At 48.4% G+C, this 65,000-nt stretch overlaps 5 long non-coding RNA genes across 5 annotated transcripts; 1 reads left to right on the forward strand and 4 right to left on the reverse strand.

The window, feature by feature from the left end:
- Positions 1 to 347: 347 nt before the first annotated feature.
- LOC148217742 (uncharacterized) lies at positions 348 to 2,671 on the reverse strand. The gene is made up of 2 exons (XR_015800791.1): positions 1,631 to 2,671; positions 348 to 1,313 (listed from the first exon to the last, which is right to left on the reverse strand). It is a non-coding gene; the product is annotated as an uncharacterized LOC148217742 (long non-coding RNA).
- Positions 2,672 to 16,756: 14,085 nt separating this feature from the next.
- LOC148217743 (uncharacterized) lies at positions 16,757 to 18,818 on the forward strand. The gene is made up of 2 exons (XR_015800793.1): positions 16,757 to 17,202; positions 17,866 to 18,818. It is a non-coding gene; the product is annotated as an uncharacterized LOC148217743 (long non-coding RNA).
- On the reverse strand, positions 18,806 to 20,971 carry LOC148217744 (uncharacterized). Its single transcript, XR_015800792.1, has 3 exons — positions 20,708 to 20,971; positions 19,591 to 19,758; positions 18,806 to 19,273 (listed from the first exon to the last, which is right to left on the reverse strand). It is a non-coding gene; the product is annotated as an uncharacterized LOC148217744 (long non-coding RNA).
- A 16,236-nt stretch (positions 20,972 to 37,207) lies between these two features.
- On the reverse strand, positions 37,208 to 38,786 carry LOC148217745 (uncharacterized). Its single transcript, XR_015800794.1, has 2 exons — positions 38,526 to 38,786; positions 37,208 to 37,576 (listed from the first exon to the last, which is right to left on the reverse strand). It is a non-coding gene; the product is annotated as an uncharacterized LOC148217745 (long non-coding RNA).
- A 15,433-nt stretch (positions 38,787 to 54,219) lies between these two features.
- Positions 54,220 to 56,210, reverse strand: LOC148217746 (uncharacterized). The gene is made up of 2 exons (XR_015800795.1): positions 55,507 to 56,210; positions 54,220 to 55,189 (listed from the first exon to the last, which is right to left on the reverse strand). It is a non-coding gene; the product is annotated as an uncharacterized LOC148217746 (long non-coding RNA).
- Between the last annotated feature and the right edge of the window lie 8,790 nt (positions 56,211 to 65,000).

Below are 65,000 nucleotides of genomic sequence, written 5' to 3' on the forward strand. Positions count from 1 at the left end.
TTGCCCAGGTGGGTGAACTCATCACCTCAGCTTTTCACTCCAGAGTATCCCTCCTTATTTCCCTGTAGATGAACTCAGATCCACTCCTCACCTCCACTGGTCATCCAAGCGTCCATTCTGTTCCCACAGGCCCTGGTGGCCCCAGGAGCTCCCTTGGCCTTTCTCCTGCCCCTCTGCAGCCCGAGGTCGCTACACAAACAGTTCTTGTGTCCCCTCTAAATGACCCCGGGTTTTCTGCTCAATGAATGGCATGACCCGTGCCCACTGCTCATGATTCACCCAACCAAAATCAAGAGCAAATGTTGCTTGGGCTTTAAGAACTTGAAATAACTCTGAAGCAAAAGAAATCACCTTTTTCTCCTGGTTTTTATTTTTATTTTTTCATTTAAGATGCTGGACTTGCCTCTGTGGATGTGTGCTGAGCTCTCACTGCAGGGGACTGTCAGGCCTGAATGGCTGTGAGTTCGTGTTCTTCTCAGTAGGGAATCAGAAATTATTCTTAGACCATAGAATTGTTTTCTGAAACCTTTCCCCTTTCCTCTTTGTGCCTTTGAATTTTTCATCTGTTCCCTGTTGTCACTTCCCCTGCCTGACTTCTGTGCAGCTCCTAGCTGGAAAAACTGGGAAAACTTAGGGGGTACAGAGGTGAATTTTTGGCTGGATTTTTCTAACATTTCTAATTTTGCTGAACTTATTTCCCCAGTGAGAAGAGCACGAACTCACAGCCATGCAGGCCTGACAGTCACTGCGGGAAATCTGACACAGTATTAATAAGTAACCTTTCCTGAGAGCAGTCACCACCCCAGTCCTCCAGCCTTGTCAAATGTTTGCAATGAATGGAGCCAAGTTCTAATCCTTAATCTAAATTTATGTCAGCTTTTGTTAGAAAGATACCGGACAGTAAATCATACAAGAGAATTTAAAAATTGCACAAAGAATAACAGGCCCAGACCAAACCCAACCGCCCCCATCAGTGCTCCACCCCAATTTTGGGAGAAACAGTGATACAGTTTATAAATACTCTCCTTCACACTATTCAGTCCTTCACCGCACATCCCCAGAGAGGAGTCCCTCAGACCTTGCTCCCCTGAACACCAGGAGAGCTGGAGTTTCACCCAGATCCCACATTCCCATGGCAGTTAATCCCAGCAGGGAGGCAAGAGGAACCCTGCATCCTCTGACATAGCCCACAGCACGGGCAGCACCAGGAGCCCTCCAGGCTCAGACCTCTGGTGCTGAAGCCTCTGGGCTTTGGCTGATCAAACACCACAGCTCTTGGCAAAGATGCCAGGAGAGTCGTGATTCTTCCTGTCCTGAAAGAGAGGAGGAAAAGAAAATTAAGTCGACTGCAGAAGGATTCCAGCTCTCAACTTCTGCTCTGATTCCTCACTCTGGGGTTTTATCCATGACAAGTGACACCAATTCAGAGTGCCCTTTTCCAGCATTTTTATTCCTAACTATTAAAAGGATGCTCATTTCTCTTATTGTATTCTTTGCTTAATTTTATTAGCGGCATTTTCATCCCAGACCCCACTTGTCAGTTCTTCAATCCTTTAGCACTGGACTTGGCACAAAGGGATACCCGTGGTGCTGCATCACAAGAAATCCCAAAGAGAAACCCCTTCCAAACCTGACGGAGAAAGCTTTCAAGGCACTCCAGAACACAGACAGCTTTTCCTGCCTTGTCAGGCCACACCAATTCTGTCCCATCCACCTGAACTGTGCAAGGTGAGGAAAAGGCTTTCCTTGCTCCTCGGGAATCACTGTCTGAGACCACAGATGTCCATCCTGGGCAGCACCTGGAAACAACGTGGGAAAGGCAAAATGAGAGTGTTTTCTATCAGAAAATTACTACTACTAATAAAAATAACAATCAGAACTTCTGGACAAATTTAGTAACATCACTTTGATATGAGAAATACAGGCCATGCCCATCCTTGTAGCCCAGGTGAAAACAGGAAGGAGAACTAGAGGAAAAGCAGAGTCCCTTATTTGATCTCTGGACACAAACGGAGGCCTTTTCCCTGTGAAACCAAACTCACCCTTCCAGGGTTCCTGAGATCAGCTACGAGGAGGCTTTTGGCACTCCAAGAGCAGCTGGGTCACAGCTGGATGCGGCTTGGGTCTGGGAGACACCGTGCTCCTTCTGGAATTCTAGCACGCAAATGCCTGCTCCTGGCCCAGGCCCGGAGATAAAATCTGTGGGGTTTTTCCCTGTGCAACATTGTTCACCCCTCCCAGGTTCCTGAGATCTGCACAGAGGAGGCTTTGGGCACCCCAAAGGCAGCCAGGGTTACAGGTGGGGGCAGCTTGGGGCTGGGAGAAATCCTCATCCATTTGGAATTTTATCAGGCAGAAACCTGGCTGGGTGCACAGGTCTCTGGACACGACCAGTGGCCCTTTCCCCTGTGAAACAAAACTCACCCTGCCAGGCTCCTGAGACCACTTAGGAGGAGGGTTTGACTCTCCAAGAGCAGTCGCAACGAGAGATGCTCACACAGAAGGCCATGCAGAAGAGGAAACGAGCGCACCCGCAGCCCCCCAAGGCGCGCCCCAACGCCCAGACCCGGCACTGCCAGCTCGGGCAGTCCCATAAAGCATCCCCCGCCTCCGCAGCGGCGGGACAGGCGGGGCCCGGGGTCCCGAGGAAACCGAGCGTGCCCGGAGGCGCGGCAGGACGGCAGCGCAGCGCCGCCTGGCGGCGGAGCAGGAGAGCAGCGCCGGGCCCCATGGCAGTATCGGTACCCGTGCGCCCCTTGCTGTCCGCGGCGATGCAGCGCCCGATGCCGAGTTCCACGCCCGTGTCGCCGAGGGAGAGGGGCACCGCTGGCTGGGGCCCTCCCGCCGACACGGACAGAAGCCGAAGCAGAAGCCCCGGTGCCATTGGCGGCCCCTACCCAGCGGGCCGGGCTCCGCCGGGCCCGCGGCCCCGCGCGGTATCGGGTCGGCCCGCTCCCGTCTTCGTCGCACCCGGGCCCTGCTCCTGGCATGAAGCGCGTCACCGCCCCGCGCCGTCCCGCCCCCCGCGCGTCATCGCGTGCGTTCGGCGGCCCGCCCCGGGGGCGGTGCCGGGGGCGCTACCCGGGGCGGTGCCGGGGCAGTGCCGGGGCGCACGGGCACCGGGGGCGGTGCCGGGGCGTGCCGGGGGCGTTCCCGGTCGCCGTGCCGGGGTAGCCCGGGAGCGGTTCCGGGAGCGGTTCGGGGGGCGGTGCCGATTGCAGTCCCGGTCACTGTCCCCAGTCCCCGTCCCCAGTCCTGGTCCCGGTCCCAGTCCCCGGTTTCCGGTCCCCGATCCTGGTCCCAGTCCCAGTTCCCCGTCCCGGAACCCGATCACGGTCCTGGTCCCAGTCCCCAATCCCGGTCCGGTCCCTGCCTCCAGTCCCCGTCCCCGATCCCGGTTCCGGTCCCTGTCCCAGGTCCCCGTCCGCGATCCCGGTCCCTGTCCCATTTCCCCATCCCGGTCCCCGATCCAGTCCCGGTCCACGTCCCCGATCCCGATTTTTCCCCCCTTTCACACTGATTTTTCCCCCGATTTATCAATGATTTTTTTCCCCATTTTTTCCCATTTCTCACTGATATTTTCCCCCATTTTTCAGGGATTTTTTTCCCCATTTCTCACTGATTTTTTTCCCATTCTTCATGGAGTTTTGCCCCGTTTTTCACTGATTTTTCCCCATTTCTCACTGACTTTTTCCCCATTTTCCCCCATTTCTCACTGATATTTTCCCCCATTTTTCATGGATTTTTTCCAGATTTATCCCATTTCCACTGATTTTTCCCCATTTTTCATGGACTTTCCCCCCCGTTTCTTACTTATGTTTTTCCCCGATTTCTCATTGATTTCCCCCCCCCCCATTTCGCACTGATTTTTTACCCATTTTTCCCCATTTCTCACTGATTTCTTTCGCCATTTTTCATGGAATTTCCCACCCATTTCTCACGGATTTTTTCCCCACTTTTCCCCATTTCTCACTGATTTTTCCCCCCATTCTTCAGGGATTTTTTTCCCCATTTCTCACTGATTTTTCCCCCATTCTTCATGATTTACAGGATACTCTATCGTGAATGGAAAGCAATTAAAGGAAGGGGGAGGTTACCAGCCACCTGGTCAGCTCAGACAGCAGAGCTGCACACGCTTGTGAGAGCCTGTGAATTATAGCAGGACAAGACATTAAATATATTTACTGATTCTAAATATGCATATGCGGTAATACATGCATTTGGAAAACTATGGGGAAAAAAAGAGGTTTATTAAGCTGCAGAAGAAAGAAGAAAAAAATTGGTTTACAAGGGATGGCAAGCAGTGGATACCAAAAGCTCTAGCCTTACAATTGTTAAAACAACTTCATTAAAGGAGTCGTTCTGTGCTTCTTTGGGTGAGGAAAAAAGGCTGAGGGGGCTCCGACGTGGTTTGGGGCACCCCAAGGTCCCTGGGAGAGGGAGCCGGGCTGCGCTGGAGGAGCAGGTGAGTCGGGCATGGAGGGGGGTCATGGTGGGTGCCAGAACATTGAGAGGGAGGGGTGGGTGTAGAATGCATGAAAAACAGAACCTTAAAAAATAGCTAAATATAGTCTAAAAGGAATGTTTTATTGGCTTGTGTTTGGATAGAGGTAGGGTTTTTTTATAGATACTGTAAATAGAAAAGATAAAGAATAAAAATATAGAAGCAAATATAAGAAACCAATATATAAATATATTACATTACATTATATTATGTTATGAAAATAGAAATATATAAATATTCAGACTTTAAAAGGAATGTTTTATTGGTTTTTATTTGGTTAGAGGAGGGTTTTTTGAAAATAATATAGGCAAAAAATATACAAATATGCAAAAATAGATACTGACATAAAATTATTATAACTATATATGCATATATATATGTAAGTATAAATATATAGAAAAAAATATAAATATAAAATACATGTATGTAGTATGTAATAGAAATAATTTATCGATTTTAATATGTTATATTAAATAGTATGTTATAATAGAATGTAAATAGCATCTAGTATATTAATATACTAGTAAAAACTACATTAAATAGTATATAAATATAGAATACACAATATAGACATATAAATCTACAGATATAAATATGAAAACTAAATAGAAAGATATATTCAAATAGAATTTAAAATAATCGAGGTTTTTGTTTCTATTTGGTTAGAGGCAGAGCTTTTAAAGAAATAATATTAAAAACAATGAACCTCCAAATATAGATGGATATAGATAAAATAGAAATAACATTAGTAATATAAATCTATGTATATAATGAATAATAAAAGAATATTGTATATATGATAAATAGAATAGCAATTAAATTGAATATATGAAATATGTCTAGATTATGACTAGAAATTAAATATTAAAAATAGATGATTTATATATATAAAGGTTTTTTTTTCATTTGGTCAGAGGCAGGGCATTTTTAGTTTGGGTCGGGGTTTTTTGGGGCGTTCATTGAGAGGATTTTATGACGGGTGGGGACTCTGGTGCTTGGAACTCTCTCCCTTCTCTGTCTGTCCCTGACAGGGCGGCAGTGCCGGGCTGAGTTGGGCGGCAGTGCTGCCGCCGTGTGGACACAGGCGGGTACTGCACCGTGCCCCTCTCAGGATGGCGGAAGGGCCCGCGGGCCGGGACCCAGCCGTGCGGCAGCGCTCAAGATGGCGGCCTCTCTAGGACCCCGGCGGATAGGCGTCTACATAAAACGCCTGTCCGCGCTCGCCGGCGCCCTCACGCCCGCGGCACCGGGGACCGCGCGGCCGTTGTCGGCACGCTCTGACACGTCCGGGAAAATTGGCGGCGAGCGGATCGGCGTCGGCGATGTAATCAGGCATCTTATGCCTACACACCGGGGTCCTGATTTTTTCCCGCCCTTTCTGCCGCCATTTTTGGCAGGTCAGCCGGAGTGCCGCCCGAGCCGCCATTTTGAGAGTCCCGACACACTCAAGATGGCGGCCTCTCTAGGACCCCGGCGGATGGGCGTTTACATAAAACGCCTGTCCGCGCCCGCCGGCGCCCTCACGCCCGCGGCACCGCGGACCGCGCGGCCGTTGTCGGCACGCTCTGAAACATCCGGGAAAATTGTCGGCGAGCGGATCGGCGTCGGCGATGTAATCAGGCATCTTATGCCTACACACCGGGGTCCTGATTTTTTCCCGCCCTTTCTGCCGCCATTTTTGGCAGGTCAGCCGGGGTGCCGCCCGAGGCGCCATTTTGAGAGTCCCGACACGCTCAAGATGGCGGCCTCTCTAGGACCCCGGCGCATAGGCGTTTACATAAAACGCCTGCCCGCGTTCGCCGGCATAAAAATAAATATGCATAAATATAAACATAGACATAAACATGCACAAACGTTAACCTGCATAGATATAAACATAAACATAAACATAAACATAAACATAAACATAAACATGAAAAACAAAAAATAATAATAAATAGAAATAGAAATAGAAATAGAAATACAAACATTAATAAAATCAGTGAGAAAGGGGGTAAAATCAGTGAGAAATGGGGGGAAAAACCATGAAAAATGATGGAAAAATCAGAGAGAAATGGGGGAAAAATCGGTGAGGAATGGGGAAAAAGATCAACGAAAAATTGGGAAAAATCAGTCAGAAGTGGGGATAAAAATCAGTGAGAAATGGGGGGAAAAGTCGGTGAGAAATGGGGAAAAAATCAGTGATTAATGGCGGGAAAATGCATGAAAAATGGGGGGAATAATTCAGAGAGAAATGGGGGCAAATATCAGTGAGAAATGGGGGGGAAAATCAGGAAATATCCATGAAAATTGGGGGAAACATCCATGAAAAATGGCGGAAAAAATCAGTGAGAAATGGGGAAAAATGGGGAAAAAGGAGTGATAAATGGGGGAAAAAATCAGTGAGAAATGGGGAAAAATGGGAAAAAATCCACGAAAAATGGGTGGAAAAATCCATGAAAAATCAACGGAAAAATCAGTGAGAAATGGGGAAAACATCATGGTGAAATGGGGAAAAAATCAGAGAGAAATGGGGAAAAATCATTGAAAAATGGGGGATAAAAATCAGTGAGAAATGGGGGGAAAATGGGGAAAAACATCAGTGAGAAATGGGGAAAAAAAATCTTTGATAAATTGGGGCAAAAATCATTGAGAAATGGGGAAAATAATCAGTGAGAAATGGGGAAAATTTGGGAAAAATCCAGGAAAATTGCGGGAAAAAATGCTTGAAAAATTGGGGAAAAAATCCGAGAGAAAATCCCCGGAATCCCCGGGAAAAACCCCCCGGAATCCCCGAGAAATCCCCCGAATTCCCCGGAAAATCCCCCCGGAATCCCCTGGAAAATCCCCTGAATTCCCCGAGAAACTCATCCCGGAATCCCCGTGATAATCCGTCCGCTATCCCCGAGAAAATCCCCCAGGATTCCCCTAGAAAATCTCCCCGGAATCCCCGGGATAATCTCCCCGGAATCCCCGAGAAAATCCCTCGGAATTCCCCGGGAAAATCCTCCCGGAATCCAAGAGAAAATCCTCCCGGAATCCACGAGAAAATCCGCCCGGAATCCCCGGGAAAATCCTCCAGAAATCCCCGAGAAAATCCCCGGAGTCCCGGGAAAATCAACCCGGAATCGCCGGGAAAATCCCCCCGGACTCCCCAAGAAATTTCCCGCGGGATCCCCGGGAAAATAGCCCCCGGAATCCGCGAGAAAATCCCCCCGGAATCCACGCGAAAATCCCCCAGAAATCCCTGTGAAAGCCCCCCCGGAATCCCAAGAAAATCTCCCGGAATCCCCGAGAAAATTCGCCCGTAATACTCGGGAAAATATGCCCGGAATCCCCTGGAAAAACCCCCCGGAATCCCTGGATAATCCCCCGGAATCCCCGATAAAATCCCCCTGGAATCTCCAGGAAAATGCCCCGGGAATACGCGAGAAAATCCCCCCGGAATCCCCTGGAAAATCCCCCTGAATCCCCGAGAAAAACCCCCCTGAATCCCCGAGAAAATCCCCCGGATTCCCCTGAAAATCCCTCGGAATCCCCGGGCAAATCTCCCCGGACTCCCCGAGAAAATCCCCCCGGAATTCCCCGGGAAAATCCCCCGGAATCCCCGAGAAAATCCCCTAGAATTCCCGGGATAATCCCCCCGGAATCCCCGAGAAAATCCCCCCGCAATCGCCGAGAAAATCCCCCGGAATCGCCGGAATAATCCCCTGGAATTCCCCGGGAAAAATCATCCCGGAATCCCGAGAATATCCCCCCGGTATCGCCGAGAAAACCCCCCGGAATCCCCGGAAAATCCCTCCGGACTCCCGAAAAAATCCCCCGGAATCCCCGAGAAAATCCCCGGAATTTCCCGGGAAAATCACCCCCGGAATCCCCGAGAAAATTCTCCCGAAATACTCGGCAAAATCCCCAGGAATCCACACGGAAAATTCCCCGGATCCAGGAGAAAATACCCGGAATCCCCATGAAAATCCCCCGGAATCTCCGAGAAAATCCCCCGGAATCCCCGCGAATATCCCCCGGAATCCCGGGAAAATCCCCATGAATTCCCCGGGAAAATAATCTCGGAATCCCCGAGAAAATCTCCCCGGAATCACCGAGATAATGGCCCCGGAATACCCGAGAACATCCCCCGGAATTGCCCGAGAAAATCATCCCGTAATCCCCGAGGAAATCCCCCGGAACACTCGGGAAAATCCCCCCGGAATTCCTCGTCAAATCACCCCGGATACCCGGGAAAATCCCTCCGGACTCCCGAAAATTCCCCCCGGAATACTCGGAAAATCCCCCGGAATCCCCGAGAAAATCCACCCGGAATTCCTCGTCAAATCACCCCGGATACCCCGGGAAAATCCCTCCGGACTCCCCGAAAAATTCCCCCGGAATACTCGGAAAATCCCCCCGGAATCCCCGAGAAAATCCACCCGGAATCCCCTGGAAAATCCACCGGGAATTCCCCGGGAAATTCCTCGCTGAAACCCCTGGAAAATCCCCCGAATCCCGGAGAAAATCCCCCCGGAATTCCCGGGAATATCCCCTCGGAATCCCCGGGAAAATCCCCCCGGACTCCCGAAAAAATCCCCCCGGAATACTCGGGAAAATCCCCCCGGAATACTCGGGAAAATCCTCCCGGAATTCCCGAGAAAATCCCCGGAATTCCCTGAGAAAATCGCCCCGGAATCCAGTGAAAATCCCCCCGGAATCCCCGGGAAAATCCCCCAGGAATCCCCTGGAAAATCCCCCAGGTATCCCCGATAAAATCCCCCTGGAATCCCTGGAAAATCCCCTGGAATCGCGGGGAAAAAGCCCCCCGCATTTCCCGGGAAAAATCCCCCCGGAATCCCCGATAAAATCTCCCCGGAATCCCTGAGAAAATCCCCCGGAATCCGCGAGAAAATATGCCCAGAGTCCCCGATAAAATCCCCCCGGAATCCCCGGGAATATCCCCCAGGAATCCCGATAAAATCCCCCCGGAATCCCCAGAAATTCCCCCTGGAATCCCCGACAAAATCGCGGGAATTCCCGACCAAAATCCTCCCGGAATCCCCGGAAAATCCCCCCGGAATCCCCGGAAAATCCCCGCGGAATTCCGGTCCATTTCTGTAGGAGAATAGTTTGTAAGGATAGTGCAGAAGGCACTAGTTGCCAACGAGTTACAGCTGTACTGATTAGCAAGGAGTGGAAACAGCCTTGCCTGCCCAGTGAGGCTGGTTGTTATAAAAGCGTGGGTCAGCTGGCTGCCAGTTTCACTAAGCACAGCTCCAGCTGGAGGTGCAGAGCCTGCTGCAGTGTGGGCTGGAGCCTGCTGGCTGTGCTGCGAGGAGGAAGGGACACGTGGCCGTGCAAGGGATGGACAAGGTGAGAGGATGCTGTGTGTGGGACAGACAGGCTCAGGTGGCTGGGGAAGGGACAGGCTGGGGTTTAGCCAGTCGTACAGAGGAGAGGAGGAGTCGGTGCTGTGTGGAGCTGCCTGTGAGAAAAGGAGTCAGAGTTGCCTCAAAGAAATCTGTGGAGAGAAGGCATGAAAAGTGTGTAATGAAAGACTAATGTTGGTGCCTGTCATGTCTGTCTTGATATAATTGCTACACGTTTTCTCGGAATGCTTGAATTTAGACATAAAATGAAAACTTTATTGTAAGAAAGGAATGCATTTCTCACCAAAGTGGTGTAGGGTGGGGGATCACAACTCCCAGATGGCCTGGAAGCGGAACGGCCACAGGGGTTACTGTAACTGGGCCTCCAGTACCAAAGCCCCAGTGGGTTTAAAGGCTAGAGCTGGGCTGGGATTAGCACGGGCTATGCAGCTGGGCTCATGCACAGGTCTGTCAGCACTCCTACCCGAGGACAGTCCCTCACCTAGGGAGAGGTTCTAGGCCTGGAGATGAGGCTGAGTTTGGGAAGGGTGATGAGGACATGGTTAGGGAGGGATGTAAATGCATATCAAAAGACTTAATTTTGAGGGGTGGCAAGCATTAGCTATAAACCAGTAAGTATTTACAGCTAAAGGCTGGAGGTGGGGGCTGTCTGAGGAGGACAGGACTGTTTAAGGCTGAAGTTGGAAGAGAAACCTTGGTGAAGCTTTTGCGTTAGAAACGGCCTCACCTGCCAAATCAGATTTTTGTCTTCAGGATTGCATGAGTGAGGATGCCACAGCCAAGGAAAAGGTTCAGGTTTGGGAGGCAAAGGCGAGTTAGGCAGGGCTGCAGGGCTGGGGCTTGGCTGTTTCCATACTGCTCAGGGCAGCAAAGGGTAGCTGGCTCACTGGGCCTTGGATCTAGAACTCTTTCTGGAACAAGGTGGAGAGCTGAGGTTCATGCAAGGAAGGGGCCAGGAATTCTTTGTCTGACTGGAAAATGCCAGAGGGGCAGTGTGTGACTCGGATAGGATGATATGTTCGTCTGGCGAGAGTCACAAAAGAATATTTTGGTTTACTGATAACTGGGCAGCTCAGAAGTTACTACTTGACTTAGTTGCTGCTCCCATCTGTTGCACACATAAACAGAGCAAAGCAGACGAATTCTCTCGGAGCCTGAGGTCTTTGACTGGCCCTCCAAAAATGCTGCCCGCTAAAAAACAGACGTGGGGGAGGAAAGTTGTCAGATACAATAGAGCAAGAAAAGGACACGGGCTTCAAAGTGCCCTCCAGCAGACCACGGAAGTGACCTGTCTGGAAGTGAAACCAGCAGTCTGCTTCCCCAGCCTCCTGGAAGCCTCTAACAGCTACACAGGCAGTGAGGGGAGAGAACAATTCAACCTAAAAATAATTTTCAGTAGCGTTCTGCACTGCTGTTAAAAATACTGCAACCAGGGAATGTGGTTGTGGTGATAACTATTAGGCCTGTAAGTCTGGTAACTGGGGCTTTTAGCTCAAACATCTCGGTATGGCTACTTTGAGCCTTGTAAAAGCTGCGTTAAGTCCAATTTCTTGGGTAGTTCTACTAGCTCTAGCCTTGCTTTTCATCCCCTCAGTAAGAAAGCAACTCCCTCTCGAGAATGTTATTTACTTTCCATATGATGTGCCTACCGATTTCTGGAATTGCAAATGTCTTTGGATACATGCGTAAATTTAAGTTTCAAGAAAGCTGTCAAGCTAAAACAAAGGCTTGCCATAATGCAGAAGAAAATGTTTTATGGAAGAACTGAGAGGTCCCTACCTGGGCATAGAATTTGCTATACGAAGGTGTGTTCCAAACGGATCTGCCATCTAAACAAGCAGAAAAATAGTTGGAATGTAGTGAGTTCAATTTAACTATTGCTAGAAATAGGAATTATTAGCAGAGCTTGGAGCATGATATCACTAGCAGCAGTAAGACGCTTTTAGCTTGCTTCTCATAAATTACTTGTAAAAAGCATTTGTACCTAGTGTGTAGCAATTAATATTTCCCCATTTTCTTCCCCCCCGCCCCCCAGTCTCAGGTACTCCTTTTATTTTACCCTTTTCTGTCTTGTAACATCACCTTCCTTTATTTTATTCTATCTTCTGTTCTCAGAACATCGCAGCATCCTCTGTCAATGTGAAAGCATTTGTTCATCCTGTCTTGGAATGGCTGTCAATGTTGCCCTCTTCTGGATCACTTTTTTTTTTTTTTTTTTTTTAACAATATGTTGCTAAATGTCAGGAAAATTAATCCACAAACACCAGCGGTTTATGTCCAAAAAGGAAACAGAGGAGTCCTTTTTGCTTTATTCGAATAAAGGGAGAGGCCATGGGACATTCCCCTGGGATCTCTCAAATTTTTGGAGGACGCAGCCTCCTTTTTATCCTATTTTCCCGGCCGCATTTCCCTCTCTCTTTTCCCATTGGCTGAGGTACTTGAGAGGCACAGACTTCCCGGAACGCCTGATACCTGAAATTCCCCTCTAATGTATAACCCTCCCTTTTAATTTTTAATTCTTATAGAATTCATAGCTTCCCCCCGTTGCTTCTTTCATCTTTCGATATCCAATTTCATTTATCAGCAGCCCTGCAGTTTGTTTGTAAAGGCAACTATCTCTTTCCATTCATCAATCAGTGGAATCCATCCCATTGTTTCTTTTATCTCTCAGTGCTAGCCTTATCTACAGGCTGATCCACAGCTCATTTGTAAAGACAAATTCAACATTCCTCTCAGCTAATAAATGAGAAGTTAGCTGAAAAAAGTAAAAACTGGATTTTTTTTCCGGTGTGTGTCGGACAATACAGTGGAGAGAATTTGCGGGAGGATGATCGAGGATATCCTATTATAATATCGTTCTCGGACATTTTACTATTTTAGATCATCAGTTGTATTCTGAAAGAAATCTATTTTAATGATATGTGTACGTTTGCACGAAGTTATAGTTAAATATAGCTTGCGGCTGGGCTCTTTAATGAATAGGGGTATTTTTGGTTTTAATTCAATATTTTATGCTTGTGGTGTGTAGTGTGCTGATTTATTTTTTAATGTTATTTACTACGTGCGCTTTTGTTTTTGAGTGAAGGTAACTTTCTGGATGGCTTTGTATTTGAGGCAGAATGAATTGAAGTAGGTTTTTAAAACTGATTTTTCATATGTACGATGGGGAGTTTAGTAGGGGCAGCTCTGATGGTGGGGGCTTGGTTGTTAATTTTATCAGACGGCTTTTGTTAGATACAGCTTTTAATTCTGGAAAGTTTTTTTTTCTAATGTCGTGCTTTGAAGGTGGTTTTCGAGGATGTATGGTATAGCTTTATTTTGTTTGTAGATGGTGTATGATAAGGGCTATGGTCTATTTATCTAATGCCATGTTTTTTCATTCAGGTGTTGATAAGGGAGTTCTTGAATGGCGTTTTGTGTTGTTTTTGTTTTTGGTGGGGCGTTGTTTTTAAAGGATACCTTGATAAGGTTTGCCGATGGCGTTCTAGCCTGTAGCATAAGGCATAGGGTAGTTTTTGAACTATTTTGTGGTGGCTTTGATTCTTGCCAGTATGTAGTGTTTGTTTGAGGTAATGCTGTGTAGCTAATTTCTGTTTTCTTATTAATATTAGAATTGGAGTGTTGTAGTATATGGGCTGTTATTATATCATAGGGGTTCTATTTATTTGGTTTGATTGTTTTCTAGTTATGGATAATTTTTCTCAAAAACCATTTTCAGGATTTCAGGCGTGACACAAAAGAACGCTCAGATTGCTGGAAGGGAAACGTGTGCCCAGATTGTCTCGAAGCAGTGCTGCTGTCGGTTCTCGTTCAGTTGTGTCTTCTGAAAATGAGACTGTTGTATTCATTGCGCTGTGCTAAACACTTGTCATTCTCCCAATGCCAGGAAACAGATGAAGCTTGAAGAAAGAGGAAGGAATTTGGAAGCGTACAAAGAAGCTGAGAAGAGGTTCAGAGATCAGGGTGCTCACTGGCAGCAGGGGCTGGGGTTAGGGCTGAGCAGGAGCAAAGCCGGAGCACATCAACCTCACCTCGTGTTTTCTCGGGGGCTTTATGGCCCTGGCAAGAGAGAGATGTTCACTGACGAGTCCCAGGCCGAGCCGTGAGCACAGCATGTTGTGTTGGAGCTGGGGGTTTTTTTTGAGACGTTCAGCAGCCACACTCTCTAGTCAAGAGTCCTGAGGTTTGTTGCTGCTCCACTTTCATCCTCATGTCCAGCTTCCAGCCCTTTTCTTCTCTCTGTCCAGTGTGTCTTTTGTGTTCCTTTCTTGTCCTGTGTGCTCCCCATCCCATTCCCGTTCCCTACGGAGGGGGAGGGTGTGGAGACTGGGGGCTCCGACGTGGTTTGGGGCACCCCAAGGTCCCTGGGAAAGGGAGCCGGGCTGCGCTGGAGGAGCAGGTGAGTCGGGCATGGGGGGGGGGGGGGGGGGGTGTCATGGTGGGTGCCAGAACATTGAGGGGGAGGGGTGGGTGTAGAATGCATGAAAAACAGAACCATAAAAAATAGCTAAATATAGTCTAAAAGGAATGTTTAAATGCTTTTTATTTGGGTAGAGGCACGGTTTTTATAGCTAATATAAAAATAAAATATAAAGAATAGAAATAGATTGGTATACATGTAAAATATAATGAAATCTAAGTAGCAAATATCTATGAAAAATCTAGTGTATAACAGAAATAATGCAAATATAAGAATATGTATAAATATAAAATAGAGCTATGAGAATGGTAATAAGAATGGGGTAAAACATCAGTGAGAAATGGAAAAAAACCACATGAAAAATGGTGGGAAAATCAGTGAGAAATGGAGAAAAATCAGTGAAAAACGGGGGGGGAATCTTTGAAAAATGGGGAAAAAAATCAGTGAGAAATGGGGGAAAAAAAATCCATGAAAAATGGGGGAATAAATCAGTGAGAAACGGGGAAAAGTGGGGGAAAAAATAATTGAGAAATGGGGGAAAAAATCCGTGACGAATGGCGGGAAAAGTCATTAAGAAATGGGGGAAAAATCAGTGAGAAACAGGGAAAAAAATCAATGAGAAATGGGGGAAAATTTGGGACAAAATCAGCGAGAAATGGGGGAAAAATCAGTGGTAAATGGGGGAAAAGTCGATGAAAAATGGGGGAATATTCAGTGAGAAATGGGGGGGGGGGGAAATCAGTGAGAAATGGGGAAAAAAATCCATGGAAAACAGGCAAACAATCCATGGGCAATGGCGGGAACAGAGCGAGCTGTTGTTGCTCGTGCTGTGGTGGCCGATGCTGTGGGGAAAAAATAAGTGAAAAATGGGGGCAATAATCAGTGATAAATGGGGAGAAAATCAGTGATTAATGGGCGGAAAAATGCATGAAAAATGGAAGGAAAAATTCAGAGAGAAATGGGGGCAAATATCAGTGATAAATGGGGAAAAAAAATCAGTGATTAATGGGGGGAAAAATGCATGGAAAATGGGGGGAAAATTCAGAGAGAAATGGGGGCAAAAATCAGTGAGCAATGGGGGGGAAAATCGGGAAATATCCATGGAAAAATGGGGGGGAAAAATCAGTGAGAAATGGGGGAAAAAATCAGTGAGAAATGGGGGAAACATCATGGTGAAATGGGGAAAAAAAATCTTTGATAAATTGGGGAAACAAATCATTGAGAAATGGGGGGAAAAAATCAGTGAGAAATGGGGAAAATATGGGAAAAAATCCACGAAAATTGCGGGAAAAAATGCATGAAAAATTGGGGAAAAATCAGTAAGAAATGGGGGAAAAAATCCATGAAAAATGGCGGGAAAAATCAGATCGGCGATCGATAGCTAATGCGTGCCGATCGATTAGATCAGCGATCGATTGATCACGACTACCGATCGATTTTATCGGCGATCGATTGCTAATGCCCGCCGATCGATTATATCGGCGTTCGATTGCTAATGCCTGCCGATCGATTAGATCGGCGATCGATTGGTAATGCCTGCCGATCGATTAGATCGGCGATCGATTGGTAATGCCTGCCGATTGATTAGATCGGCGATCGATTGGTAATGCCTGCCGATCGATTAGATCGGCGATCGATTGGTAATGCCTACCGATCGATTAGATCGGCGATCGATTGATCGCGCCTGCCGATCGATTAGATCGGCGATCGATTGCTAATGCCTGCCGATCGATTAGATCGGCGATCGATTGATCGCGCCCGCCGATCGATTAGATCGGCGATCGATTGATCGCGCCTGCCGATCGATTAGATCGGCGATCGATTGCTAATGCCTGCCGATCGATTAGATCGGCGATCGATTGCTAATGCCTGCCGATCGATTAGCTCGGTGATCGATCGATCGCGCCTGCCGATCGATTAGATCGGCGATCGCTTTCCAATGCCTGCCGATCGATTGCTAATGCACGCTATTTGCACACTCCTTGCACACCCTTTGCACTCATACAGAGGCAGGAGGTTTCTCAGTTCTGGTCGGGGTTTTTTGGGGCGTTCATTCAGGGGGATTTCCTCAAGGATTGGGACACTCCTTGATTCCATCCCTTGCCTGTCTCCCAAGCGCCACCCTGTGGGCAGAGCGCGGTACTGCGCGCCTGCCTCTCCCAAGATGGCGGCTCGGGTGTCGCTCCCCGACCTTCTAACTCTGGCTGCAAAAGGAGGGTGGCACAGCAAGGAGCCCGCTCGCTCTAGTGGGATGCCTGCGCACGACGCCGACACCGATCCCACGGGTGCGATTTTCGGCGGCGTTTCCAATCGTGCGGACATCTCCTTCAGCCCGCTTCGGCCCGGGGGAGAGGGGCGGGGCCGCCAGCGATGGTGCCGGCGCAGCCCGGGCAGGCTCGGGGCGGAGCCGGGGCTTGGCGAGGCGGGGCACGGAGGTCCCGGGGACGGGACCGGGCGGGGCCGGGGCGGTGCTTTAGGGGCGGTCCCAGTGGTCCCGGGCGGCACCGGGGGCGGGGCCGGGTGATCCCGGAGCGGTACCGAGCTGTGCTGGGGACGGTGCTGCAGGGGCGGTGCCGGGCCCGCCTCAGGGTGATTGAATGCCCAGAAATCGCCTCCTCTGCCCCGTGCTCACACTGAGCTGCGGGCTGCAGCGTGCTGTCGGAGCTCCGCACACAGCACGGATTTGGGCTTCCCCTCCTCTCAAACCCTCTCCCCCTTCTTCCTCCTCCTCATCTTCCTCTTTGTCCTCTGTCACTGCTGAGGCTCTGGAAAGAACTGAAATTCTGCAGGGAGAGATGTCCTCTCGTGGCCCCAGGGACTGCCTCGGCACGGGCCACGAGCGCCTCCGGCCCCTGCCTTCTCCTGCTTGAAAAGATCACCTGGAGCCCGAGCTCGGGGGGGTGAAATCAGCTGAAATCCAGGTAACTCTGTCAAGTGCCCCCCAGGGACATCGGCGGGGCTGGGGGATGAGGGTTTGAAACAGCAAATTCTTTGGAATATACACCTGTCCCTGTGCCGATGCTGCTGAGCTTCCTGCCACAGTATATCCCCACTCCATGAGGCGCTGTGAGGTTATGGCAGTGGGAATTGAGCAGGGAATTCTGGGGGCTATGGGCATAATTCACGGGAGCTAGCAAAGCTGACAGCCAACCCCAAATCGGGGCACAGCACAGAGAACAATCTGTGGCTGCCCTGTCAGCTCAAGCTCCTGGGCTGGGAAGTATTGGGAGTTAAATGTATGGAATTACACAAATCACAGCAACTGGCATCACCCAGAGGGACAATCCAAGGCCCAAACAATTCCTCCACAGTCCACTCTGGGAAAAACACCCTGTGCCTGCCAGGAGCTCTGACCCTGCTTTTCCTACCAGCTCCTGAGCAGTGTCAGGGCCACCACGACGCCTTTAAAATCCAGATAAACCCCAAATCCTACACAGTGAATAATCCAAAGAAAGTACTGAATTGTTGTCATTAAAAGCTCAAAACTCATTAAGAATTCTATGACAACAGTGTAATGGACTCCCAGGAACCTCATGAATGCTCTCGGTTTCATTTTTGTGTATTTTTACTCCCTCATTTGGCAGCTTGTAAAACTTATCCTGGAATTCAGAGGTCAAGCAGGATCGACTTTGGATTGACCTTCACCTCTGGTCCCACTTTGTGCAAACACAACTCGTGCCCAGGTGGGTGAACTCATCACCTCAGCTTTTCACTCCAGAGTATCCCCTCCTTATTTCCCTGTAGATGAACTCAGATCCACTCCTCACCTCCACTGGTCATCCAAGCGTCCATTCTGTTCCCCACAGGCCCTGGTGGCCCCAGGGAGCTCCCTTGGCCTTTCTCCTGCCCCTCTGCAGCCCGAGGTCGCTACACAAACAGTTCTTGTGTCCCCTCTAAATGACCCCGGGTTTTCTGCTCAATGAATGGCATGACCCGTGCCCACTGCTCATGATTCACCAACCAAAATCAAGAGCAAATGTTGCTTGGGCTTTAAGAACTTGAAATAACTCTGAAGCAAAAGAAATCACCTTTTTCTCCTGGTTTTTATTTTTATTTTTTCATTTAAGATGCTGGACTTGCCTCTGTGGATGTGTGCTGAGCTCTCACTGCAGGGGACTGTCAGGCCTGAATGGCTGTGAGTTCGTGTTCTTCTCAGTAGGGAATCAGAAATTATTCTTAGACCATAGAATTGTTTTCTGAACCTTTCCCCTTTCCTCTTTGTGCCTTTGAATTTTTCATCTGTTCCCTGTTGTCACTTCCCCTGCCTGACTTCTGTGCAGCTCCTAGCTGGGAAAAACTGGGAAAACTTAGGGGTACAGAGGTGGAATTTTTGGCTGGATTTTTCTAACATTTCTAATTTTGCTGAACTTATTTCCCCAGTGAGAAGAGCACGAACTCACAGCCATGCAGGCCTGACAGTCACTGCGGGAAATCTGACACAGTATTAATAAGTAACCTTTCCTGAGAGCAGTCACCACCCCAGTCCTCCAGCCTTGTCAAATGTTTGCAATGAATGGAGCCAAGTTCTAATCCTTAATCTAAATTTATGTCAGCTTTTGTTAGAAAGATACCGGACAGTAAATCATACAAGAGAATTTAAAAATTGCACAAAGAATAACAGGCCCAGACCAAACCCAACCGCCCCCATCAGTGCTCCACCCCAATTTTGGGAGAAACAGTGATACAGTTTATAAATACTCTCCTTCCACACTATTCAGTCCTTCACCGCACATCCCCAGAGAGGAGTCCCTCAGACCTTGCTCCCCTGAACACCAGGAGAGCTGGAGTTTCACCCAGATCCCACATTCCCATGGCAGTTAATCCCAGCAGGGAGGCAAAGAGGAACCCTGCATCCTCTGACATAGCCCACAGCACGGGCAGCACCAGGAGCCCTCCAGGCTCAGACCTCTGGTGCTGAAGCCTCTGGGCTTTGGCTGATCAAACACCACAGCTCTTGGCAAAGATGCCAGGAGAGTCGTGATTCTTCCTGTCCTGAAAGAGAGGAGGAAAAGAAAATTAAGTCGACTGCAGAAGGATTCCAGCTCTCAACTTCTGCTCTGATTCCTCACTCTGGGGTTTTATCCATGACAAGTGACACCAATTCAGAGTGCCCTTTTCCAGCATTTTTATTCCTAACTATTAAAAGGATGCTCATTTCTCTTATTGTATTCTTTGCTTAATTTTATTAGCGGCATTTTCATCCCAGACCCCACTTGTCAGTTCTTCAATCCTTTAGCACTGGACTTGGCACAAAGGGATACCCGTGGTGCTGCATCACAAGAAATCCCAAAGAGAAACCCCTTCCAAACCTGACGGAGAAAGCTTTCAAGGCACTCCAGAACACAGACAGCTTTTCCTGCCTTGTCAGGCCACACCAATTCTGTCCCATCCACCTGAACTGTGCAGGTGAGGAAAAGGCTTTCCTTGCTCCTCGGGAATCACTGTCTGAGACCACAGATGTCCATCCTGGGCAGCACCTGGAAACAACGTGGGAAAGGCAAATGGAGAGTGTTTTCTATCAGAAAATTACTACTACTAATAAAAATAACAATCAGAACTTCTGGACAAATTTAGTAACATCACTTTGATATGAGAAATACAGGCCATGCCCATCCTTGTAGCCCAGGTGAAAACAGGAAGGAGAACTAGAGGAAAGCAGAGTCCCTTATTTGATCTCTGGACACAAACGGAGGCCTTTTCCCTGTGAAACCAAACTCACCCTTCCAGGGTTCCTGAGATCAGCTACGAGGAGGCTTTTGGCACTCCAAGAGCAGCTGGGTCACAGCTGGATGCGGCTTGGGTCTGGGAGACACCGGTGCTCCTTCTGGAATTCTAGCACGCAAATGCCTGCTCCTGGCCCCAGGCCCGGAGATAAAATCTGTGGGGTTTTTCCCTGTGCAACATTGTTCACCCCTCCCAGGTTCCTGAGATCTGCACAGAGGAGGCTTTGGGCACCCCAAAGGCAGCCAGGGTTACAGGTGGGGGCAGCTTGGGGCTGGGAGAAATCCCCATCCATTTGGAATTTTATCAGGCAGAAACCTGGCTGGTGCACAGGTCTCTGGACACGACCAGTGGCCCTTTCCCCTGTGAAACAAAACTCACCCTGCCAGGCTCCTGAGACCACTTAGGAGGAGGGGTTTGACTCTCCAAGAGCAGTCGCAACGAGAGATGCTCACACAGAAAGGCCATGCAGAAGAGGAAACGAGCGCACCCGCAGCCCCCCAAGGCGCGCCCCAACGCCCCAGACCCGGCACTGCCAGCTCGGGCAGTCCCATAAAGCATCCCCCGCCTCCGCAGCGGCGGGACAGGCGGGGCCCGGGGTCCCGAGGAAACCGAGCGTGCCCGGAGGCGCGGCAGGACGGCAGCGCAGCGCCGCCTGGCGGCGGAGCAGGAGAGCAGCGCCGGGCCCCATGGCAGTATCGGTACCCGTGCGCCCCTTGCTGTCCGCGGGCGATGCAGCGCCCGATGCCGAGTTCCACGCCCGTGTCGCCGAGGGAGAGGGGCAACCGCTGGCTGGGGCCTCCCCGCCGACACGGACAGAAGCCGAAGCAGAAGCCCCGGTGCCATTGGCGGCCCCTACCCAGCGGGCCGGGCTCCGCCGGGCCCGCGGCCCCGGCGCGGTATCGGGTCGGCCCCCGCCTCCCGTCTTCGTCGCACCCGGGCCCTGCTCCTGGCATGAAGCGCGTCACCGCCCCGCGCCGTCCCGCCCCCCGCGCGTCATCGCGTGCGTTCGGCGGCCCGCCCCGGGGGCGGTGCCGGGGGCGCTACCCGGGGCGGTGCCGGGGCAGTGCCGGGGGCGGCACCGGGGGCGGTGCCGGGGCGGTGCCGGGGGCGTTCCGGTCGCCGTGCCGGGGTAGCCCGGGGAGCGGTTCCGGGAGCGGTTCGGGGGGCGGTGCGATTGCAGTCCCGGTCACTGTCCCCAGTCCCCGTCCCCAGTCCTGGTCCCGGGTCCCAGTCCCCGGTTCCGGTCCCGATCCTGGTCCCAGTCCCAGTTCCCCCGTCCCGGAACCCGATCACGGTCCTGGTCCCAGTCCCCAATCCCGGTCCCGGTCCCTGCCTCCAGTCCCCGTCCCGATCCCGGTTCCGGTCCCTGTCCCAGGTCCCCGTCCCGCGATCCCGGTCCCTGTCCCATTTCCCCATCCCGGTCCCCGATCCCAGTCCCGGTCCACGTCCCCGATCCCGATTTTTCCCCCCCTTTCACACTGATTTTTCCCCCGATTTATCAATGATTTTTTTCCCCATTTTTTCCCATTTCTCACTGATATTTTCCCCCATTTTTCAGGGATTTTTTTTCCCCATTTCTCACTGATTTTTTTCCCCATTCTTCATGGAGTTTTGCCCCCGTTTTTCACTGATTTTTCCCCATTTCTCACTGACTTTTTCCCCATTTTCCCCCATTTCTCACTGATATTTTCCCCCATTTTTCATGGATTTTTTCCAGATTTATCCCCATTTCCCACTGATTTTTCCCCATTTTTCATGGACTTTTCCCCCCCGTTTCTTACTTATGTTTTTCCCCGATTTCTCATTGATTTCCCCCCCCCCCATTTCGCACTGATTTTTTACCCATTTTTCCCCATTTCTCACTGATTTCTTTCGCCATTTTTCATGGAATTTCCCCACCCATTTCTCACGGATTTTTTCCCCACTTTTCCCCATTTCTCACTGATTTTTCCCCCCATTCTTCAGGATTTTTTTCCCCATTTCTCACTGATTTTTCCCCCCATTCTTCATGATTTACAGGATACTCTATCGTGAATGGAAAGCAATTAAAGGAAGGGGGGAGGTTACCAGCCAACCTGGTCAGCTCAGACAGCAGAGCTGCACACGCTTGTGAGAGCCTGTGAATTATAGCAGGACAAGACATTAAATATATTTACTGATTCTAAATATGCATATGCGGTAATACATGCATTTGGAAAACTATGGGGAAAAAAGAGGTTTATTAAGCTGCAGAAGAAAGAAGAAAAAAATTGGTTTACAAGGGATGGCAAGCAGTGGATACTAAAAGCTCTAGCCTTACAATTGTTAAAACAACTTCATTAAAGGAGTCGTTCTGTGCCTTCTTTGGGGTGAGGAAAAAAGGCTGAGGGGGGCTCCGACGTGGTTTGGGGCACTCCAAGGTCCCTGGGAGAGGGAGCCGGGCTGCGCTGGAGGAGCAGGTGAGTCGGGCATGGAGGGGGGTCATGGTGGGTGCCAGAACATTGAGAGGGAGGGGTGGGTGTAGAATGCATGAAAAACAGAACCTTAAAAAATAGCTAAATATAGTCTAAAAGGAATGTTTTATTGGCTTGTGTTTGGATAGAGGTAGGGTTTTTTTATAGATACTGTAAATAGAAAAGATAAAGAATAAAAATATAGAAGCAAATATAAGAAACCAATATATAAATATATTACATTACATTATATTATGTTATGAAAATAGAAATATATAAATATTCAGACTTTAAAAGGAATGTTTTATTGGTTTTTATTTGGTTAGAGGAGGGTTTTTGAAAATAATATAGGCAAAAATATACAAATATGCAAAAATAGATACTGACATAAAATTATTATAACTATATATGCATATATATATGTAAGTATAAATATATAGAAAAAAATATAAATATAAAATACATGTATGTAGTATGTAATAGAAATAATTTATCGATTTTAATATGTTATATTAAATAGTATGTTATAATAGAATGTAAATAGCATCTAGTATATTAATATACTAGTAAAAACTACATTAAATAGTATATAAATATAGAATACACAATATAGACATATAAATCTACAGATATAAATATGAAAACTAAATAGAAAGATATATTCAAATAGAATTTAAAATAATCGAGGTTTTTGTTTCTATTTGGTTAGAGGCAGAGCTTTTAAAGAAATAATATTAAAAACTATGAACCTCCAAATATAGATGGATATAGATAAAATAGAAATAACATTAGTAATATAAATCTATGTATATAATGAATAATAAAAGAATATTGTATATATGATAAATAGAATAGCAATTAAATTGAATATATGAAATATGTCTAGATTATGACTAGAAATTAAATATTAAAAAATAGATGATTTATATATATAAAAGGTTTTTTTTTCATTTGGTCAGAGGCAGGGCATTTTTAGTTTGGGTCGGGGTTTTTTTGGGGCGTTCATTGAGAGGATTTTATGACGGGTGGGGACTCTGGTGCTTGGAACTCTCTCCCTTCTCTGTCTGTCCCTGACAGGGCGGCAGTGCCGGGCTGAGTTGGGCGGCAGTGCTGCCGCCGTGTGGACACAGGCGGGTACTGCACCGTGCCCCTCTCAGGATGGCGGAAGGGCCCGCGGGCCGGGACCCAGCCGTGCGGCAGCGCTCAAGATGGCGGCCTCTCTAGGACCCCGGCGGATAGGCGTCTACATAAAACGCCTGTCCGCGCTCGCCGGCGCCCTCACGCCCGCGGCACCGGGGACCGCGCGGCCGTTGTCGGCACGCTCTGACACGTCCGGGAAAATTGGCGGCGAGCGGATCGGCGTCGGCGATGTAATCAGGCATCTTATGCCTACACACCGGGGTCCTGATTTTTTCCCGCCCTTTCTGCCGCCATTTTTGGCAGGTCAGCCGGAGTGCCGCCCGAGCCGCCATTTGAGAGTCCCGACACACTCAAGATGGCGGCCTCTCTAGGACCCCGGCGGATGGGCGTTTACATAAAACGCCTGTCCGCGCCCGCCGGCGCCCTCACGCCCGCGGCACCGCGGACCGCGCGGCCGTTGTCGGCACGCTCTGAAACATCCGGGAAAATTGTCGGCGAGCGGATCGGCGTCGGCGATGTAATCAGGCATCTTATGCCTACACACCGGGGTCCTGATTTTTTCCCGCCCTTTCTGCCGCCATTTTTGGCAGGTCAGCCGGGGTGCCGCCCGAGGCGCCATTTTGAGAGTCCCGACACGCTCAAGATGGCGGCCTCTCTAGGACCCCGGCGGATAGGCGTTTACATAAAACGCCTGCCCGCGTTCGCCGGCATAAAAATAAATATGCATAAATATAAACATAGACATAAACATGCACAAACGTTAACCTGCATAGATATAAACATAAACATAAACATAAACATAAACATAAACATGCAAAACAATAATAATAAATAGAAATAGAAATAGAAATAGAAATACAAACATTAATAAAATCAGTGAGAAAGGGGGTAAAATCAGTGAGAAATGGGGGGGAAAAACCATGAAAAATGATGGAAAAATCAGAGAGAAATGGGGAAAAATCGGTGAGGAATGGGGAAAAAGATCAACGAAAAATTGGGAAAAATCAGTCAGAAGTGGGGGATAAAAATCAGTGAGAAATGGGGGGAAAAGTCGGTGAGAAATGGGGAAAAAATCAGTGATTAATGGGCGGGAAAATGCATGAAAAATGGGGGGAATAATTCAGAGAGAAATGGGGGCAAATATCAGTGAGAAATGGGGGGGAAAATCAGGAAATATCCATGAAAATTGGGGGAAACATCCATGAAAAATGGCGGAAAAAATCAGTGAGAAATGGGGAAAAATGGGGAAAAAGGAGTGATAAATGGGGGAAAAAATCAGTGAGAAATGGGGAAAAATGGGGAAAAAATCCACGAAAAATGGGTGGAAAAATCCATGAAAAATCAACGGAAAAATCAGTGAGAAATGGGGAAAACATCATGGTGAAATGGGGAAAAAATCAGAGAGAAATGGGGAAAAATCATTGAAAAATGGGGGATAAAAATCAGTGAGAAATGGGGGGAAAATGGGGAAAAACATCAGTGAGAAATGGGGAAAAAAAATCTTTGATAAATTGGGGCAAAAATCATTGAGAAATGGGGAAAATAATCAGTGAGAAATGGGGAAAATTTGGGAAAAATCCAGGAAAATTGCGGGAAAAAATGCTTGAAAAATTGGGGAAAAAATCCGAGAGAAAATCCCGGGAATCCCCGGGAAAAACCCCCCGGAATCCCCGAGAAAATCCCCCGGAATTCCCCGGGAAAATCCCCCCGGAATCCCCTGGAAAATCCCCCTGAATTCCCCGAGAAACTCATCCCGGAATCCCCGTGATAATCCGTCCGCTATCCCCGAGAAAATCCCCCAGGATTCCCCTAGAAAATCTCCCCGGAATCCCCGGGATAATCTCCCCGGAATCCCCGAGAAAATCCCTCGGAATTCCCCGGGAAAATCCTCCCGGAATCCAAGAGAAAATCCTCCCGGAATCCACGAGAAAATCCGCCCGGAATCCCCGGGAAAATCCTCCAGAAATCCCCGAGAAAATCCCCCGGAGTCCCCGGGAAAATCAACCCGGAATCGCCGGGAAAATCCCCCCGGACTCCCCAAGAAATTTCCCGCGGGATCCCCGGGAAAATAGCCCCCGGAATCCGCGAGAAAATCCCCCGGAATCCACGCGAAAATCCCCCAGAAATCCCTGTGAAAGCCCCCCCGGAATCCCCAAGAAAATCTCCCCGGAATCCCCGAGAAAATTCGCCCGTAATACTCGGGAAAATATGCCCGGAATCCCCTGGAAAAACCCCCCGGAATCCCCTGGATAATCCCCCGGAATCCCGATAAAATCCCCCTGGAATCTCCAGGAAAATGCCCCGGGAATACGCGAGAAAATCCCCCCGGAATCCCCTGGAAAATCCCCCCTGAATCCCCGAGAAAAACCCCCCTGAATCCCCGAGAAAATCCCCCCGGATTCCCCTGAAAATCCCTCGGAATCCCCGGGCAAATCTCCCCGGACTCCCCGAGAAAATCCCCCCGGAATTCCCCGGGAAAATCCCCCCGGAATCCCCGAGAAAATCCCCTAGAATTCCCCGGGATAATCCCCCCCGGAATCCCCGAGAAAATCCCCCGCAATCGCCGAGAAAATCCCCCCGGAATCGCCGGAATAATCCCCTGGAATTCCCCGGGAAAATCATCCCGGAATCCCCGAGAATATCCCCCCGGTATCGCCGAGAAAACCCCCCCGGAATCCCCGGGAAAATCCCTCCGGACTCCCCGAAAAAATCCCCCGGAATCCCCGAGAAAATCCCCCGGAATTTCCCGGGAAAATCACCCCGGAATCCCCGAGAAAATTCTCCCGAAATACTCGGCAAAATCCCCCAGGAATCCACGGAAAATTCCCCGGAATCCAGGAGAAAATACCCGGAATCCCCATGAAAATCCCCCGGAATCTCCGAGAAAATCCCCCGGAATCCCCGCGAATATCCCCCCGGAATCCCCGGAAAATCCCCATGAATTCCCCGGGAAAATAATCTCGGAATCCCCGAGAAAATCTCCCCGGAATCACCGAGATAATGGCCCCGGAATACCGAGAACATCCCCCGGAATTGCCCGAGAAAATCATCCCGTAATCCCCGAGGAAATCCCCCCGGAACACTCGGGAAAATCCCCCCGGAATTCCTCGTCAAATCACCCCGGATACCCCGGGAAAATCCCTCCGGACTCCCCGAAAAATTCCCCCCGGAATACTCGGGAAAATCCCCCCGGAATCCCCGAGAAAATCCACCCGGAATCCCCTGGAAAATCCACCGGGAATTCCCCGGGAAATTCCTCGCTGAAACCCCTGGAAAATCCCCCCGGAATCCCGGAGAAAATCCCCCCGGAATTCCCCGGGAATATCCCCTCGGAATCCCCGGGAAAATCCCCCGGACTCCCCGAAAAAATCCCCCCGGAATACTCGGGAAAATCCCCCCGGAATACTCGGGAAAATCCTCCCGGAATTCCCGAGAAAATCCCCCGGAATTCCCTGAGAAAATCGCCCCGGAATCCCAGTGAAAATCCCCCCGGAATCCCCGGGAAAATCCCCCAGGAATCCCCTGGAAAATCCCCCAGGTATCCCCGATAAAATCCCCCTGGAATCCCCTGGAAAATCCCCCTGGAATCGCGGGGAAAAAGCCCCCCGCATTTCCCGGGAAAAATCCCCCCGGAATCCCCGATAAAATCTCCCCGGAATCCCTGAGAAAATCCCCCCGGAATCCGCGAGAAAATATGCCCAGAGTCCCCGATAAAATCCCCCCGGAATCCCCGGGAATATCCCCCAGGAATCCCCGATAAAATCCCCCCGGAATCCCCCAGAAATTCCCCCTGGAATCCCCGACAAAATCCCCCCGGAATTCCCGACAAAATCCTCCCGGAATCCCCGGAAAATCCCCCCGGAATCCCCGGAAAATCCCCGCGGAATTCCGGTCCATTTCTGTAGGAGAATAGTTTGTAAGGATAGTGCAGAAGGCACTAGTTGCCAACGAGTTACAGCTGTACTGATTAGCAAGGAGTGGAAACAGCCTTGCCTGCCCAGTGAGGCTGGTTGTTATAAAAGCGTGGGTCAGCTGGCTGCCAGTTTCACTAAGCACAGCTCCAGCTGGAGGTGCAGAGCCTGCTGCAGTGTGGGCTGGAGCCTGCTGGCTGTGCTGCGAGGAGGAAGGGACACGTGGCCGTGCAAGGGATGGACAAGGTGAGAGGATGCTGTGTGTGGGACAGACAGGCTCAGGTGGCTGGGGAAGGGACAGGCTGGGGTTTAGCCAGTCGTACAGAGGAGAGGAGGAGTCGGTGCTGTGTGGAGCTGCCTGTGAGAAAAGGAGTCAGAGTTGCCTCAAAGAAATCTGTGGAGAGAAGGCATGAAAAGTGTGTAATGAAAGACTAATGTTGGTGCCTGTCATGTCTGTCTTGATATAATTGCTACACGTTTTCTCGGAATGCTTGAATTTAGACATAAAATGAAAACTTTATTGTAAGAAAGGAATGCATTTCTCACCAAAGTGGTGTAGGGTGGGGGATCACAACTCCCAGATGGCCTGGAAGCGGAACGGCCACAGGGGTTACTGTAACTGGGCCTCCAGTACCAAAGCCCCAGTGGGTTTAAAGGCTAGAGCTGGGCTGGGATTAGCACGGGCTATGCAGCTGGGCTCATGCACAGGTCTGTCAGCACTCCTACCCGAGGACAGTCCCTCACCTAGGGAGAGGTTCTAGGCCTGGAGATGAGGCTGAGTTTGGGAAGGGTGATGAGGACATGGTTAGGGAGGGATGTAAATGCATATCAAAAGACTTAATTTTGAGGGGTGGCAAGCATTAGCTATAAACCAGTAAGTATTTACAGCTAAAGGCTGGAGGTGGGGGCTGTCTGAGGAGGACAGGACTGTTTAAGGCTGAAGTTGGAAGAGAAACCTTGGTGAAGCTTTTGCGTTAGAAACGGCCTCACCTGCCAAATCAGATTTTTGTCTTCAGGATTGCATGAGTGAGGATGCCACAGCCAAGGAAAAGGTTCAGGTTTGGGAGGCAAAGGCGAGTTAGGCAGGGCTGCAGGGCTGGGGCTTGGCTGTTTCCATACTGCTCAGGGCAGCAAAGGGTAGCTGGCTCACTGGGCCTTGGATCTAGAACTCTTTCTGGAACAAGGTGGAGAGCTGAGGTTCATGCAAGGAAGGGGCCAGGAATTCTTTGTCTGACTGGAAAATGCCAGAGGGGCAGTGTGTGACTCGGATAGGATGATATGTTCGTCTGGCGAGAGTCACAAAAGAATATTTTGGTTTACTGATAACTGGGCAGCTCAGAAGTTACTACTTGACTTAGTTGCTGCTCCCATCTGTTGCACACATAAACAGAGCAAAGCAGACGAATTCTCTCGGAGCCTGAGGTCTTTGACTGGCCCTCCAAAAATGCTGCCCGCTAAAAAACAGACGTGGGGGAGGAAAGTTGTCAGATACAATAGAGCAAGAAAAGGACACGGGCTTCAAAGTGCCCTCCAGCAGACCACGGAAGTGACCTGTCTGGAAGTGAAACCAGCAGTCTGCTTCCCCAGCCTCCTGGAAGCCTCTAACAGCTACACAGGCAGTGAGGGGAGAGAACAATTCAACCTAAAAATAATTTTCAGTAGCGTTCTGCACTGCTGTTAAAAATACTGCAACCAGGGAATGTGGTGTGGTGATAACTATTAGGCCTGTAAGTCTGGTAACTGGGGCTTTTAGCTCAAACATCTCGGTATGGCTACTTTGAGCCTTGTAAAAGCTGCGTTAAGTCCAATTTCTTGGGTAGTTCTACTAGCTCTAGCCTTGCTTTTCATCCCCTCAGTAAGAAAGCAACTCCCTCTCGAGAATGTTATTTACTTTCCATATGATGTGCCTACCGATTTCTGGAATTGCAAATGTCTTTGGATACATGCGTAAATTTAAGTTTCAAGAAAGCTGTCAAGCTAAAACAAAGGCTTGCCATAATGCAGAAGAAAATGTTTTATGGAAGAACTGAGAGGTCCCTACCTGGGCATAGAATTTGCTATACGAAGGTGTGTTCCAAACGGATCTGCCATCTAAACAAGCAGAAAAATAGTTGGAATGTAGTGAGTTCAATTTAACTATTGCTAGAAATAGGAATTATTAGCAGAGCTTGGAGCATGATATCACTAGCAGCAGTAAGACGCTTTTAGCTTGCTTCTCATAAATTACTTGTAAAAAGCATTTGTACCTAGTGTGTAGCAATTAATATTTCCCCATTTTCTTCCCCCCCGCCCCCCAGTCTCAGGTACTCCTTTTATTTTACCCTTTTCTGTCTTGTAACATCACCTTCCTTTATTTTATTCTATCTTCTGTTCTCAGAACATCGCAGCATCCTCTGTCAATGTGAAAGCATTTGTTCATCCTGTCTTGGAATGGCTGTCAATGTTGCCCTCTTCTGGATCACTTTTTTTTTTTTTTTTTTTTTTAACAATATGTTGCTAAATGTCAGGAAAATTAATCCACAAACACCAGCGGTTTATGTCCAAAAAGGAAACAGAGGAGTCCTTTTTGCTTTATTCGAATAAAGGGAGAGGCCATGGGACATTCCCCTGGGATCTCTCAAATTTTTGGAGGACGCAGCCTCCTTTTTATCCTATTTTCCCGGCCGCATTTCCCTCTCTCTTTTCCCATTGGCTGAGGTACTTGAGAGGCACAGACTTCCCGGAACGCCTGATACCTGAAATTCCCCTCTAATGTATAACCCTCCCTTTTAATTTTTAATTCTTATAGAATTCATAGCTTCCCCCCGTTGCTTCTTTCATCTTTCGATATCCAATTTCATTTATCAGCAGCCCTGCAGTTTGTTTGTAAAGGCAACTATCTCTTTCCATTCATCAATCAGTGGAATCCATCCCATTGTTTCTTTTATCTCTCAGTGCTAGCCTTATCTACAGGCTGATCCACAGCTCATTTGTAAAGACAAATTCAACATTCCTCTCAGCTAATAAATGAGAAGTTAGCTGAAAAAAGTAAAAACTGGATTTTTTTTCCGGTGTGTGTCGGACAATACAGTGGAGAGAATTTGCGGGAGGATGATCGAGGATATCCTATTATAATATCGTTCTCGGACATTTTACTATTTTAGATCATCAGTTGTATTCTGAAAGAAATCTATTTTAATGATATGTGTACGTTTGCACGAAGTTATAGTTAAATATAGCTTGCGGCTGGGCTCTTTAATGAATAGGGGTATTTTTGGTTTTAATTCAATATTTTATGCTTGTGGTGTGTAGTGTGCTGATTTATTTTTTAATGTTATTTACTACGTGCGCTTTTGTTTTTGAGTGAAGGTAACTTTCTGGATGGCTTTGTATTTGAGGCAGAATGAATTGAAGTAGGTTTTTAAAACTGATTTTTCATATGTACGATGGGGAGTTTAGTAGGGGCAGCTCTGATGGTGGGGGCTTGGTTGTTAATTTTATCAGACGGCTTTTGTTAGATACAGCTTTTAATTCTGGAAAGTTTTTTTTTCTAATGTCGTGCTTTGAAGGTGGTTTTCGAGGATGTATGGTATAGCTTTATTTTGTTTGTAGATGGTGTATGATAAGGGCTATGGTCTATTTATCTAATGCCATGTTTTTTCATTCAGGTGTTGATAAGGGAGTTCTTGAATGGCGTTTTGTGTTGTTTTTGTTTTTGGTGGGGCGTTGTTTTTAAAGGATACCTTGATAAGGTTTGCCGATGGCGTTCTAGCCTGTAGCATAAGGCATAGGGTAGTTTTTGAACTATTTTGTGGTGGCTTTGATTCTTGCCAGTATGTAGTGTTTGTTTGAGGTAATGCTGTGTAGCTAATTTCTGTTTTCTTATTAATATTAGAATTGGAGTGTTGTAGTATATGGGCTGTTATTATATCATAGGGGTTCTATTTATTTGGTTTGATTGTTTTCTAGTTATGGATAATTTTTCTCAAAAAACCATTTTCAGAATTTCAGGCGTGACACAAAAGAACGCTCAGATTGCTGGAAGGGAAACGTGTGCCCAGATTGTCTCGAAGCAGTGCTGCTGTCGGTTCTCGTTCAGTTGTGTCTTCTGAAAATGAGACTGTTGTATTCATTGCGCTGTGCTAAACACTTGTCATTCTCCCAATGCCAGGAAACAGATGAAGCTTGAAGAAAGAGGAAGGAATTTGGAAGCGTACAAAGAAGCTGAGAAGAGGTTCAGAGATCAGGGTGCTCACTGGCAGCAGGGGCTGGGGTTAGGGCTGAGCAGGAGCAAAGCCGGAGCACATCAACCTCACCTCGTGTTTTCTCGGGGGCTTTATGGCCCTGGCAAGAGAGAGATGTTCACTGACGAGTCCCAGGCCGAGCCGTGAGCACAGCATGTTGTGTTGGAGCTGGGGGTTTTTTTTGAGACGTTCAGCAGCCACACTCTCTAGTCAAGAGTCCTGAGGTTTGTTGCTGCTCCACTTTCATCCTCATGTCCAGCTTCCAGCCCTTTTCTTCTCTCTGTCCAGTGTGTCTTTTGTGTTCCTTTCTTGTCCTGTGTGCTCCCCATCCCATTCCCGTTCCCTACGGAGGGGGAGGGTGTGGAGACTGGGGGCTCCGACGTGGTTTGGGGCACCCCAAGGTCCCTGGGAAAGGGAGCCGGGCTGCGCTGGAGGAGCAGGTGAGTCGGGCATGGGGGGGGGGGGGGGGGGTGTCATGGTGGGTGCCAGAACATTGAGGGGGAGGGGTGGGTGTAGAATGCATGAAAAACAGAACCATAAAAAATAGCTAAATATAGTCTAAAAGGAATGTTTAAATGCTTTTTATTTGGGTAGAGGCACGGTTTTTATAGCTAATATAAAAATAAAATATAAAGAATAGAAATAGATTGGTATACATGTAAAATATAATGAAATCTAAGTAGCAAATATCTATGAAAAATCTAGTGTATAACAGAAATAATGCAAATATAAGAATATGTATAAATATAAAATAGAGCTATGAGAATGGTAATAAGAATGGGGTAAAACATCAGTGAGAAATGGAAAAAAACCACATGAAAAATGGTGGGAAAATCAGTGAGAAATGGAGAAAAATCAGTGAAAAACGGGGGGGGAATCTTTGAAAAATGGGGAAAAAAATCAGTGAGAAATGGGGGAAAAAAAATCCATGAAAAATGGGGGAATAAATCAGTGAGAAACGGGGAAAAGTGGGGGAAAAAATAATTGAGAAATGGGGGAAAAAATCCGTGACGAATGGCGGGAAAAGTCATTAAGAAATGGGGGAAAAATCAGTGAGAAACAGGGAAAAAAATCAATGAGAAATGGGGGAAAATTTGGGACAAAATCAGCGAGAAATGGGGGAAAAATCAGTGGTAAATGGGGGAAAAGTCGATGAAAAATGGGGGAATATTCAGTGAGAAATGGGGGGGGGGGAAATCAGTGAGAAATGGGGAAAAAAATCCATGGAAAACAGGCAAACAATCCATGGGCAATGGCGGGAACAGAGCGAGCTGTTGTTGCTCGTGCTGTGGTGGCCGATGCTGTGGGGAAAAAATAAGTGAAAAATGGGGGCAATAATCAGTGATAAATGGGGAGAAAATCAGTGATTAATGGGCGGAAAAATGCATGAAAAATGGAAGGAAAAATTCAGAGAGAAATGGGGGCAAATATCAGTGATAAATGGGGAAAAAAAATCAGTGATTAATGGGGGGAAAAATGCATGGAAAATGGGGGGAAAATTCAGAGAGAAATGGGGGCAAAAATCAGTGAGCAATGGGGGGGAAAATCGGGAAATATCCATGGAAAAATGGGGGGGAAAAATCAGTGAGAAATGGGGGAAAAAATCAGTGAGAAATGGGGGAAACATCATGGTGAAATGGGGAAAAAAAATCTTTGATAAATTGGGGAAACAAATCATTGAGAAATGGGGGGAAAAAATCAGTGAGAAATGGGGAAAATATGGGAAAAAATCCACGAAAATTGCGGGAAAAAATGCATGAAAAATTGGGGAAAAATCAGTAAGAAATGGGGGAAAAAATCCATGAAAAATGGCGGGAAAAATCAGATCGGCGATCGATAGCTAATGCGTGCCGATCGATTAGATCAGCGATCGATTGATCACGACTACCGATCGATTAGATCGGCGATCGATTGCTAATGCCTGCCGATCGATTAGATCGGCGATCGATTGGTAATGCCTACCGATCGATTAGATCGGCGATCGATTGATCGCGCCTGCCGATCGATTAGATCGGCGATCGATTGCTAATGCCTGCCGATCGATTAGATCGGCGATCGATTGATCGCGCCTGCCGATCGATTAGATCGGCGATCGATTGCTAATGCCTGCCGATCGATTAGATCGGCGATCGATTGCTAATGCCTGCCGATCGATTAGATCGGCGATCGATTGATCGCGCCCGCCGATCGATTAGATCGGCGATCGATTGATCGCGCCTGCCGATCGATTAGATCGGCGATCGATTGCTAATGCCTGCCGATCGATTAGCTCGGCGATCGATCGATCGCGCCTGCCGATCGATTAGATCGGCGATCGCTTTCCAATGCCTGCCGATCGATTGCTAATGCACGCTATTTGCACACTCCTTGCACACCCTTTGCACTCATACAGAGGCAGGAGGTTTCTCAGTTCTGGTCGGGGTTTTTTGGGGCGTTCATTCAGGGGGATTTCCTCAAGGATTGGGACACTCCTTGATTCCATCCCTTGCCTGTCTCCCAAGCGCCACCCTGTGGGCAGAGCGCGGTACTGCGCGCCTGCCTCTCCCAAGATGGCGGCTCGGGTGTCGCTCCCCGACCTTCTAACTCTGGCTGCAAAAGGAGGGTGGCACAGCAAGGAGCCCGCTCGCTCTAGTGGGATGCCTGCGCACGACGCCGACACCGATCCCACGGGTGCGATTTTCGGCGGCGTTTCCAATCGTGCGGACATCTCCTTCAGCCCGCTTCGGCCCGGGGGAGAGGGGCGGGGCCGCCAGCGATGGTGCCGGCGCAGCCCGGGCAGGCTCGGGGCGGAGCCGGGGCTTGGCGAGGCGGGGCACGGAGGTCCCGGGGACGGGACCGGGCGGGGCCGGGGCGGTGCTTTAGGGGCGGTCCCCAGTGGTCCCGGGCGGCACCGGGGGCGGGGCCGGGTGATCCCGGAGCGGTACCGAGCTGTGCTGGGGACGGTGCTGCAGGGGCGGTGCCGGGCCCGCCTCAGGGTGATTGAATGCCCAGAAATCGCCTCCTCTGCCCCGTGCTCACACTGAGCTGCGGGCTGCAGCGTGCTGTCGGAGCTCCGCACACAGCACGGATTTGGGCTTCCCCTCCTCTCAAACCCTCTCCCCCTTCTTCCTCCTCCTCATCTTCCTCTTTGTCCTCTGTCACTGCTGAGGCTCTGGAAAGAACTGAAATTCTGCAGGGAGAGATGTCCTCTCGTGGCCCCAGGGACTGCCTCGGCACGGGCCACGAGCGCCTCCGGCCCCTGCCTTCTCCTGCTTGAAAAGATCACCTGGAGCCCGAGCTCGGGGGGGTGAAATCAGCTGAAATCCAGGTAACTCTGTCAAGTGCCCCCCAGGGACATCGGCGGGGCTGGGGGATGAGGGTTTGAAACAGCAAATTCTTTGGAATATACACCTGTCCCTGTGCCGATGCTGCTGAGCTTCCTGCCACAGTATATCCCCACTCCATGAGGCGCTGTGAGGTTATGGCAGTGGGAATTGAGCAGGGAATTCGGGGCTATGGGCATAATTCACGGGAGCTAGCAAAGCTGACAGCCAACCCCAAATCGGGGCACAGCACAGAGAACAATCTGTGTGCTGCCCTGTCAGCTCAAGCTCCTGGGCTGGGAAGTATTGGGAGTTAAATGTATGGAATTACACAAATCACAGCAACTGGCATCACCCAGAGGGACAATCCAAGGCCCAAACAATTCCTCCACAGTCCACTCTGGGAAAAACACCCTGTGCCTGCCAGGAGCTCTGACCCTGCTTTTCCTACCAGCTCCTGAGCAGTGTCAGGGCCACCACGACGCCTTTAAAATCCAGATAAACCCCAAATCCTACACAGTGAATAATCCAAAGAAAGTACTGAATTGTTGTCATTAAAAGCTCAAAACTCATTAAGAATTCTATGACAACAGTGTAATGGACTCCCAGGAACCTCATGAATGCTCTCGGTTTCATTTTTGTGTATTTTTACTCCCTCATTTGGCAGCTTGTAAAACTTATCCTGGAATTCAGAGGTCAAGCAGGATCGACTTTGGATTGACCTTCACCTCTGGTCCCACTTTGTGCAAACACAACTCGTGCCCAGGTGGGTGAACTCATCACCTCAGCTTTTCACTCCAGAGTATCCCCTCCTTATTTCCCTGTAGATGAACTCAGATCCACTCCTCACCTCCACTGGTCATCCAAGCGTCCATTCTGTTCCCCACAGGCCCTGGTGGCCCCAGGGAGCTCCCTTGGCCTTTCTCCTGCCCCTCTGCAGCCCGAGGTCGCTACACAAACAGTTCTTGTGTCCCCTCTAAATGACCCCGGGTTTTCTGCTCAATGAATGGCATGACCCGTGCCCACTGCTCATGATTCACCCAACCAAAATCAAGAGCAAATGTTGCTTGGGCTTTAAGAACTTGAAATAACTCTGAAGCAAAAGAAATCACCTTTTTCTCCTGGTTTTTATTTTTATTTTTTCATTTAAGATGCTGGACTTGCCTCTGTGGATGTGTGCTGAGCTCTCACTGCAGGGGACTGTCAGGCCTGAATGGCTGTGAGTTCGTGTTCTTCTCAGTAGGGAATCAGAAATTATTCTTAGACCATAGAATTGTTTTCTGAAACCTTTCCCCTTTCCTCTTTGTGCCTTTGAATTTTTCATCTGTTCCCTGTTGTCACTTCCCCTGCCTGACTTCTGTGCAGCTCCTAGCTGGGAAAAACTGGGAAAACTTAGGGGGTACAGAGGTGGAATTTTTGGCTGGATTTTTCTAACATTTCTAATTTTGCTGAACTTATTTCCCCAGTGAGAAGAGCACGAACTCACAGCCATGCAGGCCTGACAGTCACTGCGGGAAATCTGACACAGTATTAATAAGTAACCTTTCCTGAGAGCAGTCACCACCCCAGTCCTCCAGCCTTGTCAAATGTTTGCAATGAATGGAGCCAAGTTCTAATCCTTAATCTAAATTTATGTCAGCTTTTGTTAGAAAGATACCGGACAGTAAATCATACAAGAGAATTTAAAAATTGCACAAAGAATAACAGGCCCAGACCAAACCCAACCGCCCCCATCAGTGCTCCACCCCAATTTTGGGAGAAACAGTGATACAGTTTATAAATACTCTCCTTCCACACTATTCAGTCCTTCACCGCACATCCCCAGAGAGGAGTCCCTCAGACCTTGCTCCCCTGAACACCAGGAGAGCTGGAGTTTCACCCAGATCCCACATTCCCATGGCAGTTAATCCCAGCAGGGAGGCAAAGAGGAACCCTGCATCCTCTGACATAGCCCACAGCACGGGCAGCACCAGGAGCCCTCCAGGCTCAGACCTCTGGTGCTGAAGCCTCTGGGCTTTGGCTGATCAAACACCACAGCTCTTGGCAAAGATGCCAGGAGAGTCGTGATTCTTCCTGTCCTGAAAGAGAGGAGGAAAAGAAAATTAAGTCGACTGCAGAAGGATTCCAGCTCTCAACTTCTGCTCTGATTCCTCACTCTGGGGTTTTATCCATGACAAGTGACACCAATTCAGAGTGCCCTTTTCCAGCATTTTTATTCCTAACTATTAAAAGGATGCTCATTTCTCTTATTGTATTCTTTGCTTAATTTTATTAGCGGCATTTTCATCCCAGACCCCACTTGTCAGTTCTTCAATCCTTTAGCACTGGACTTGGCACAAAGGGATACCCGTGGTGCTGCATCACAAGAAATCCCAAAGAGAAACCCCTTCCAAACCTGACGGAGAAAGCTTTCAAGGCACTCCAGAACACAGACAGCTTTTCCTGCCTTGTCAGGCCACACCAATTCTGTCCCATCCACCTGAACTGTGCAGGTGAGGAAAAGGCTTTCCTTGCTCCTCGGGAATCACTGTCTGAGACCACAGATGTCCATCCTGGGCAGCACCTGGAAACAACGTGGGAAAGGCAAAATGAGAGTGTTTTCTATCAGAAAATTACTACTACTAATAAAAATAACAATCAGAACTTCTGGACAAATTTAGTAACATCACTTTGATATGAGAAATACAGGCCATGCCCATCCTTGTAGCCCAGGTGAAAACAGGAAGGAGAACTAGAGGAAAAGCAGAGTCCCTTATTTGATCTCTGGACACAAACGGAGGCCTTTTCCCTGTGAAACCAAACTCACCCTTCCAGGGTTCCTGAGATCAGCTACGAGGAGGCTTTTGGCACTCCAAGAGCAGCTGGGTCACAGCTGGATGCGGCTTGGGTCTGGGAGACACCGTGCTCCTTCTGGAATTCTAGCACGCAAATGCCTGCTCCTGGCCCCAGGCCCGGAGATAAAATCTGTGGGGTTTTTCCCTGTGCAACATTGTTCACCCCTCCCAGGTTCCTGAGATCTGCACAGAGGAGGCTTTGGGCACCCCAAAGGCAGCCAGGGTTACAGGTGGGGGCAGCTTGGGGCTGGGAGAAATCCTCATCCATTTGGAATTTTATCAGGCAGAAACCTGGCTGGGTGCACAGGTCTCTGGACACGACCAGTGGCCCTTTCCCCTGTGAAACAAAACTCACCCTGCCAGGCTCCTGAGACCACTTAGGAGGAGGGGTTTGACTCTCCAAGAGCAGTCGCAACGAGAGATGCTCACACAGAAGGCCATGCAGAAGAGGAAACGAGCGCACCCGCAGCCCCCCAAGGCGCGCCCCAACGCCCCAGACCCGGCACTGCCAGCTCGGGCAGTCCCATAAAGCATCCCCCGCCTCCGCAGCGGCGGGACAGGCGGGGCCCGGGGTCCCGAGGAAACCGAGCGTGCCCGGAGGCGCGGCAGGACGGCAGCGCAGCGCCGCCTGGCGGCGGAGCAGGAGAGCAGCGCCGGGCCCCATGGCAGTATCGGTACCCGTGCGCCCCTTGCTGTCCGCGGCGATGCAGCGCCCGATGCCGAGTTCCACGCCCGTGTCGCCGAGGGAGAGGGGCACCGCTGGCTGGGGCCTCCCCGCCGACACGGACAGAAGCCGAAGCAGAAGCCCCGGTGCCATTGGCGGCCCCTACCCAGCGGGCCGGGCTCCGCCGGGCCCGCGGCCCCGCGCGGTATCGGGTCGGCCCGCTCCCGTCTTCGTCGCACCCGGGCCCTGCTCCTGGCATGAAGCGCGTCACCGCCCCGCGCCGTCCCGCCCCCCGCGCGTCATCGCGTGCGTTCGGCGGCCCGCCCCGGGGGCGGTGCCGGGGGCGCTACCCGGGGCGGTGCCGGGGCAGTGCCGGGGGCGGCACCGGGGGCGGTGCCGGGGCGGTGCCGGGGGCGTTCCCGGTCGCCGTGCCGGGGTAGCCCGGGGAGCGGTTCCGGGAGCGGTTCGGGGGGCGGTGCCGATTGCAGTCCCGGTCACTGTCCCCAGTCCCCGTCCCCAGTCCTGGTCCCGGTCCCAGTCCCCGGTTCCGGTCCCCGATCCTGGTCCCAGTCCCAGTTCCCCGTCCCGGAACCCGATCACGGTCCTGGTCCCAGTCCCCAATCCCGGTCCCGGTCCCTGTCTCCAGTCCCCGTCCCCGATCCCGGTTCCGGTCCCTGTCCCAGGTCCCCGTCCGCGATCCCGGTCCCTGTCCCATTTCCCCATCCCGGTCCCCGATCCCAGTCCCGGTCCACGTCCCCGATCCCGATTTTTCCCCCCCTTTCACACTGATTTTTCCCCCGATTTATCAATGATTTTTTTCCCCATTTTTTCCCATTTCTCACTGATATTTTCCCCCATTTTTCAGGGATTTTTTTCCCCATTTCTCACTGATTTTTTTCCCCATTCTTCATGGAGTTTTGCCCCCGTTTTTCACTGATTTTTCCCCATTTCTCACTGACTTTTTCCCCATTTTCCCCCATTTCTCACTGATATTTTCCCCCATTTTTCATGGATTTTTTCCAGATTTATCCCCATTTCCCACTGATTTTTCCCCATTTTTCATGGACTTTTCCCCCCCGTTTCTTACTTATGTTTTTCCCCGATTTCTCATTGATTTCCCCCCCCCCCCCATTTCGCACTGATTTTTTACCCATTTTTCCCCATTTCTCACTGATTTCTTTCGCCATTTTTCATGGAATTTCCCCACCCATTTCTCACGGATTTTTTCCCCACTTTTCCCCATTTCTCACTGATTTTTCCCCCCATTCTTCAGGGATTTTTTTCCCCATTTCTCACTGATTTTTCCCCCCATTCTTCATGATTTACAGGATACTCTATCGTGAATGGAAAGCAATTAAAGGAAGGGGGGAGGTTACCAGCCACCTGGTCAGCTCAGACAGCAGAGCTGCACACGCTTGTGAGAGCCTGTGAATTATAGCAGGACAAGACATTAAATATATTTACTGATTCTAAATATGCATATGCGGTAATACATGCATTTGGAAAACTATGGGGAAAAAAAGAGGTTTATTAAGCTGCAGAAGAAAGAAGAAAAAAATTGGTTTACAAGGGATGGCAAGCAGTGGATACCAAAAGCTCTAGCCTTACAATTGTTAAAACAACTTCATTAAAGGAGTCGTTCTGTGCCTTCTTTGGGGTGAGGAAAAAAGGCTGAGGGGGGCTCCGACGTGGTTTGGGGCACCCCAAGGTCCCTGGGAGAGGGAGCCGGGCTGCGCTGGAGGAGCAGGTGAGTCGGGCATGGGGGGGGGGTCATGGTGGGTGCCAGAACATTGAGAGGGAGGGGTGGGTGTAGAATGCATGAAAAACAGAACCTTAAAAAATAGCTAAATATAGTCTAAAAGGAATGTTTTATTGGCTTGTGTTTGGATAGAGGTAGGGTTTTTTTATAGATACTGTAAATAGAAAAGATAAAGAATAAAAATATAGAAGCAAATATAAGAAACCAATATATAAATATATTACATTACATTATATTATGTTATGAAAATAGAAATATATAAATATTCAGACTTTAAAAGGAATGTTTTATTGGTTTTTATTTGGTTAGAGGAGGGTTTTTTGAAAATAATATAGGCAAAAATATACAAATATGCAAAAATAGATACTGACATAAAATTATTATAACTATATATGCATATATATATGTAAGTATAAATATATAGAAAAAAATATAAATATAAAATACATGTATGTAGTATGTAATAGAAATAATTTATCGATTTTAATATGTTATATTAAATAGTATGTTATAATAGAATGTAAATAGCATCTAGTATATTAATATACTAGTAAAAACTACATTAAATAGTATATAAATATAGAATACACAATATAGACATATAAATCTACAGATATAAATATGAAAACTAAATAGAAAAATATATTCAAATAGAATTTAAAATAATCGAGGTTTTTGTTTCTATTTGGTTAGAGGCAGAGCTTTTAAAGAAATAATATTAAAAACTATGAACCTCCAAATATAGATGGATATAGATAAAATAGAAATAACATTAGTAATATAAATCTATGTATATAATGAATAATAAAAGAATATTGTATATATGATAAATAGAATAGCAATTAAATTGAATATATGAAATATGTCTAGATTATGACTAGAAATTAAATATTAAAAAATAGATGATTTATATATATAAAAGGTTTTTTTTTCATTTGGTCAGAGGCAGGGCATTTTTAGTTTGGGTCGGGGTTTTTTTGGGGCGTTCATTGAGAGGATTTTATGACGGGTGGGGACTCTGGTGCTTGGAACTCTCTCCCTTCTCTGTCTGTCCCTGACAGGGCGGCAGTGCCGGGCTGAGTTGGGCGGCAGTGCTGCCGCCGTGTGGACACAGGCGGGTACTGCACCGTGCCCCTCTCAGGATGGCGGAAGGGCCCGCGGGCCGGGACCCAGCCGTGCGGCAGCGCTCAAGATGGCGGCCTCTCTAGGACCCCGGCGGATAGGCGTCTACATAAAACGCCTGTCCGCGCTCGCCGGCGCCCTCACGCCCGCGGCACCGGGGACCGCGCGGCCGTTGTCGGCACGCTCTGACACGTCCGGGAAAATTGGCGGCGAGCGGATCGGCGTCGGCGATGTAATCAGGCATCTTATGCCTACACACCGGGGTCCTGATTTTTTCCCGCCCTTTCTGCCGCCATTTTTGGCAGGTCAGCCGGAGTGCCGCCCGAGCCGCCATTTTGAGAGTCCCGACACACTCAAGATGGCGGCCTCTCTAGGACCCCGGCGGATGGGCGTTTACATAAAACGCCTGTCCGCGCCCGCCGGCGCCCTCACGCCCGCGGCACCGCGGACCGCGCGGCCGTTGTCGGCACGCTCTGAAACATCCGGGAAAATTGTCGGCGAGCGGATCGGCGTCGGCGATGTAATCAGGCATCTTATGCCTACACACCGGGGTCCTGATTTTTTCCCGCCCTTTCTGCCGCCATTTTTGGCAGGTCAGCCGGGGTGCCGCCCGAGGCGCCATTTTGAGAGTCCCGACACGCTCAAGATGGCGGCCTCTCTAGGACCCCGGCGGATAGGCGTTTACATAAAACGCCTGCCCGCGTTCGCCGGCATAAAAATAAATATGCATAAATATAAACATAGACATAAACATGCACAAACGTTAACCTGCATAGATATAAACATAAACATAAACATAAACATAAACATAAACATAAACATAAACATAAACATAAACATAAACATGCAAAACAATAATAATAAATAGAAATAGAAATAGAAATAGAAATACAAACATTAATAAAATCAGTGAGAAAGGGGGTAAAATCAGTGAGAAATGGGGGGGAAAAACCATGAAAAATGATGGAAAAATCAGAGAGAAATGGGGGAAAAATCGGTGAGGAATGGGGAAAAAGATCAACGAAAAATTGGGAAAAATCAGTCAGAAGTGGGGGATAAAAATCAGTGAGAAATGGGGGGAAAAGTCGGTGAGAAATGGGGAAAAAATCAGTGATTAATGGGCGGGAAAATGCATGAAAAATGGGGGGAATAATTCAGAGAGAAATGGGGGCAAATATCAGTGAGAAATGGGGGGGAAAATCAGGAAATATCCATGAAAATTGGGGGAAACATCCATGAAAAATGGCGGAAAAAATCAGTGAGAAATGGGGAAAAATGGGGAAAAAGGAGTGATAAATGGGGGAAAAAATCAGTGAGAAATGGGGAAAAATGGGGAAAAAATCCACGAAAAATGGGTGGAAAAATCCATGAAAAATCAACGGAAAAATCAGTGAGAAATGGGGAAAACATCATGGTGAAATGGGGAAAAAATCAGAGAGAAATGGGGAAAAATCATTGAAAAATGGGGGATAAAAATCAGTGAGAAATGGGGGGAAAATGGGGAAAAACATCAGTGAGAAATGGGGAAAAAAAATCTTTGATAAATTGGGGCAAAAATCATTGAGAAATGGGGAAAATAATCAGTGAGAAATGGGGAAAATTTGGGAAAAATCCAGGAAAATTGCGGGAAAAAATGCTTGAAAAATTGGGGAAAAAATCCGAGAGAAAATCCCCGGGAATCCCCGGGAAAAACCCCCCGGAATCCCCGAGAAAATCCCCCGGAATTCCCCGGGAAAATCCCCCCGGAATCCCCTGGAAAATCCCCCTGAATTCCCCGAGAAACTCATCCCGGAATCCCCGTGATAATCCGTCCGCTATCCCCGAGAAAATCCCCCAGGAATCCCCCAGAAAATCTCCCCGGAATCCCCGGGATAATCTCCCCGGAATCCCCGAGAAAATCCCTCGGAATTCCCCGGGAAAATCCTCCCGGAATCCAAGAGAAAATCCTCCCGGAATCCACGAGAAAATCCGCCCGGAATCCCCGGGAAAATCCTCCAGAAATCCCCGAGAAAATCCCCCGGAGTCCCCGGGAAAATCAACCCGGAATCGCCGGGAAAATCCCCCCGGACTCCCCGAGAAATTTCCCGCGGGATCCCCGGGAAAATAGCCCCCGGAATCCGCGAGAAAATCCCCCCGGAATCCACGCGAAAATCCCCCAGAAATCCCTGTGAAAGCCCCCCCGGAATCCCCAAGAAAATCTCCCCGGAATCCCCGAGAAAATTCGCCCGTAATACTCGGGAAAATATGCCCGGAATCCCCTGGAAAAACCCCCCGGAATCCCCTGGATAATCCCCCCGGAATCCCCGATAAAATCCCCCTGGAATCTCCAGGAAAATGCCCCGGGAATACGCGAGAAAATCCCCCCGGAATCCCCTGGAAAATCCCCCCTGAATCCCCGAGAAAAACCCCCCTGAATCCCCGAGAAAATCCCCCCGGATTCCCCTGAAAATCCCTCGGAATCCCCGGGCAAATCTCCCCGGACTCCCCGAGAAAATCCCCCCGGAATTCCCCGGGAAAATCCCCCCGGAATCCCCGAGAAAATCCCCTAGAATTCCCCGGGATAATCCCCCCGGAATCCCCGAGAAAATCCCCCCGCAATCGCCGAGAAAATCCCCCCGGAATCGCCGGAATAATCCCCTGGAATTCCCCGGGAAAATCATCCCGGAATCCCCGAGAATATCCCCCCGGTATCGCCGAGAAAACCCCCCCGGAATCCCCGGGAAAATCCCTCCGGACTCCCCGAAAAAATCCCCCGGAATCCCCGAGAAAATCCCCCGGAATTTCCCGGGAAAATCACCCCGGAATCCCCGAGAAAATTCTCCCGAAATACTCGGCAAAATCCCCCAGGAATCCACGGAAAATTCCCCGGAATCCAGGAGAAAATACCCCGGAATCCCCATGAAAATCCCCCCGGAATCTCCGAGAAAATCCCCCGGAATCCCCGCGAATATCTCCCCGGAATCCCCGGGAAAATCCCCATGAATTCCCCGGGAAAATAATCTCGGAATCCCCGAGAAAATCTCCCCGGAATCACCGAGATAATGGCCCCGGAATACCCGAGAACATCCCCCGGAATTGCCCGAGAAAATCATCCCGTAATCCCCGAGGAAATCCCCCCGGAACACTCGGGAAAATCCCCCCGGAATTCCTCGTCAAATCACCCCGGATACCCCGGGAAAATCCCTCCGGACTCCCCGAAAAATTCCCCCGGAATACTCGGGAAAATCCCCCCGGAATCCCCGAGAAAATCCACCCGGAATCCCCTGGAAAATCCACCGGGAATTCCCCGGGAAATTCCTCGCTGAAACCCCTGGAAAATCCCCCCGGAATCCCGGAGAAAATCCCCCCGGAATTCCCCGGGAATATCCCCTCGGAATCCCCGGGAAAATCCCCCCGGACTCCCCGAAAAAATCCCCCCGGAATACTCGGGAAAATCCCCCCGGAATACTCGGGAAAATCCTCCCGGAATTCCCGAGAAAATCCCCCGGAATTCCCTGAGAAAATCGCCCCGAATCCCAGTGAAAATCCCCCCGGAATCCCCGGGAAAATCCCCCAGGAATCCCCTGGAAAATCCCCCAGGTATCCCCGATAAAATCCCCCTGGAATCCCCTGGAAAATCCCCCTGGAATCGCGGGGAAAAGCCCCCCGCATTTCCCGGGAAAAATCCCCCCGGAATCCCCGATAAAATCTCCCCGGAATCCCTGAGAAAATCCCCCCGGAATCCGCGAGAAAATATGCCCAGAGTCCCCGATAAAATCCCCCCGGAATCCCCGGGAATATCCCCCAGGAATCCCCGATAAAATCCCCCCGGAATCCCCCAGAAATTCCCCCTGGAATCCCCGACAAAATCCCCCCGGAATTCCCGACAAAATCCTCCCGGAATCCCCGGAAAATCCCCCGGAATCCCCGGAAAATCCCCGCGGAATTCCGGTCCATTTCTGTAGGAGAATAGTTTGTAAGGATAGTGCAGAAGGCACTAGTTGCCAACGAGTTACAGCTGTACTGATTAGCAAGGAGTGGAAACAGCCTTGCCTGCCCAGTGAGGCTGGTTGTTATAAAAGCGTGGGTCAGCTGGCTGCCAGTTTCACTAAGCACAGCTCCAGCTGGAGGTGCAGAGCCTGCTGCAGTGTGGGCTGGAGCCTGCTGGCTGTGCTGCGAGGAGAAGGGACACGTGGCCGTGCAAGGGATGGACAAGGTGAGAGGATGCTGTGTGTGGGACAGACAGGCTCAGGTGGCTGGGGAAGGGACAGGCTGGGGTTTAGCCAGTCGTACAGAGGAGAGGAGGAGTCGGTGCTGTGTGGAGCTGCCTGTGAGAAAAGGAGTCAGAGTTGCCTCAAAGAAATCTGTGGAGAGAAGGCATGAAAAGTGTGTAATGAAAGACTAATGTTGGTGCCTGTCATGTCTGTCTTGATATAATTGCTACACGTTTTCTCGGAATGCTTGAATTTAGACATAAAATGAAAACTTTATTGTAAGAAAGGAATGCATTTCTCACCAAAGTGGTGTAGGGTGGGGGATCACAACTCCCAGATGGCCTGGAAGCGGAACGGCCACAGGGGTTACTGTAACTGGGCCTCCAGTACCAAAGCCCCAGTGGGTTTAAAGGCTAGAGCTGGGCTGGGATTAGCACGGGCTATGCAGCTGGGCTCATGCACAGGTCTGTCAGCACTCCTACCCGAGGACAGTCCCTCACCTAGGGAGAGGTTCTAGGCCTGGAGATGAGGCTGAGTTTGGGAAGGGTGATGAGGACATGGTTAGGGAGGGATGTAAATGCATATCAAAAGACTTAATTTTGAGGGGTGGCAAGCATTAGCTATAAACCAGTAAGTATTTACAGCTAAAGGCTGGAGGTGGGGGCTGTCTGAGGAGGACAGGACTGTTTAAGGCTGAAGTTGGAAGAGAAACCTTGGTGAAGCTTTTGCGTTAGAAACGGCCTCACCTGCCAAATCAGATTTTTGTCTTCAGGATTGCATGAGTGAGGATGCCACAGCCAAGGAAAAGGTTCAGGTTTGGGAGGCAAAGGCGAGTTAGGCAGGGCTGCAGGGCTGGGGCTTGGCTGTTTCCATACTGCTCAGGGCAGCAAAGGGTAGCTGGCTCACTGGGCCTTGGATCTAGAACTCTTTCTGGAACAAGGTGGAGAGCTGAGGTTCATGCAAGGAAGGGGCCAGGAATTCTTTGTCTGACTGGAAAATGCCAGAGGGGCAGTGTGTGACTCGGATAGGATGATATGTTCGTCTGGCGAGAGTCACAAAAGAATATTTTGGTTTACTGATAACTGGGCAGCTCAGAAGTTACTACTTGACTTAGTTGCTGCTCCCATCTGTTGCACACATAAACAGAGCAAAGCAGACGAATTCTCTCGGAGCCTGAGGTCTTTGACTGGCCCTCCAAAAATGCTGCCCGCTAAAAAACAGACGTGGGGGAGGAAAGTTGTCAGATACAATAGAGCAAGAAAAGGACACGGGCTTCAAAGTGCCCTCCAGCAGACCACGGAAGTGACCTGTCTGGAAGTGAAACCAGCAGTCTGCTTCCCCAGCCTCCTGGAAGCCTCTAACAGCTACACAGGCAGTGAGGGGAGAGAACAATTCAACCTAAAAATAATTTTCAGTAGCGTTCTGCACTGCTGTTAAAAATACTGCAACCAGGGAATGTGGTGTGGTGATAACTATTAGGCCTGTAAGTCTGGTAACTGGGGCTTTTAGCTCAAACATCTCGGTATGGCTACTTTGAGCCTTGTAAAAGCTGCGTTAAGTCCAATTTCTTGGGTAGTTCTACTAGCTCTAGCCTTGCTTTTCATCCCCTCAGTAACAAAGCAACTCCCTCTCGAGAATGTTATTTACTTTCCATATGATGTGCCTACCGATTTCTGGAATTGCAAATGTCTTTGGATACATGCGTAAATTTAAGTTTCAAGAAAGCTGTCAAGCTAAAACAAAGGCTTGCCATAATGCAGAAGAAAATGTTTTATGGAAGAACTGAGAGGTCCCTACCTGGGCATAGAATTTGCTATACGAAGGTGTGTTCCAAACGGATCTGCCATCTAAACAAGCAGAAAAATAGTTGGAATGTAGTGAGTTCAATTTAACTATTGCTAGAAATAGGAATTATTAGCAGAGCTTGGAGCATGATATCACTAGCAGCAGTAAGACGCTTTTAGCTTGCTTCTCATAAATTACTTGTAAAAAAGCATTTGTACCTAGTGTGTAGCAATTAATATTTCCCCATTTTCTTCCCCCCCGCCCCCCAGTCTCAGGTACTCCTTTTATTTTACCCTTTTCTGTCTTGTAACATCACCTTCCTTTATTTTATTCTATCTTCTGTTCTCAGAACATCGCAGCATCCTCTGTCAATGTGAAAGCATTTGTTCATCCTGTCTTGGAATGGCTGTCAATGTTGCCCTCTTCTGGATCACTTTTTTTTTTTTTTTTTTTTTAACAATATGTTGCTAAATGTCAGGAAAATTAATCCACAAACACCAGCGGTTTATGTCCAAAAAGGAAACAGAGGAGTCCTTTTTGCTTTATTCGAATAAAGGGAGAGGCCATGGGACATTCCCCTGGGATCTCTCAAATTTTTGGAGGACGCAGCCTCCTTTTTATCCTATTTTCCCGGCCGCATTTCCCTCTCTCTTTTCCCATTGGCTGAGGTACTTGAGAGGCACAGACTTCCCGGAACGCCTGATACCTGAAATTCCCCTCTAATGTATAACCCTCCCTTTTAATTTTTAATTCTTATAGAATTCATAGCTTCCCCCCGTTGCTTCTTTCATCTTTCGATATCCAATTTCATTTATCAGCAGCCCTGCAGTTTGTTTGTAAAGGCAACTATCTCTTTCCATTCATCAATCAGTGGAATCCATCCCATTGTTTCTTTTATCTCTCAGTGCTAGCCTTATCTACAGGCTGATCCACAGCTCATTTGTAAAGACAAATTCAACATTCCTCTCAGCTAATAAATGAGAAGTTAGCTGAAAAAAGTAAAAACTGGATTTTTTTTCCGGTGTGTGTCGGACAATACAGTGGAGAGAATTTGCGGGAGGATGATCGAGGATATCCTATTATAATATCGTTCTCGGACATTTTACTATTTTAGATCATCAGTTGTATTCTGAAAGAAATCTATTTTAATGATATGTGTACGTTTGCACGAAGTTATAGTTAAATATAGCTTGCGGCTGGGCTCTTTAATGAATAGGGGTATTTTTGGTTTTAATTCAATATTTTATGCTTGTGGTGTGTAGTGTGCTGATTTATTTTTTAATGTTATTTACTACGTGCGCTTTGTTTTTTGAGTGAAGGTAACTTTCTGGATGGCTTTGTATTTGAGGCAGAATGAATTGAAGTAGGTTTTTAAAACTGATTTTTCATATGTACGATGGGGAGTTTAGTAGGGGCAGCTCTGATGGTGGGGGCTTGGTTGTTAATTTTATCAGACGGCTTTTGTTAGATACAGCTTTTAATTCTGGAAAGTTTTTTTTTCTAATGTCGTGCTTTGAAGGTGGTTTTCGAGGATGTATGGTATAGCTTTATTTTGTTTGTAGATGGTGTATGATAAGGGCTATGGTCTATTTATCTAATGCCATGTTTTTTCATTCAGGTGTTGATAAGGGAGTTCTTGAATGGCGTTTTGTGTTGTTTTTGTTTTTGGTGGGGCGTTGTTTTTAAAGGATACCTTGATAAGGTTTGCCGATGGCGTTCTAGCCTGTAGCATAAGGCATAGGGTAGTTTTTGAATTATTTTGTGGTGGCTTTGATTCTTGCCAGTATGTAGTGTTTGTTTGAGGTAATGCTGTGTAGCTAATTTCTGTTTTCTTATTAATATTAGAATTGGAGTGTTGTAGTATATGGGCTGTTATTATATCATAGGGGTTCTATTTATTTGGTTTGATTGTTTTCTAGTTATGGATAATTTTTCTCAAAAAACCATTTTCAGAATTTCAGGCGTGACACAAAAGAACGCTCAGATTGCTGGAAGGGAAACGTGTGCCCAGATTGTCTCGAAGCAGTGCTGCTGTCGGTTCTCGTTCAGTTGTGTCTTCTGAAAATGAGACTGTTGTATTCATTGCGCTGTGCTAAACACTTGTCATTCTCCCAATGCCAGGAAACAGATGAAGCTTGAAGAAAGAGGAAGGAATTTGGAAGCGTACAAAGAAGCTGAGAAGAGGTTCAGAGATCAGGGTGCTCACTGGCAGCAGGGGCTGGGGTTAGGGCTGAGCAGGAGCAAAGCCGGAGCACATCAACCTCACCTCGTGTTTTCTCGGGGGCTTTATGGCCCTGGCAAGAGAGAGATGTTCACTGACGAGTCCCAGGCCGAGCCGTGAGCACAGCATGTTGTGTTGGAGCTGGGGTTTTTTTTTGAGACGTTCAGCAGCCACACTCTCTAGTCAAGAGTCCTGAGGTTTGTTGCTGCTCCACTTTCATCCTCATATCCAGCTTCCAGCCCTTTTCTTCTCTCTGTCCAGTGTGTCTTTTGTGTTCCTTTCTTGTCCTGTGTGCTCCCCATCCCATTCCCGTTCCCTACGGAGGGGGAGGGTGTGGAGACTGGGGGCTCCGACGTGGTTTGGGGCACCCCAAGGTCCCTGGGAAAGGGAGCCGGGCTGCGCTGGAGGAGCAGGTGAGTCGGGCATGGGGGGGGGGGGGGGGGGGTGTCATGGTGGGTGCCAGAACATTGAGAGGGAGGGGTGGGTGTAGAATGCATGAAAAACAGAACCATAAAAAATAGCTAAATATAGTCTAAAAGGAATGTTTAAATGCTTTTTATTTGGGTAGAGGCACGGTTTTTATAGCTAATATAAAAATAAAATATAAAGAATAGAAATAGATTGGTATACATGTAAAATATAATGAAATCTAAGTAGCAAATATCTATGAAAAATCTAGTGTATAACAGAAATAATGCAAATATAAGAATATGTATAAATATAAAATAGAGCTATGAGAATGGGAATAAGAATGGGGTAAAACATCAGTGAGAAATGGAAAAAAACCACATGAAAAATGGTGGGAAAATCAGTGAGAAATGGAGAAAAATCAGTGAAAAACGGGGGGGGAATCTTTGAAAAATGGGGAAAAAAATCAGTGAGAAATGGGGGAAAAAAAATCCATGAAAAATGGGGGAATAAATCAGTGAGAAACGGGGAAAAGTGGGGGAAAAAATAATTGAGAAATGGGGGAAAAAATCCGTGACGAATGGCGGGAAAAGTCATTAAGAAATGGGGGAAAAATCAGTGAGAAACAGGGAAAAAAATCAATGAGAAATGGGGGAAAATTTGGGACAAAATCAGCGAGAAATGGGGGAAAAATCAGTGGTAAATGGGGGAAAAGTCGATGAAAAATGGGGGAATATTCAGTGAGAAATGGGGGGGGGGGGAAATCAGTGAGAAATGGGGAAAAAAATCCATGGAAAACAGGCAAACAATCCATGGGCAATGGCGGGAACAGAGCGAGCTGTTGTTGCTCGTGCTGTGGTGGCCGATGCTGTGGGGAAAAAATAAGTGAAAAATGGGGGCAATAATCAGTGATAAATGGGGAGAAAATCAGTGATTAATGGGCGGAAAAATGCATGAAAAATGGAAGGAAAAATTCAGAGAGAAATGGGGGCAAATATCAGTGATAAATGGGGAAAAAAAATCAGTGATTAATGGGGGGAAAAATGCATGGAAAATGGGGGGAAAATTCAGAGAGAAATGGGGGCAAAAATCAGTGAGCAATGGGGGGGAAAATCGGGAAATATCCATGGAAAAATGGGGGGAAAAAATCAGTGAGAAATGGGGGAAAAAATCAGTGAGAAATGGGGGAAACATCATGGTGAAATGGGGAAAAAAAATCTTTGATAAATTGGGGAAACAAATCATTGAGAAATGGGGGGAAAAAATCAGTGAGAAATGGGGAAAATATGGGAAAAAATCCACGAAAATTGCGGGAAAAAATGCATGAAAAATTGGGGAAAAATCAGTAAGAAATGGGGGAAAAAATCCATGAAAAATGGCGGGAAAAATCAGATCGGCGATCGATAGCTAATGCGTGCCGATCGATTAGATCAGCGATCGATTGATCACGACTACCGATCGATTATATCGGCGATCGATTGCTAATGCCTGCAGATCGATTAGATCGGCAATCGATTGATCGCGCCTGGCGATCGATTAGATCGGCGTTCGATTGCTAATGCCTGCCGATCGATTAGATCGGCGATCGATTGCTAATGCCTGCCGATCGATTAGATCGGCGATCGATTGGTAATGCCTGCCGATCGATTAGATCGGCGATCGATTGATCGCGCCTGCCGATCGATTAGATCGGCGATCGATTGCTAATGCCTGCGGATCGATTAATCGCGCCTGCCGATCGATTAGATCGGCGATCGATTGATCGCGCCTGCCGATCGATTAGATCGGCGATCGATTGCTAATGCCTGCCGATCGATTAGATCGGCGATCGATTGATCGCGCCTGCCGATCGATTAGATCGGCGATCGATTGCTAATGCCTGCCGATCGATTAGATCGGCGATCGATTGATCGCGCCTGCCGATCGATTAGATCGGCGATCGATTGATGGCGCCTGCCGATCGATTAGATCGGCGATCGATTGCTAATGCCTGCCGATCGATTATATCGGCGATCGATTGATCGCGCCTGCCGATCGATTATATCGGCGTTCGATTGCTAATGCCTGCCGATCGATTAGCTCGGCGATCGATTGATGGCGCCTGCCGATCGATTAGATCGGCGATCGCTTTCCAATGCCTGCCGATCGATTGCTAATGCACACTATTTGCACACTCCTTGCACACCCTTTGCACTCATACAGAGGCAGGAGGTTTCTCAGTTCTGGTCGGGGTTTTTTGGGGCGTTCATTCAGGGGGATTTCCTCAAGGATTGGGACACTCCTTGATTCCATCCCTTGCCTGTCTCCCAAGCGCCACCCTGTGGGCAGAGCGCGGTACTGCGCGCCTGCCTCTCCCAAGATGGCGGCTCGGGTGTCGCTCCCCCGTCCTTCTAACTCTGGCTGCAAAAGGAGGGTGGCACAGCAAGGAGCCCGCTCGCTCTAGTGGGATGCCTGCGCACGACGCCGACACCGATCCCACGGGTGCGATTTTCGGCGGCGTTTCCAATCGTGCGGACATCTCCTTCAGCCCGCTTCGGCCCGGGGGAGAGGGGCGGTCCGCCAGCGATGGTCCCGGCGCAGCCCGGGCAGGCTCGGGGCGGAGCCGGGGCTTGGCGAGGCGGGGCACGGAGGTCCCGGGGACGGGACCGGGCGGGGCCGGGGCGGTGCTTTAGGGGCGGTCCCCAGTGGTCCCGGGCGGCACCGGGGGCGGGGCCGGGTGATCCCGGAGCGGTACCGAGCTGTGCTGGGGACGGTGCTGCAGGGGCGGTGCCGGGCCCGCCTCAGGGTGATTGAATGCCCAGAAATCGCCTCCTCTGCCCCGTGCTCACACTGAGCTGCGGGCTGCAGCGTGCTGTCGGAGCTCCGCACACAGCACGGATTTGGGCTTCCCCTCCTCTCAAACCCTCTCCCCCTTCTTCCTCCTCCTCATCTTCCTCTTTGTCCTCTGTCACTGCTGAGGCTCTGGAAAGAACTGAAATTCTGCAGGGAGAGATGTCCTCTCGTGGCCCCAGGGACTGCCTCGGCACGGGCCACGAGCGCCTCCGGCCCCTGCCTTCTCCTGCTTGAAAAGATCACCTGGAGCCCGAGCTCGGGGGGGTGAAATCAGCTGAAATCCAGGTAACTCTGTCAAGTGCCCCCCAGGGACATCGGCGGGGCTGGGGGATGAGGGTTTGAAACAGCAAATTCTTTGGAATATACACCTGTCCCTGTGCCGATGCTGCTGAGCTTCCTGCCACAGTATATCCCCACTCCATGAGGCGCTGTGAGGTTATGGCAGTGGGAATTGAGCAGGGAATTCGGGGCTATGGGCATAATTCACGGGAGCTAGCAAAGCTGACAGCCAACCCCAAATCGGGGCACAGCACAGAGAACAATCTGTGTGCTGCCCTGTCAGCTCAAGCTCCTGGGCTGGGAAGTATTGGGAGTTAAATGTATGGAATTACACAAATCACAGCAACTGGCATCACCCAGAGGGACAATCCAAGGCCCAAACAATTCCTCCACAGTCCACTCTGGGAAAAACACCCTGTGCCTGCCAGGAGCTCTGACCCTGCTTTTCCTACCAGCTCCTGAGCAGTGTCAGGGCCACCACGACGCCTTTAAAATCCAGATAAACCCCAAATCCTACACAGTGAATAATCCAAAGAAAGTACTGAATTGTTGTCATTAAAAGCTCAAAACTCATTAAGAATTCTATGACAACAGTGTAATGGACTCCCAGGAACCTCATGAATGCTCTCGGTTTCATTTTTGTGTATTTTTACTCCCTCATTTGGCAGCTTGTAAAACTTATCCTGGAATTCAGAGGTCAAGCAGGATCGACTTTGGATTGACCTTCACCTCTGGTCCCACTTTGTGCAAACACAACTCGTGCCCAGGTGGGTGAACTCATCACCTCAGCTTTTCACTCCAGAGTATCCCCTCCTTATTTCCCTGTAGATGAACTCAGATCCACTCCTCACCTCCACTGGTCATCCAAGCGTCCATTCTGTTCCCCACAGGCCCTGGTGGCCCCAGGGAGCTCCCTTGGCCTTTCTCCTGCCCCTCTGCAGCCCGAGGTCGCTACACAAACAGTTCTTGTGTCCCCTCTAAATGACCCCGGGTTTTCTGCTCAATGAATGGCATGACCCGTGCCCACTGCTCATGATTCACCCAACCAAAATCAAGAGCAAATGTTGCTTGGGCTTTAAGAACTTGAAATAACTCTGAAGCAAAAGAAATCACCTTTTTCTTCTGGTTTTTATTTTTATTTTTTCATTTAAGATGCTGGACTTGCCTCTGTGGATGTGTGCTGAGCTCTCACTGCAGGGGACTGTCAGGCCTGAATGGCTGTGAGTTCGTGTTCTTCTCAGTAGGGAATCAGAAATTATTCTTAGACCATAGAATTGTTTTCTGAAACCTTTCCCCTTTCCTCTTTGTGCCTTTGAATTTTTCATCTGTTCCCTGTTGTCACTTCCCCTGCCTGACTTCTGTGCAGCTCCTAGCTGGGAAAAACTGGGAAAACTTAGGGGGTACAGAGGTGGAATTTTTGGCTGGATTTTTCTAACATTTCTAATTTTGCTGAACTTATTTCCCCAGTGAGAAGAGCACGAACTCACAGCCATGCAGGCCTGACAGTCACTGCGGGAAATCTGACACAGTATTAATAAGTAACCTTTCCTGAGAGCAGTCACCACCCCAGTCCTCCAGCCTTGTCAAATGTTTGCAATGAATGGAGCCAAGTTCTAATCCTTAATCTAAATTTATGTCAGCTTTTGTTAGAAAGATACCGGACAGTAAATCATACAAGAGAATTTAAAAATTGCACAAAGAATAACAGGCCCAGACCAAACCCAACCGCCCCCATCAGTGCTCCACCCCAATTTTGGGAGAAACAGTGATACAGTTTATAAATACTCTCCTTCCACACTATTCAGTCCTTCACCGCACATCCCCAGAGAGGAGTCCCTCAGACCTTGCTCCCCTGAACACCAGGAGAGCTGGAGTTTCACCCAGATCCCACATTCCCATGGCAGTTAATCCCAGCAGGGAGGCAAAGAGGAACCCTGCATCCTCTGACATAGCCCACAGCACGGGCAGCACCAGGAGCCCTCCAGGCTCAGACCTCTGGTGCTGAAGCCTCTGGGCTTTGGCTGATCAAACACCACAGCTCTTGGCAAAGATGCCAGGAGAGTCGTGATTCTTCCTGTCCTGAAAGAGAGGAGGAAAAGAAAATTAAGTCGACTGCAGAAGGATTCCAGCTCTCAACTTCTGCTCTGATTCCTCACTCTGGGGTTTTATCCATGACAAGTGACACCAATTCAGAGTGCCCTTTTCCAGCATTTTTATTCCTAACTATTAAAAGGATGCTCATTTCTCTTATTGTATTCTTTGCTTAATTTTATTAGCGGCATTTTCATCCCAGACCCCACTTGTCAGTTCTTCAATCCTTTAGCACTGGACTTGGCACAAAGGGATACCCGTGGTGCTGCATCACAAGAAATCCCAAAGAGAAACCCCTTCCAAACCTGACGGAGAAAGCTTTCAAGGCACTCCAGAACACAGACAGCTTTTCCTGCCTTGTCAGGCCACACCAATTCTGTCCCATCCACCTGAACTGTGCAGGTGAGGAAAAGGCTTTCCTTGCTCCTCGGGAATCACTGTCTGAGACCACAGATGTCCATCCTGGGCAGCACCTGGAAACAACGTGGGAAAGGCAAAATGAGAGTGTTTTCTATCAGAAAATTACTACTACTAATAAAAATAACAATCAGAACTTCTGGACAAATTTAGTAACATCACTTTGATATGAGAAATACAGGCCATGCCCATCCTTGTAGCCCAGGTGAAAACAGGAAGGAGAACTAGAGGAAAAGCAGAGTCCCTTATTTGATCTCTGGACACAAACGGAGGCCTTTTCCCTGTGAAACCAAACTCACCCTTCCAGGGTTCCTGAGATCAGCTACGAGGAGGCTTTTGGCACTCCAAGAGCAGCTGGGTCACAGCTGGATGCGGCTTGGGTCTGGGAGACACCGTGCTCCTTCTGGAATTCTAGCACGCAAATGCCTGCTCCTGGCCCCAGGCCCGGAGATAAAATCTGTGGGGTTTTTCCCTGTGCAACATTGTTCACCCCTCCCAGGTTCCTGAGATCTGCACAGAGGAGGCTTTGGGCACCCCAAAGGCAGCCAGGGTTACAGGTGGGGGCAGCTTGGGGCTGGGAGAAATCCTCATCCATTTGGAATTTTATCAGGCAGAAACCTGGCTGGGTGCACAGGTCTCTGGACACGACCAGTGGCCCTTTCCCCTGTGAAACAAAACTCACCCTGCCAGGCTCCTGAGACCACTTAGGAGGAGGGGTTTGACTCTCCAAGAGCAGTCGCAACGAGAGATGCTCACACAGAAGGCCATGCAGAAGAGGAAACGAGCGCACCCGCAGCCCCCCAAGGCGCGCCCCAACGCCCCAGACCCGGCACTGCCAGCTCGGGCAGTCCCATAAAGCATCCCCCGCCTCCGCAGCGGCGGGACAGGCGGGGCCCGGGGTCCCGAGGAAACCGAGCGTGCCCGGAGGCGCGGCAGGACGGCAGCGCAGCGCCGCCTGGCGGCGGAGCAGGAGAGCAGCGCCGGGCCCCATGGCAGTATCGGTACCCGTGCGCCCCCTGCTGTCCGCGGCGATGCAGCGCCCGATGCCGAGTTCCACGCCCGTGTCGCCGAGGGAGAGGGGCACCGCTGGCTGGGGCCTCCCCGCCGACACGGACAGAAGCCGAAGCAGAAGCCCCGGTGCCATTGGCGGCCCCTACCCAGCGGGCCGGGCTCCGCCGGGCCCGCGGCCCCGCGCGGTATCGGGTCGGCCCGCTCCCGTCTTCGTCGCACCCGGGCCCTGCTCCTGGCATGAAGCGCGTCACCGCCCCGCGCCGTCCCGCCCCCCGCGCGTCATCGCGTGCGTTCGGCGGCCCGCCCCGGGGGCGGTGCCGGGGGCGCTACCCGGGGCGGTGCCGGGGCAGTGCCGGGGGCGGCACCGGGGGCGGTGCCGGGGCGGTGCCGGGGGGCGTTCCCGGTCGCCGTGCCGGGGTAGCCCGGGGAGCGGTTCCGGGAGCGGTTCGGGGGGCGGTGCCGATTGCAGTCCCGGTCACTGTCCCCAGTCCCCGTCCCCAGTCCTGGTCCCGGTCCCAGTCCCCGGTTCCGGTCCCCGATCCTGGTCCCAGTCCCAGTTCCCCGTCCCGGAACCCGATCACGGTCCTGGTCCCAGTCCCCAATCCCGGTCCTGGTCCCTGCCTCCAGTCCCCGTCCCCGATCCCGGTTCCGGTCCCTGTCCCAGGTCCCCGTCCGCGATCCCGGTCCCTGTCCCATTTCCCCGTCCCGGTCCCCGATCCCAGTCCCGGTCCACGTCCCCGATCCCGATTTTTCCCCCCCTTTCACACTGATTTTTCCCCCGATTTATCAATGATTTTTTTCCCCATTTTTTCCCATTTCTCACTGATATTTTCCCCCATTTTTCAGGGATTTTTTCCCCCATTTCTCACTGATTTTTTTTCCCATTCTTCATGGAGTTTTCCCCCCGTTTTTCACTGATTTTTCCCCATTTCTCACTGACTTTTTCCCCATTTTCCCCCATTTCTCACTGATATTTTCCCCCATTTTTCATGGATTTTTTCCAGATTTATCCCCATTTCCCACTGATTTTTCCCCATTTTTCATGGATTTTCCCCCCCCCGTTTCTTACTTATGTTTTTCCCCGATTTCTCATTGATTCCCCCACCCCCCCCCCATTTCGCACTGATTTTTTACCCATTTTTCCCCATTTCTCACTGATTTCTTTCGCCATTTTTCATGGAATTTCCCCACCCATTTCTCACTGATTTTTCCCCCATTTCTCACGGATTTTTTCCCCACTTTTCCCCATTTCTCACTGATTTTTTTCCCCATTCTTCAGGGATTTTTTTCCCCATTTCTCACTGATTTTTTCCCCATTTCTCAATTAACTTTTCCCCACTTTTCCCCGTTGCTCACTGATTTGTTCCCCCATTTTTCATGGATTTTTTTCCCCATTTCTCACTGATTTTTTCCCCCCATTCTTCATGATTTACAGGATACTCTATCGTGAATGGAAAGCAATTAAAGGAAGGGGGGAGGTTACCAGCCACCTGGTCAGCTCAGACAGCAGAGCTGCACACGCTTTTGAGAGCCTGTGAATTATAGCAGGACAAGACATTAAATATATTTACTGATTCTAAATATGCATATGCGGTAATACATGCATTTGGAAAACTATGGGGAAAAAAAGAGGTTTATTAAGCTGCAGAAGAAAGAAGAAAAAAATTGGTTTACAAGGGATGGCAAGCAGTGGATACCAAAAGCTCTAGCCTTACAATTGTTAAAACAACTTCATTAAAGGAGTCGTTCTGTGCCTTCTTTGGGGTGAGGAAAAAAGGCTGAGGGGGGCTCCGACGTGGTTTGGGGCACCCCAAGGTCCCTGGGAGAGGGAGCCGGGCTGCGCTGGAGGAGCAGGTGAGTCGGGCATGGGGGGGGGTCATGGTGGGTGCCAGAACATTGAGAGGGAGGGGTGGGTGTAGAATGCATGAAAAACAGAACCTTAAAAAATAGCTAAATATAGTCTAAAAGGAATGTTTTATTGGCTTGTGTTTGGATAGAGGTAGGGTTTTTTTATAGATACTGTAAATAGAAAAGATAAAGAATAAAAATATAGAAGCAAATATAAGAAACCAATATATAAATATATTACATTACATTATATTATGTTATGAAAATAGAAATATATAAATATTCAGACTTTAAAAGGAATGTTTTATTGGTTTTTATTTGGTTAGAGGTGGGTTTTTTGAAAATAATATAGGCAAAAATATACAAATATGCAAAAATAGATACTGACATAAAATGATAACTATATATGCATATATAAATATATGTAATTATAAACATAGATAAATATATAGAAATATAAAATACATATATGTAGTATGTAATATAAATAATTTATCGATTTTAAGACGTTATATTAAATAGTATGTTATAATAGAATGTAAATAGCATATAGTATATTAATATACTAGTAAAAAATACATTAAATAGTATATAAATATAGAATACACAATAAAGACATATAAATCTACAGATATAAATATGAAAACTAAATAGAAAAATATATTCAAATATAATTTAAAATAATCGAGTTTTTTGTTTCTATTTGGTTAGAGGCAGAGCTTTTAAAGAAATATTAAAAACTATGAACCTACAAATATAGATGGATATAGATAAAATAGAAATAATATTAGTAATATAAATATATGTATATAATGAATAATAAAATAATATTGTATATATGATAAATAGAATAGCAATTAAATTGAATATATGAAATAGGTATAGATTATGACTATAAATTAAATATTAAAAAATAGATGATTTATATATATAAAAGGTTTTTTTTTCATTTGGTCAGAGGCAGGGCATTTTTAGTTTGGGTCGGGGTTTTTTTGAGGCATTCATTGAGAGGATTTTATGACGGGTGGGGACTCTGGTGCTTGGAACTCTCTCCCTTCTCTGTCTGTGAAAATTGGGGGAAACATCCATGAGAAATGGGGGGGAAAATCTGTGAGAGACGGGGAAAAATGGGGAAAAAATCCACGAAAAATAGGGGGAAAAATCCATGAAAAATGGGGGGAAAATCAGTGAGAAATGGGGAAAAAATCAGTGAGAAATGGGGAAAAATCAGGAAAAAAATCCAGGAAAAATGCGGGAAAAAAATGCTTGAAAAATGGCGGAAAAAATCAGTGAGAAATGGGGAAAAAATCATTGAGAAATGGGGAAAAAACGAGTGAGAAATGGGGAAAAAACGAGTGAGAAATGGGGAAAAAACGAGTGAGAAATGGGGAAAAAACGAGTGAGAAATGGGGAAAAATCAGTTAGAAATGGGTCGTAAATATCAGTGAGAAATGGGTCGTAAATATCAGTGAGAAATGGGGAAAAAATCATTGAGAAATGGGGAAAAAATCATTGAGAAATGGGGGGAAAAATGCATGAAAAATGGGAGGAAAAATCAGAGAGGAATGTGTGCAAAAATCAGTGATAAATGGGGAGAAAATCAGTTATTAATGGGCGGGAAAATGCATGAAAAATGGGGGGAAAAATTCAGAGAGAAATGGGGGCAAATATCAGTGAGAAATGGGGGGGAAAATCGGGAAATATCCATGAAAAATGGGGGGAAAAATCAGTGAGAAATGGGGAAAAATGGGGAAAAAGCAGTGATAAATGGGGGAAAAAATCAGTGAAAAATGGGGAAAAATCAGGAAAAAAATCCAGGAAAAATGCGGGGAAAAATGCATGAAAAATTGGCGAAAAAATCAGGAGAAATGGGGAAAAATCAGTCAGAAATGGGTCATAAATATCAGTGAGAAATGGGGAAAAAATCATTGAGAAATGGGGAAAAAATCAGTGAGAAATGGAGAAAAATCGGGAAAAATCCAGGAAAATTGCGGGAAAAAATGCATGAAAAATTGGGGCAAAAATCAGAAATGGGGGGGGAAATGCAGGAAAAATGGGGGGGAAATTTAGAGAGAAATGGGGCCAAAAATCAGTGAGAAATGGGGGGGAAAATGGGGAAATATCCATGAAAATTGGGGGAAACATCCATGAGAAATGGGGGGGAAAATCTGTGAGAGACGGGGAAAAACGGGGAAAAAATCCACGAAAAATAGGGGGAAAAATCCGTGAAAAATGGGGGGAAAATCAGTGAGAAATGGGGAAAAATCAGGAAAAAATCCAGGACAATTGCGGGAAAAAATGCTTGAAAAATTGGGGAAAAAATCCGAGAGAAATGGGGAATAAATCAGTGAGAAATGGGTCGTAAATATCATTGAGAAATGGGGAAAAAACGAGTGAGAAATGGGGAAAAAACGAGTGAGAAATGGGGAAAAATCAGTTAGAAATGGGTCGTAAATATCATTGAGAAATCGGGCAAAAATCAGTGATAAATGGGGAAAAAATCAGGGAGAAATGGAGAAAAATCGGGAAAAATCCAGGAAAATTGCGGGAAAAAATGCATGAAAAATTGGGGCAAAAATCAGAAATGGGGGGGGAAATGCAGGAAAAATGGGGGGAAAATTTAGAGAGAAATGGGGCCAAAAATCAGTGAGAAATGGGGGGGGAAATGGGGAAATATCCATGAAAATTGGGGGAAACATCCATGAGAAATGGGGGGAAAAATCTGTGAGAGACGGGGAAAAATGGGGAAAAAAATCCACGAAAAATAGGGGGAAAAATGCGTGAAAAATGGGGGGAAAATCAGTGAGAAATGGGGAAAAAACGAGTGAGAAATGGGGAAAAATCAATGAGAAATGGGGGGTAAAAATCAGTGAGAAATGGGGAAAAATCAGGAAAAAATCCAGGAAAATTGCGGGAAAAAATGCTTGAAAAATTGGGGAAAAAATCCGAGAGAAATGGGGAATAAATCAGTGAGAAATGGGGGGAAAAATGCATGAAAAATGGGGGAAAAAATCATTGAGAAATGGGGCAAAAATCAGTGATAAATGGGGAAAAAATCAGTGATTAATGGGCGGAAAAATGCATGAAAAATGTTGGAAAAAATCCGAGAGAAATGGGGGCAAAAATCAGTGAGAAATGGGGGGGAAAGTCGGGAAAAAATCCACGCAAAATGGGTGGAAAAATCCATGAAAAATGGAGGAAAAAGAATCAGTGAGAAATGGGGGGGGGGAAATCAGTGAGAAATGGGGGAAAATGGGGGAAATCATCAGTGAGAAACGGGGAAAAAGGGGGAAAAAATCCATGAAAAATGAGGGAAATAATCAGTGAGAAACAGGGGAAAAAAATCAATGAGAAATGGGGAGAAATTGGGGACAAAATCAGCGAGAAATGGGTGAAAAATCAATGGTAAATGGGGGTAAAGTCGATGAAAAATGGGGGAATATTCAGTGAGAAATGGGGGGAAAAAAATCAGTGAGTAATGGGGGAAAAATGGGGAAAAAATCCATGAGAAATGGGGGAAAATTGGGGACAAAATCAGCGAGAAATGGGTGAAAAATCAATGGTAAATGGGGGTAAAGTCGATGAAAAATGGGGGAATATTCAGTGAGAAATGGGGGGAAAAAAATCAGTGAGTAATGGGGGAAAAATGGGGAAAGAATCCATGAAAAATGGGTGGAAAAAATCAGTTAGAAATGGGGGAAAAATCAGTGAGAAATGGGGGGGAAAAATCAGTGAGAAATGGGGGAAAAAAATCGGTGAGAAATGGGGAAAAAATATTTGAAAAATTGGGAAAAAAAAATCATTGAGAAATGGGGGAAAAAAATTAGTGAGAAATGGGGAAAATTTGGGAAAAAATCCAAGAAAATTGCGGGGGAAAAAATCAGTGAGAAATGGGGGAAAAATGCATGAAAAATGGGGGGAAATATCAGAGAGAAATGGGGAAAAAATCAATAAAAAATGGCGGGAAAAATCAGATCGGTGATCGATAGCTAATGCATGCCTATGGATTAGATCGGCGATCGATTGATCGCGACTACCGATGGATTATATCGGCGATCGATTGCTAATGCCTGCCGATCGATTAGATCGGCGATCGATTGATCGCGCCTGCCGATCGATTATATCGGCGATCGATAGCTAATGCCTGCCGATCGATTAGATCGGCGATCGATTGCTAATGCCTGCCGATCGATTAGATCAGCGATCGATTGCTAATGCCTGCCGATCGATTAGATCGGCGATCAATCGATCGCGCCTGCCGATCGATTAGATCGGCCATCGATTGATCGCGCCTGCCGATCGATTAGATCGGCGATCGATTGCTAATGCCTGCCGATCGATTATATCAGCGATCGATTGCTAATGCCTGCCGATCGATTTCTAATGCACACTATTTGCACACTCCTTGCACACCCTTTGCACTCATACAGAGGCAGGAGGTTTCTCAGTTCTGGTCGGGGTTTCTTGGGGCGTTCATTCAGGGGGATTTCCTCAAGGATTGGGACACTCCTTGATTCCATCCCTTGCCTGTCTCCCAAGCGCCACCCTGTGGGCAGAGCGCGGTACTGCGCGCCTGCCTCTCCCAAGATGGCGGCTCGGGTGTCGCTCCCCGACCTTCTAACTCTGGCTGCAAAAGGAGGGGGGCACAGCAAGGAGCCCGCTCGCTCTAGTGGGATGCCTGCGCACGACGCCGACACCGATCCCACGGGTGCGATTTTCGGCGGCGTTTCCAATCGTGCGGACATCTCCTTCAGCCCGCTTCGGCCCGGGGGAGAGGGGCGGGGCCGCCAGCCATGGTGCCGGCGCAGCCCGGGCAGGCTCGGGGCGGAGCCGGGGCTTGGCGAGGCGGGGCACGGAGGTCCCGGGGACGGGACCGGGCGGGGCCGGGGCGGTGCTTTAGGGGCGGTCCCCAGTGGTCCCAGGCGGCACCGGGGGCGGGGCCGGGTGATCCCGGAGCGGTACCGAGCTGTGCTGGGGACGGTGCTGCAGGGGCGGTGCCGGGCCCGCCTCAGGGTGATTGAATGCCCAGAAATCGCCTTCTCTGCCCCGTGCTCACACTGAGCTGCGGGCTGCAGCGTGTTGTCGGAGCTCCGCACACAGCACGGATTTGGGCTTCCCATCCTCTCAAACCCTCTCCCCCTTCTTCCTCCTCCTCATCTTCCTCTTTTTCCTCTCCCTCCGCCTCAGCCCCCTCCCCGGGCCCCTGACTCCCCCCGGGATCCCCTCCTCCGGAGGCGGCCCTTCCGAACCGACCCCCCCTCCAAGCCCCGGAGCCCGAGACCATTAAGGTAAGCTTTGGAATTGAAATATCAGGATATTCACTCTATCCCACTGGCCTGAAATTTCAGGATTGTACGATTTTTTCTTGAAGCAGTTACCTTTGCTGCAGGATTGTGTGGTCACCAGTCTCCTTTCCTGTGACTCTTGTTGAAATTTGCTGTCAGATAACCGGCTAGTAACGAAATATTTGACAGAAATCAATGCTGTGAACGGACTTCACTGCAGCAGTTGATGAAAGAGCAAAGAAAATGTCTGTCGTGTTTACGCACCCCCCCGAGGCTGAATGAATTCTGATACTGTAATAAATCAGTGCAGTTGGTGCCTGCAAAGGTCTTGACATTGATCAAGAAGATATTACTTTGGATTTTTACTTTTTATCAGCGTTTCTTTAATCTATACTTCAGCACTCTAGCCTTTCATAAGTCTTCTCCGGTTTCCTCTGGCCCTGCAGAGTAGTCCTCTCTGTTATTGTCTGATCCCAGCTTTGATGCAAGGAGGACTTTTTGTCTTGAAAATTAGCATCCCCCTCTGCATATTTAAATTAGTTATTTGACTTTTGAGAAAAAGCTGGTCAGCTCGAAGTCCACCAGACACCAGAGGCTGCTGTTTTTAGCACATTATTCAAGGAGGACATCTTTTAGTTACCTAAGTAGGGGTAGAGATATACCCCTAGGAATAAGGAATAAATGCAACCAGACTGTCCTGCCAAGAAAAAAATCCAGTTACAGTGACTGAATTAGGGTTTAGTTGCCCTTGATCCCTGCAAGGGATTAAAGGCAGGTTCACTTGGTCTCCCAGCAATGAATGTCTCAACCAAAAGCTGCTCAAAATGTGCCGTTTAGGGTTAGGTTTAGGGTCAGAGTTAGGGTTAGGGTTAGGGTTATTTGGGCGAGGGTTAGGGTTAGGGTTAGGGTTAGGGTTAGGGTTAGGGTTAGGGTTAGGGTTAGGGTTAGGGTTAGGGTTAGGGTTAGGGTTAGGGTTAGGGTTAGGGTTTGTGTTAGGGTTAGAGTTAGTTAGGTTAGGGTTAGGGTTATGGTTATTAGGGTTAGTGTTAGGGCTACTTCTGTTAGGGTTAGGGTTAGTTGCGTTATGGGTAGGGTTAGTTGGTTATGGTTAGGGTTATTTCGGTTAGGGTTAGGGTTATTTGGGTTAGGGTTAGGGTTAGGGTTAGGGTTAGGGTTAGGGTTAGGGCTAGGGTTAGGTTTAGGGTGAGTTGGGTTAGGGTTATGGTTAGGGTTATTTT

Source organism: Sturnus vulgaris, unplaced genomic scaffold (assembly GCF_052056855.1).
Source record: "Sturnus vulgaris isolate bStuVul1 unplaced genomic scaffold, bStuVul1.hap1 Scaffold_318, whole genome shotgun sequence".
Taxonomy (NCBI): domain Eukaryota; kingdom Metazoa; phylum Chordata; class Aves; order Passeriformes; family Sturnidae; genus Sturnus; species Sturnus vulgaris.